The sequence below is a fragment of the Micrasema longulum genome, unplaced genomic scaffold, assembly GCF_059751315.1.
Source record: "Micrasema longulum isolate JH-2025_06_02 unplaced genomic scaffold, ASM5975131v1 h1tg000261l, whole genome shotgun sequence".
NCBI lineage: Eukaryota > Metazoa > Arthropoda > Insecta > Trichoptera > Brachycentridae > Micrasema > Micrasema longulum.
This window is the reverse complement of record NW_028277465.1, coordinates 1,096,215-1,168,303: the sequence shown is the minus strand read 5'-3', so window position 1 is coordinate 1,168,303 and position 72,089 is coordinate 1,096,215. Positions and strand designations below refer to the sequence as shown.

Genomic DNA, 72,089 nt, shown 5'->3' with positions numbered 1-72,089 from the left:
TTTCTAGAAACTGTGAGTTACATGTTTTGAATGCTTGCGCTGCATTCTCCATTGGATTCAATGGTTCTTTAAACTTTTCATCATGATTAGTGATCGTTTTTTGTGGAAACTTCTGTTTGAAGTACCAGAACAACAGGTTGACCAGGAGTATTGTCCATGACTTTCTGTGGGTGATTGAGAAATTCCGAATGCATATTTGAAAACAGGATAAAAAACGGCATTAAGTGCACTTGAGAGATAAAAATCATGTTGACCATTATGGGAAAATATCACTTCTTTTTAAAATTTATAAAGTTATAAAGGTCTATAAAATGGTGTCCAGTAAAAAATATTTTTAAATTTGTAATTTTGAATTTTGAATATCCGCAAAAACGGCTATTCCATTGGCCACGCCCTTAATACGTCACGATTCATGTTTATTTGTTCCTGACCATTAAAATTGATTTAGAACATTGTCTCAAATCTTGATGTCACAACTATCAAGGCTAGTGACGTATTTTTAAAAAAACTTTTTATCCATATTGTCTCCTCTCCTTTTTAATATGTACTCGGAAGCCATTTTTAGAAATGCACTAAATGAACTAACAAACGGCATTAGCATAAATGGACAAATTATAAACAATATCCGATACGCGGATGATACTGTCCTTCTAGCAGGTAGTATGGAAAGCCTGCAACTATTATTGGACAAAGTTTACACGGCAAGTTTAAATAAAGGGCTAGAGATGAATATTTCCAAGACTAAATGTATGGTTATTCGGAAAAAGCCACAAACTTTCCCAATTACTTTAAAACTTGGAGCGCAGTTTATTGAGCAAGTTCATCAATATAAATATTTAGGATGCTGGCTGAATGATAAATGGGATCACTCGCAAGAGATCAAAGTCAGAATAGAGGTGGCGCGAGACTGCTTTTTCAGGATGCGTGACCTTCTTTGCAGTAGAGACTTTAATTTAGACCTCCGAATGCGCATTACTCGATGTTACGTCTTCTCGGTACTTTTTTACGGCGTCGAAACGTGGACACTCACCCAAAACACTTCAAAAAAGATCGAAGCCTTTGAAATGTGGTGCTACAAGTGGATATTAAAAATCTCCTGGGTGGATAGAGTCCGAAACGATGATGTTCTCCGACGGATGGAAAAAGATAAAGAGGTACTGAAGACTATAAAGAAAAGAAAACTCGAGTACTTTGGGCATGTGATGAGAGGCGAAAAATATAAAATTTTACAAGTCATTCTACAGGGAAAGATTGAAGGGAGACGCAGTGCAGGTAGAAGGCGCATCTCTTGGCTTAAAAACTTGCGCTACTGGTTCCATTGCAGCACTCAGTCCTTGTTCAGAGCAGCTGCCAATGAAGTAAGAATCGCAATGATGATTTCCAACCTCCATCGGGGAGAGGAACCATAAGAAGAAGAAGATCCATATTGATTTTGAAAATGCAATTAATTATTCTAAATTCATTTCATATATTTTTATCGGTATTCGAAGTATGTGATATTTCCCTATTATGTAAATGTCATATAATTTTATGTTATCTTCAATTGTACATTGTAAGAATCTTCTACAAATAGATCAAATTATGTTACCACTTGCAAAACTTGTTGTCCTTGTTATAAATTTGTATTGTGTTGTGTTGTGTACGCATTTAGTGCTGGGTAAGGCTTGTGTTTTTTGTAATAATTTTTATATTTCATACCCCGCTTATTTTCGCGCCGTGTGCACAACATTAACTATGAAGACATATAAAAAATATGAGCAATTTACTCATCTATTTGATGGTTCGAATCCTATTGACCGTAATGGGAATCGAGAAGGCCATTGCTAATTCCTTTTTTTGTAAAAATAAAATAAAACAAAATTTAAACCTGTATTCGGGAACAAAAAAAATCACTATAATTGCTCCACGATATTCGCCATATTATATGTTATCATTGATTTGAACTAAGTTAACTAAATTAAAAAAAACAGTTTCTTATTAAATTTGAATAACATAAGTGGTAGGTAATATCCTATCTTAATATGCGATGCCTGGTCTTCGAGTTATAAAAACTGATTGCCTAAGCTTTTTTTCAACAAAATTTACATCCGTATTTAATGAACTATTATTCGAAAAGTTTTTATAAAAATAACTCATACCTATTATAACATATCACAAAAAAATACATTATTATTTATTTTAGAGCATTTACATAAAGCAAGTTTATTTATTTTTGCACCACCACAGGTTAGGAGGCCCAATAACAGTGGTGAATTACATCACAGAACACCCAAGCTTGAGAAAAATCACATTTTAATTTTTGTGTTCTCATCGGGAATCGAACCTGGAACCTTTCGTGTGTGAGTCAAGCGTATTGACCAGTACACCACGGATGCCGCCCATACTTAACATATTACAACACAATCTTAAAACAATTTAGAGAAAGAAATATTAAAGTCTTGGCATGTAAAGTCTATCACCGTCTGGTTTTTCAAAATATGTTTTTTAAAACATATTCATTGATTTTTTTTTCTTCTTGAAAGAACATAAAAACAAGATCAAATGATTAAAAATAAATTCCATATAAGCATAGCCTGTGTGGTGGGTATACTGATTGTTCATTTGATTAAATAAAATAAAAAAAACAGTTTTACGTAACAGCGCGATTGAATGTACAAAATTACTCATATATACACGTATATACATATACACATATATGTAAAATACACAGTATAAATATTAAAGTATAAAAAAAAGGAATATATTTTACCAGCAATTTAGCTGATGTAATCAAGGACATCTCATTCCATGGCCCCTTTTTTTTAGCATATTTTTTTAATGTGTTATTGGTTAAACTTCTCACGTCCCTCACATTATTTACAAAACTGTCGTTAAATCTGTAACAGAGGGTCAGATTTTGATTAGATAGAAATTCCATTTTACAATTTATATAATTTTTTTATTAAATTTATTGAGTTGATAATAGACAAGTCAAGAAATCTGATGATTATCAAATTCAGTTACAATTTTTTATTGCATATTATGGTCCCATGGCAAGTGTTCCAGACTCACAAATCAGAGGTCCGTTCGAACCCCACTCTGCCACAACTTAGTTCATTTTTTCTTATTTGAAAAAAAAAAGTTATTTTGTTTTGTAGTTACGGAGAGAATTTTTTATTGTGAGAGATTTTATTGAGTCAGTTGTTTCCCAACTTTTGTGACAAAAGTACCCTTAGCAATCTGGACAATGATATAAAGATAAAATATTAATCAAATGTTGCATCTGCAATAAAATGCTATACAACTCTGGAACGAATATTATTTGGAAAAAACCATAGGACAAATAAATTAAATGTTCTTTCCTTCTGTCCTTGATTTCAGAAAAGATCAGCCTATGAGCTTCGAACTCACAAATCCTCACCACGGGTTATGGCAGGTTTAAGAGTTGCCTTCATCGTTTTAAATTTTGCGAGATTGACAACTGTCCACGTGATCATGAAAACTTGTTGATACATTGCCGCCTTTTCAGCGTCAAAAGGCATAACCTGGAGGCGTGATGCAGAAGTGTTGGCGAGGATCCAAAGCACATCCATTCTGTAATAAGTCGCAATGAATCATTACAAGATGTAGTGTCTCTCATGGTTTGAATAGGTCAGATAATAATCAATCAATGATAAAAGGTCACACAATGTCGTGATCTCTTTAAAACGGAAGGCCTATTGATGTACAATATATAAATAACCCGGCTTTTTTTTATGACTTTTCTGTGGTTTTCTTTTCATTAAGTAAATTTGAAGAAGTTTTCATAAAGGTTTACAGCCACAATTCGCTCCATTTCCCAACACGACTTAGATAAAGGATGCCAGAAAACAAAATCCACTTGCGAAATATAAACCTCGTAGATAACGAGCAATGTCAGTGATACCATGTTCACATATCTTCACTAACCTATATATTACTAAATATGAATTTGAAATTGAAACACGAGCTCATAATGATTCTTCCCTTCATTCAAATTCAAATATAGAATCAGATAAATGTAATTGTCCTATAATAGAAGATGTAAATAATAATAAATATTTAGGATTAATTATTGATTCAAATTTTTGTTGGGGTGTTCAAATTGATGGAATCTACGACAAATTAAAATAAATTCATTTATGAAATCAAAAGTATACTTTATTTTAAAATGTTAAGATACATACATAGCTCGCTCATTGAATCGATTATATCTTACGGAGTGCGTTTTTGATCATCTTCCAGTCTCATCTGGGTAAAATTTATGATATTCAGGCGAGACTGCTAAAACAGATACTACTGAATAGCATAATCCATGAGGCGAAACGTATGGGCCAAGGTGTATATTTAAAATTTTGGAATATCCTGTCGGTAAAACAACTTTGTGACCACAAATTGATTGAAGATCACTTTGTTGATCCGGAATATAAAAAAAGAGTTTCCCACACTCACAACACTAGATTAAAAACTAAGAGTTCCCTGATTAAACTTCTTAGATTTTTCACGGCCGTTAGAATGCAAAATAAGTTTTTCTGGGTTATTATGCCGTGTGTCATACACAAATAACATCAACCCTGATGATGGACGCTGTAACGCGATCCGAAACGTCGGTAAAAAGTACAAACGACACACGGCATAATAACCCAGAAAAACTTATTGTGTAAGGGTTCCCTGGTCGTTCCCCGAATTACAAATTACGTCGAAGAACAAAAATTAAGTTGCGTTATAATATAAATAAAAGATTTTTTTTTTAAAAACCTTTAAAAAATGTGTCCCACCGAAAAGTCTGTACACTTCTTCCAAGTCGGTCCCTCAATGCTGAGGATCGTGATCACCATGAACACTTCTAATTAGTCTGTTCTACTCCAGTCTGTCCTCAGCTCGACGTACTGACTCATCAAATTATAACCCCGTGGCCACCTTTATTTGGTCTGTCCATCTATATGAAATTCTACCCCGGCTTCTCCTACCTTCAACTCGGCTCGACATTATTGCCTTTTCTAAATTGTCTGGCTCACATCTAGCAATATGTCCAAAGAAAGACAGTATCCTTCTCAAACACACCACTGATAGACGAGTTGTAATATGGAGCTCTTCCAGTTTCGATGCACTCGTCCTTCTGGCTGTCCAAGGCACTCACGGCAGCCTTCTCCAACACCACATCTCGAATGCACCGATCCTCTTTCTTTCGTAGGCACGCATTGTCCACGTTTCAGCCTCATATAGGAAAACAGAGAATTCCAGGGCTTCCATCAACCGCTTTTTTGTGTTTATTGATATACCTCGATCTTGCCAAATCTCCAAACGGTTCATTGCTTCTTTGGCCATTTGAATCCTGCGACCAATCTCAGGTCTGCAACTGCCGTTGTTGGAGATAAACGAGCCGAAGTACTCAAAGTCATCTATCAGTTCTATCAGTTCTGTATACTAAATAGGTAACAAATTGTAAAATGTATTTAAAAAATATCAAACAAACGCCGTTCTGTAGCACTGAAACTAAAATAAAAAATAAAATTCCGCTCGATGCAATATGCATAAAAAAACGTGGGAATACCTCCTCAATCTAGTCATAAAAATTTTATGTATAATTACAAAAATACTACTTTATCTCATCAGTCAAGATACATAAATAACAGGTATTTATTAAATTAATATACCTGTTCTTATATATTATGACGAACGGTAATTGAAAACACGTGTATTTAGCAAATGTCATTGTCAACCGAATGACAATCTCAAGCCAGCAGCTCATTTTGATTTAATGAACAGGTTTAAATAATAATATAAAATCAAAGATGGAAGAGTTGAGGAAACGTAGATGTTTAAACATTGGCAGAGTGGTGAATGTTGCGTAGTTTGTAAAGTGGGCACTCAAACCTTCAATTGCATTATTCCAAGGTTGTTCAACGTTCTCCCACAAACCCTCATTAACATTTAAGATCTTCAATTGGACAAAAGCACTGCAAAAATACCTGCTTAATGCTTTATAGTGACTGTTGAAAGGTAATAAATAAATATGTATAATATACAAGTGTATAAAATAAACTCGTCCTAAAAAAATTTGTCCCACCGAAGTGTCAATACTAAGTGGGTTATAATTATAATATGTTACTAAAAATACTACATAAACGCGGTTCTGCATCTCCAAAGCTGATAAAACCAGCCAATAACAGGTCATAAGCCCCGTAAATGCCTAGACTTCCATATTCTCTTCCCAAAAATGTTTTCTCTCTCTGCTGCAACAAATTTACATTTAAAGTTGACGAATTAAAAAAATATATTTAAATACAAAAAAATATACAAATTTTATAACATTATTGGGAGGAACGAGTCTAATGTTTTGATAGCAAAATTTCAATATTTACATATTACAAAAGATATGAAGATCATTTTAGAGAAGGGAATGTAGAAGCCCACCTAAATCCAGTCCTTGTCTACAAAAATTTGGACTCAGAACATTATGTATAATTAGAAAATGTATGTCTATTATACAAAAGTATCACTTAACACATTGTATCTCGGAGCCGTGTAAACACGTGATTGTATAACCACGCGTTGTGTCCCGGTCATGTGTTTTCACGTGGTTTACCAGCCGAATAAAAATGTGCATTTTATTGACATTAAGTGACTATGACAGCTTTTTCGTAGTTCTATGAAAAGCAAATATTCGAACCATTTCAAAAGTGTCACCCGATTTGCAATATCGATAAATATAGGGATCTCCTTTATCGACTCAAATCATTTTTTTCTTCACGGCTTATCGTTGCCATTTTCCATATCGCTATTCGCCATTACGGTTTCGCTCAATTTTGCTTGCAGTTGACATTTAATTTTGAAGATTGAGATTCACATTATTTTTCAGTTGATAATTACAACATTTTTAAGAAACCCTTCACAAAACACGAAATTTCAATAAAATTGGCCAGACACAGGGTAAGTTTTATGCGTGTTAGGCCGGTGCTCCAAGTTTTAAGTACTCGTACCTTCTTAGATACTATGTATCTGTGTTATAGGTGGATTATTACTTTTCGGTAAAATTTTGGTGACATCCTGCCTAAATGCGATCCACTCTCGTAGACCCCGATTTACATCTCATCGACCCCTCAATTTTTTTTCTTAATGCCATGGATCCCCTGCAGGTTTTTGTAGACCCTTGAAGGTCAATATATACCACTTTGGGAATGACTGGTTTAAATAAACCAGCTTTTTAAAAAGTTCACTTTTCTGATAAGTTTCCTTTGGCAAAATTATTTGTACTGGAAAATAAACGCTTCCCTGAATAAGGATGAAATTTCTGAAGAAAAAATGATATGAGACGGTCTCAGAATGCGCCATAGTAAAATTCATAAGTATTTTTAAAAACATGGTTGGAGGTCAAATGAGGAAAATTACATCCCGTGACATGCACTTAGAGATGGAAATTCGGAAAGACATTTCTTGCCTCTAAGTTTTATTTTTTTATTTATTTTTTACACGGCTTACCGCTTTTTATTTTACACAGTAATGCAAAATTAAATATACTTAGGTACTAGGTACAACATTTTTCATTTATTCACACGTGATGATAATTGAAATAAAACAAATTACAATTAAAAATTATACACTACATAAACCAAATATAATTGGAGAACAAAAGTAAAGATAAGATACAAAATACACTTGTATATGAAGAGAAAACTAAACATAATTAACGTAAATTTCGAGTATAAAGTGAATTTCTAGACATTTTTAGATTTCTGAATCAATCGTGTTAAAAATATCAACAATATTCTCAATTTATTGGCAATAATTGCCAACCTCTTAATAACGTGAATATTGAAATTGGTTTGGCCGTTGGCGAAACAAAATTAGTTGTCTTGTACGTCTTTGTGGTATGTGAAGCTTAATTATAAACTATTGTAGGATTACTAGGCAATCAAATAGGCGTTGCCTAGTATGTAGGTGAAATAATTCAATTAGATGAATCTCACCCGCATAAATAAAGGTTTCAGCTCTTTAACTTCACAAACATCAACAGATGAAAGAATTGAAGGAATATAGATGTTCAAATATGGCAGAATGGTGAATGTTACACAGTGTGTAAAGTGGCCACTTAAACCAGCCACTGACAGGTCATAAGCTCCAGCGTATCTTGATCATTTTTTTTTTTTTTTTTTTTTTTTTATTATTTATTTATTTAGTTCTATGTATTTACATAGTCTAATATATATTTACAACACAATATTTACATCTATACTTATTCTAACATTATTTATCACTATTATACACTTAAAATCCTAATTTATAATATTCACTGTTTTATATGTACATTTTCATTAATTATATTCACTATTTACACTATTTACTACCTAATATTTTTCACATATATACTTTTTACATTTAATTTTAAATATATTTACATTAATTTCATTTTTTATGCTTTCTGGCATTTCTTCAAACAGTTTTATTCCTTTGTACATAAGGCAGTTCTGGGACATTGCTTTTGATTTTTTTTCCAGTCTTATATTTTTAGATCCTCTTGTTGCATAGTTATGAAAGAACTCATTATTTTTTAGTTTATCTTGAAAATATCTCGGAACTATTCCTTTAATAATTTTGTTTATTTCATTGGCAACATTGAATTTGATTCTTTGATCAATTGTCATGATATCTAGAAGTTGAATCATTTTCTTAACATTTGTTCGTCTCCCACATCTTAATATTATCCTCATCGCTTTGTTTTGTATTATTTGGAGTCTTTTTAGATCTCCCTCATTACTTAAATATAAAATACTGGAGCAATAATCAATGTGGGGAACGATAATACTTTTAAATATCAGCAGAGAGGTTTTAATGTCTAATTTATTCCTTATCCTTCCTAACAGGGATACCTTCTTTGCGATTTTCTTACTCGTATAGTCTGCATTTTTTGAAAAAGATAATTTAGAGTCAATCCAAACTCCTAGATATTTTATGCTTTCAACATTCTCAAGAACTTCTCCATCTAATTCAACACTGTGATCACTGTTAAAACAGCGTTTCTTACCCATTATCATACATTTTGTTTTTCCTACATTTAGTTTTAGCTTATTTGCTTTAAGCCATTTGGAGACTGTTTTTAATTCTGCATTTATTTTCCTTATTGCTGAATCATATTCGTTATCAGCTACATAAATTAAGGTATCATCTGCAAAAAGTCGAACTTGGCAATCAGACAATGTTAAAGTCATATCATTTATGTACAAAATAAACAAAAGTGGTCCCAGAACAGATCCTTGTGGAACTCCCAAATCATTTTTTTGTTGATCTGACGTTTTATTATTAACCTTTGTCATTTGCATGCGATTGTTGAGGTAATTTTCAAACCATTTTATTTCCGTGTTTTTAATACCAATATTTTTTAATTTTTTAATGATTATATTTCGGTCAATAGTTTCGAACGCTCTTTTAAAATCTAAAAAAACTGCAACTACATATTTATTTTTATCGATGTTCTCTTTCCAGTCATCTATAACAATATTAAGGGCCATTTCACATGAATTTTTAAACCTAAATCCCGATTGTTGATCACATAAAATATTATTTACATCTAAAAATTTTGTAAGCTGCATCTTTACTACTTTTTCCAGAACTTGTTCATATTTTGGTAGAGTATTTATAGGTCTAAAATCATCACATTTTTTTGGTTGTTTTATTTTTGGTATGGGAACTACTGTAGATATCTTCCACTTCTCCGGAAAAACTCCTGTTTTAAGTGATTCATTAATTATTTCTACAAAAGTTTTTCCAATTACAGCAAAAGCATCACACATCAAATTTATGGTTATTCCATCGGGACTTGCCTTGGATGTCATAGATTTTAGAATAGCGAGTAATTTTTGTTCACATATTTCTTCAAAAGCAAAGTCATTATATAAATGCACATTATTATTTTGTTCTGCTTCTTCCACCGGAATACTCTCATTTATTTCAATTATGCTTTTTATATAGTAGGTGTTAAAACGATTTGCCAAGCTTCTGTCGTCTCCCAAGTCCTTTGGAAATTCTATATTTTCATCAATATTGGTAATTGGTTCACTTTTGATCATACCTTTAATATTTTTCCACAATCCTTTTGAGTTATTTTTGCTTTTTTCGATTTTACAAACATAATAATTATTTTTGTTTTCTTTTAGTGCTTTGACATATTTGTTTCTACTTTTTTTATAGTTTTCCCAGTCTATGTGGCTTCCCGTGAGCTTTGTTAATTTATAGTACTTATCTCTTTCCATTCGCATTATTTTTAAGTCTTTAGAGTACCATTTGTTGTACGGTTTGTTTATTATTTTCATTTCTGGTATAACTGTATTGACAGTTTTTTCAATGAACTGTATCATTTTATTAACTTTTTCTTCGAATGAAAGTTCGCTCAAGTTTGACCATTGATTTTCTTCTAATTTTTTCAGAAAAGATACTTTATCATAACATTTGAAGTTTTTTATGTATTTACATCCATGAATATTATCTTGTTTAAAGCCTTCTAATCCTATTTCAATTGTATTGTGGTCCGTGATCTTATAATCGTCAACTATTTTTACATTCAGATTAAAATCATTACTTATAACATAGTCAATTAAAGTTGAGGATGTCTCTGTAACTCTTGTATCATTTGTTACTAGTTGTTTCATACCGTTTTGTCGTATTATTTTCAGTACCTTTTTGGTATAGGTATCATTACTTTGATTTAGATTTATGTTGAAGTCACCTGCAATCACATTAATATTTTTTTCTATCAGCACATTTTGGCACCATTCATCAAAATATTCTAGGAATTTTTTAGCACTTGAATTTGGTGATCTGTATATTACACAGTAATATCCCTTTCTCGGTCCTTTTCTAATCTTTATTCCTAATATCCAGTACTCTCTCTCATACGATTCATTAGTCACTTCATCAAATATGATTCCTTGTTTGATAATTATTATTACCCCCCCTGTATGTCTGCTATTTGAGTCACACCTTACTGTAGTATACCCTTTGTAATTTATTTCAAAATCTTGTATGTCTTCCGTAACATGGGTTTCACTTAACATTAACATCAGCGGTTTAGATTTTTCCAGTAATATTTGTACTTCTTCGTGGTGCGAAATAAGACTTTCTATGTTCATGTATAGTATTATTTCACTTTGGTATTTTTTTATAAAAAAGAATATTTATTTTTTTCGTTTTCAATCTTTTTCTTATAAACTGCGCAGTCGTAACTCCATGCTGCATGGTTTGTGTCTATATTAAGTTTTAGTAAATTTTTTGCCGTAGTGCAATTGATGCATTTTTCATTTCCTGCGGGTTCTTTACACTCCCTACTTTTGTGGTCACCCATACATTTCGGGCACGTCGGATGCTCATGATTGCATTCACTTTCCTTATGATTGAATCTGTAGCATTTAAAACACCTTCTTACTTCAACAGCATCGTATACTCGACACCTTTCCCACCCAATGTTTACTTTTTTATTTTCAATAAATCTTTTGTGTGTCGCTCCATCCACCTCAAGATATATGGTAAAATTATCGAATTCTTTTTTCGGTGAAGAATATATGTTAACGACATTTATTAATTTAGGTTTATATTCCTCCATGAAGTCATTTTGGTTTAATATATTATGTAATATTTCATCATCAGAATATTTTTGAGATATATTTATTATTTTTAATCTTGGTAATCTTTCTTTTGGTATTTTAAATTTATATTTATCTCCTATTTGAGTTTGAATAGTTTCTATTTTTTTATTGTTTTTACATTCCAGAATGACTTTTCCGTTCCGAGCATTTTTTATTCCCGTAATGCCAGTTATTACTGGGTCAATCTTTTTTTTTATTTCTTCAATGGTTTTTTTTGTTGTTTGCTGTTCTTTTGGCTCGATTATTATAATTTCCGCCTTGTGCGTTATCTTTTCTTTGCTTTGAATATTTATTGATTTGAAAACATTGTTTTCCCCACTTATTTCGGCCATTTTAGCCGCCATTATGCTTATAACTCCTAGTATTTCAGTGCTTTTAGGAATTAATTTATTGATTTGCTCCTTAGTCAACTTTGTTGATGCATCTGTTATACACTCTTGTAGTGCTTTAACAGCATTTTTGGCATCTGCAATATACAATTCCATATTTACTGCCCTCTATTGGTAGGAACCCGAACAGAATGTGCACTGTGTGTAATGGTTTATATTTTCACTGTTTTGCCCTCTGTTGCTATTTACCGAAACTACTTTGTAATTTGCAACAATATGTAAATCATTATAACTCAAATCAAAAATATTTCTAATATTAGGGTTTACGACCTTTTCCACTCGTTTTTCAGTCTTCCCTACACCGTCACGGTAAATCTTAAAGTTATTTTACTATAAACTTCCTTTTTTATTTTTATTTCACTTCTTTTAACGTTAGAATTTAAATAGATCTTACACTGACATATTATCACCTGTCACTTTGATCACAATCCAATGTTGAAATCCAATTTTACTACATGAATATTAGGGGATCAGTCTTACGCTTCAGGTAGCAGTCTAGGGACTATGAAATATTCTAGCCCAAAAACACCCTTTTAAATAATATTTCATATCAACCATGTCGGGAATCGAACCCGAGACCTCTTGCATGGTAGGCAAATGCGCTGACCATTACACCACGTGGCCTAAATTAGCCAAAAAAATATATAAATCTCAGTTCAGTGAGTAAATTCGTGGTTTAATATAGAAAATAACACAAAATTGTATGTTTCATAACAGTGAAAAGGGTACAATTAAATCGAATGAAGTGTAATACAATTATGTAAAATTAAATTATTAGCAAATATATAAGACGTTGTCTCTTCTTACTGGGTGGGTATGGTAAATACCTGTTCTGGGGTAGGCAGCATTCACTTATTTCAATATAATACCGCGTATTTAGTCTCAGTAATATCTAAACTTATAAAAAAGGGAAACATATTTAAAAATATACATTTTTCCAAAGATGATGGAACTAAACAAAATCTTAACTGAAAAAAATATATAAAAACAAATACGCAACAATATATACATAGAAAAAAAACTCCAAGAAGGTATAAACTGACATAAAAAAAAATAGAATCTAGTCAAATGGATTGCGCTTCTGTGATTTTGTTTTTGTAAAATGTATTTTTTCCATGGGTTATTAATTTGTTGCAAAGGTTTATTTGGATTGTTTTTTTTTTGACAACAGGCTAGGAGGGCCAATTACAGTGGTGAATTACATCACACAGGCTTCAGAAAAATCACAGTAAATTTTTATGTTCCCACCGGGAATCGTACCCGGAAGCTTCAGTTTGTGAGTGAAGCGTCATAACTACTACACTACGGAGGCCGCCGTTTTGTCTTCTATGCATTTTGTTTCTCTTGTAAATGCAATTTACAATCTACTTTTTCTATTCGACTAAAAAATTGCAAGGAAAAGTGTTTTTTTCAACATTTTCAACAGTTAATATTTAGATATTATATTGTAATATTTTTAATTGTAGTTATTGAAAGATCTATTATTGTTCTAATCGAAAAATGAGTTAGTTTTTTTTTTTAAGTATCTGATTTTCGTAAAATACAATTCTTTCAGAATCCATTTCGAGTTAAATTGTTGAAACTAAATTGTTGAAAGTTGGAGTAATCCATAGGTAATTATGTACATTTTTGTGTTATCATTTTAACTACTTTGGTGTAAGATTGTTGCTCGAGGTATGTTTGGATTATTAAGGTAGATTAATTTAGTATCCGTATCTTCTTCTTCTTCTTCTGTGGTGCTACAGCCCAAATCGAACCTTAGCCTGCTTTAACTTTTGCCTTCAACTCTACCTGTTCTCAGCAGCCATTTTCCAATTTTCAACTTGTAGAATCTGTGCTGCATTTTTTCAAAGTCATCCTCCCACCTCAGTCTGGGTCTTCCAATCCTTCTTTTACCCTCTGGATGTCCAGTCATGATGCAAGCGTGATATCCTGATTTGATTGATCGGCACATTTCGCAGCACGATAAAAATCTACACGGCATGATAAAATACAATACGGTGGATCGATGTTTATTATTTTACAATTATTTATTAATTAAATGCCAAGCTCAATAACCAGTACACCATGAGACCGACTAATCTCCAATCGATTTCCTTTTGCAGGATTTTTACCTGAGAATACTCGCTAACTTAAATAATGATTTTGATAAAATTATCATTAAAATCAATTTTGTTAAGTTTTACTTTATTAATTATAATAATCGTCAGACTGATGTCGGTCACGACGAAACCCGGTCACTGGTAAAAATTTTATTAAAAAATTATAAATAAAAGTGGAATGAAACTATAAAGTATTTTTATTATTATAATTAAAATGCAGTTCCACCAAGAAATGTCAGTAGAAAAACTCAATATATTTTACTTTATTATTTGAATCGGGTTGTGGTCCCGTGGCTAGTGTTGCCGACTTACGAATCAGAGGTTCGAGGTTCGAACACCACTCTACCTCAACTTGATTTCCATTTTCTAATAGTGAGATATTTACAACTCGTTGAAAATGGTCGCCAAAATTGAAATATTTGGGTAAGTTATAAGAACGCTAATATTTATTTTTATTTTTCCAAAATTATATATTAACCAAAGGCGTGTTTACTTATATTTTTACTAAAATCATTAACTACGGAATTTTATCTTACAAAAAACCGAAAATTTAATATTATCAATTGTTTTTTTCTGAGTTTTGGTTGTTTTTCTTAATAAACAAAAAAATATTAAAAATTATAGTTATTAAATAGGTACAAACGAATCTAATAAATGTCAACCCCCTATAATTTTACTGTGCCGTTTAGATTAAGATGTATATGAAATAGGCTATTTCTCGTCGGATATCACGTGACTGATTCGTTTATTGTGAAATTCTGGTAATAATCCACATACTTTAGGGGGTGAATCCAGTCTTTGTCAACAAAAGTTTGGACGAACTCAAAATATCGTTGATAGTTCGTAATATTGTGACACTGATATTTATAGCGTATAAGGCATTTTCAAATATTTTTTTAATGATTTTACAATACTTATAAGTTTTTCATTATAACAAATAATTTATGAAAGTAAAACAAAAAAAAAACAAAAATTTTATAAGGTTTTTACGCAATTTTTATTGTATTATATAACACAAGATTAATTTATATCAGAAAACTCAAACTTATATATTGTTCAAAGTTAAAATGTACGATTATGGCATTTTAAAGCGCCGTAAAGTAAAAAAAAACATTTGATAAAAACATTAAGTATTTCTGATAAAAAGTGTACTTAAAGGTTTTATATAACTAAAATGTGATTATTTTTCGGCCGGCAGATTACGCCTTGTGAAATTTAGCCTAAATTAGGGTACATTGGTACTCATGTAGAGACAAAGTAATTGAAAAAGACAAAGACAGTGAAAAGAACAGAAAAAATATTTTAGAAAAAACGTGTATTTTAGTTTTAAAAAGAGTTTTAAATCACTCAAATTATGTGGTATTTTTCTTAAATTTTAGGTGAAAAATACTTTAAATATAAAGAAATTATCGTTTACGAAAAATCGTAACTGCTCGATCGAGTGTAATGAAATCTAAAATTTTGTCTCGTCGTTTCTAAACTAAGAGTGTTAAATAAACGTAAAACCGGCAATCATTAAAAATATTATTTCGAGATGCATTAATGGAAACTGTTCAGTTGGGAGTTGGGAGTAGAGTAGTTAAATTACGTCTTGTTATCTTCAGCTGTGGCCTGAGATTTGTAATTGTTGACCCCATCAAATTACCAGATAGACCCTGATAGCCTGGTAATTGAGATCTCATCACTCAGATAGAACTTTATAATATTATACTTGGACTTTATGTATGTCATTTGCTTACGAGTTCAAATATTACAATATTTATTTATTTTATTAATTTTATTTATTTTATTTATTTTATTTGTTTATTTATTTTATTTATTTTATTTATTTTATTTATTTTATTTATTTTATTTATTTCATTTAATTTATTTATTTTATTAATTTTATTTATTTTATTTATTTTATTTATTTTATTTATTTTATTTATTTTATTTATTTTATTTATTTTATTTATTTTATTTATTTTATTTATTTTATTTATTTTATTTATTTTATTTATTTTATTTATTTTATTTATTTTATTTATTTTATTTATTTTATTTATTTTATTTATTTTATTTATTTTATTTATTTTATTTATTTTATTTATTTTATTTATTTTATTTATTTTATTTATTTTATTTATTTTATTTATTTTATTTATTTTATTTATTTTATTTATTTTATTTATTTTATTTATTTTATTTATTTTATTTATTTTATTTATATTATTTATTTTATTTATTTTATTTATTTTATTTATTTTATTTATTTTATTTATTTTATTTATTTTATTTATTTTATTTATTTTATTTATTTTATTTATTTTATTTATTTTATTTATTTTATTTATTTTATTTATTTTATTTACTTTATTTATTTTACTTATTTTATTCTATTCAAAACCCAAATAAATACAGATCCTGTTTTTCGTTGACGATTCTGATCGTTATGGGTAGATGTTCCTGGAAATTATAATTTCTGATGACTAAGGATAAGAATTTCGTCTACGTGAAGGAACATCGAGGTTTTTGTTGGAGAATAGTCGGGAAATCAAATAAAACTAAAAGTATTTAAAAAATGCAGACTTCATTGAATCGGTGTTCTGAAAGACTCGATAGATAAATATAAAGTTGTATTCCGATCCATATTATTATATACATTCATATTGTATTAGGAGTTTAAATAAGTTGTGTCTGATTTTTTTTCCAAATGATGATATCAAGACGACCCAACAAAAAAAATGCTACAAACTATTCAATATTATTCATAGCATCTTTTCCGCACACTGCGCGAATATCGCAAGCAGCTTTATTCCCACAATTAAACGCGAACATAACCCTTTAATAAAATAAAATAATACATTTAATGTTAAAGCAAACACAATATCTTGTAGAGCAGAATATTTATTTTTCGAATGACGTACTTTAAACTTACATTTTTTTTGCTTTTGGAGCTCATTTTTAAATTTGGTAAAAAACGGACATAGCTTATGTTAACTCCAAATATATTCGCTTAAAAGTAGGTATTTTTGTACCTTGTGAAGGTTTTTTTTTAAAGAAATATTTGCGTTCTTATAATATACGCAAATATTTCATTTTGAGGGCCATTATCAACGAGTTGTAAATAACTCGCTATTAGAAAATGGGAATCAAGTTGGGGTAGAGTGGGATTCGAACCACAGACCTTTTGGTCCGTGAGTCCGAGATACTAGCCACAAGACCACAACCCGATTCCCGAAAGTTTGCCATGAATATTTCCTTGCATTTGAAAATTACTTTTTTTTACTGTTAAAATAATTATTTTTTACTACCTACTTAATACTTGTGTATTTTAAGTCAATTATAAGTACAGTTTTTGCCAATAAACGCCGTATTTCGGCACTGAAACTGAATATGTAAAATATTGATGTTTTTATGTGATACAGCCAGAAGCAAGACAAACTATTACCTTCTTTGTCGATTCGCATAGTGCAAACTACGTCAAGTACACACTCACCTTTTCTACGGCTCCACACTACAGCAAACGAACTGACTTATTCAATTAAATTAATCAACTATTTTTTTATCCTTATTCAAATTAAAATCTATAAAATATCTGTCGCTGATTACCTTTAAAGTAAGATGTTATTATGTTATAACTTGTTCTTTAAATTGACTTTAAGTTATCGTATTTTATTTATTTTATAGTTGCTTCGTATCTGTTTTTTCTTTAAAACTCCTTAAAAGAATACATATGCATATATTTTTCCTTTTTGAGTTTTGCGTTTGAGCATGTTTTTCATTTTAAATATTATTTCTACTTATGTAAATACTGACTAGATGCTTTAAACGTAACTTCTTTCCTTTGATTTTAGTTTTAATTTAATTTTTAAACTGTTTTAAGTTAGGTTTTTTTTCCTTTGCATTATAGCACTCAAAAAAATAAAAATAGTTAATTGATAACCTTAGCATGTTAAATAATATGGAAACTTCACTGGTCAAAAAATAAGTAATACATCATGACACTTTGCGTCTGTCACTCCAAAACTGTTATATTTATTTTTAACTTCTGTTATTTTGTCTTGCATATTATGAGTTCAAATACTTATTTTTTGTACAAAATTGTTTTGTTCTTTTCTTTTTATTGTCATATGTTTACTTCGCTAAAGGCCATTGAAAAAGAAAACAAGTAATGTCAAATGCTATTATATTTAAAAATGGGTATGTACATCTTAAAATAATAAATTCTAATACTATAATTCTTTTTTTTTTTTACAGATTTTGTAAAGCTTTTTGCCATTCTTTTGGCAGTCAAAATTAATATGTTGCGCACAAAATCGTGGTATTTTTAAATGATATGTTTGTATGTATGTATATACAGCGTTCAATTGTAGTAGTAAAGTGATCTTGGCAATAAATTATATTTCATACGTAAATAAATTAACTCTAAAAGCATACAATATACATATATCACATATTCAAGTCAATCGTGTAGATGTGACTTTGCGGTAAAATATAAATAATGAAAAGTAATGTTCTCATCCATCCGCCTTGTAGATTACCGTAATACTCGTAACTTTGGAATTAGTAACAAAACACAATTTAGACATATTCAATGACATTTATAATAAATAGACACGTTATTTATATACTATCTACATCTAAGATATATAGCAATTATTGCGTTGCTATCTATGTACAATTTGAAAGAACAGAGATCACGATACACATGCAATCATGCATGTAAGAAAGAGATAAACGTATTTCCATAGTTCATATTTATTTCGGTTTTACTAGTTACCATAGAAACGACAGCTGTCAAAAATTAGAAAAACGTGCCTAAAAATATAACTAATTATGCACTTATTCAATCAATTGTATTTTAATTTTGAACGAAACGTTGTCTGTTTTGTTTTTACAGTTGCAGTTAATTAAATTAAAGCATTTTTTCGTCACATACGAAGGCATATTTCTGAGCATCATCTCGGTTGATAATAATGAAAGTAATTTTCGTCGCGTTTGTAACGTGTCTATAAACAATACGTCATTGGTTACATCACAATTATTTAAAGCAGGAGCTTCAAGCCAAGTTTTCACCAGGAAGTGACTCCTCGGCTTTTATCTCCTGACCGAACTGGTTAAGTAACTCGAGCACCACCCCGTTCGTCCAACCGAAGCCGCTCTGCACCACATACTCTCCCCCGCCGCCGAACTCTCCGGGGTGCTCCGCGTCGTACTTCTCGAACATCTCCTCGTTCTTCCTGAAGCCCTTGTAGTTGGCTCTCACCCACAGCTGCGCCAGGTCACGCGCCATGTCGTGGCCCTCCGCCAGCGCCGTGCTGGCCAAGGCTTGCACCAGCATGGACTGCAGGGGCGGCCACGCGTTGGGGAAGTCCCACTGCTCGCCCGTGCGGTCCAGCGAAGTCGGGATGCCCCCCGGGTACGCCATGCCGGGGTTGCTCTTGAGATACTTAATCACTTTCGCGGAATACGCCGGGAGCTTGTCGATGTCGACACACTTCGCCCACAGGGGCGCCACATTAGTCGGATAAAAATACTTTCTTTGTTCGCCACTCTCGGCGTCCAAATCATACCAAATGCCGTCTTCGTCATTCCAAAGTAAGTCGTCTATAGAATTCCGCCAATATTTAGAAAGAGACCACCACTTTTTAGCGGATCTTATATCAGAAAGCATGTTGTGGAAATTTCCGACTGTTTCCAGCGCCGCGGCGTACATCGAATTTAGGTCCACCGGAACGATACGCCTGGTGTGAATATCGGACAGGTTTCCTTTATTTGACCCGTCGGAGCTGATGAACCACCTCCCCGAAAAGTCCCATCCACTCTCTGCTGCGCTCTTGATATCGGTGTAGAACTCCTGACGCCTTTCGTCACTTTCCATGCTGTTTGCGCTGGAATAGTCTTCCGCGTAGGATTCTGGCCTCGGGCCCTTAGTTGGAGCGAAATATCTCAACATTACGTACTTTTGTTTATCTTTTATTATTTCTACTGTTTTTTTATCTAACCAATATTCTAATTCTTGTTCGAAGGTGGCGATGTTCTCTTTGAGCCATTCTAGATCTCCAGTGGCGGATATATACTTAGACGCCATGGCTGTCAAGAGCGGAGGTTGACTTCTCTCGGTGTAGTACACTCGGCTTCCGTTAGGGACGTGACCGAACTTCCTGACTAAATAAAGGAAATTCTCTATCATCCCTTTGGCGGTCTCTGTCATTCCACTGAGGATAATTCCTTCTATTATCCAATAAGAATCCCAGTAGTATATCTCTTTAAACCTTCCTCCGGGAATAATGAATCCGTTGGGTATAGCAATGAGGCTGTAGCGATCGGGGTTTGCCGAAACTTCGGGACTAACTTTCCTCGCGAGATTTGGCCAAATGGCGACTAATTCTTTCGCGAATTGTTTAAAAGTCGGGTCCGATATTTTGTTCAACATGGGCGGATCGGAGTTATAGTCCGATGGGATCCAGGGGGTTAACTCTTTCCCCTCGACGAAATGTTCCTCGACAAAAGTTTGCAACTGATCGCGGGTGGGGGTCTTGTACTTTTCTACTAGTTCGTCGAAATCGCTTAAAGTTTCATTCTCGGATTTAAGCATTCGCATGTCGACGAAGGTCTTCGAGTCGGGGTATATCCGCGCCGTCTGCACGGCGTGCAGCAGCGGCCCGGAGCAGAATACGCTGCTGGAGCACGAGGGCGGCAGGCCGGACCTGGCGGCGGCGACGGCGGCAGCGGGGGCGGGCGAGGGGGCGGCCCGCGCGGTGCACGCAGCCACCAGCCCCAACAGCCGCAGTATGGAAGGAAGCCGGGCCATCCTGGATGAACGGAGTCGGGTGGGCCAATCACCCCTTCGAACTATCTGCGATAAAATTAATCAGTTGTGTAAACATCGTCAACAAGTCGCTAGGTTAAGCGCGCGAAAATACTATCGGACTTCCGTTCGTGACGCAATATGTCGATAACCGACCGTTACCGTTTATCTAACGTCCGAGTATCCATTATTCGCGAGTTGAGGAAATGGTACACGGCACATGGCACACGCCACACGGTACGACGGTAGCGCCCCGAGTGCGGACGGCGAACTGAGTAACTGAGTTGTGTTATGAGTGAATAGCCGCTACAAATAATGAAACTGAGATAAGAAATTAATAATAGAATTACGCGACACCGCTAGAGTAATGTATCCACTGACCACTAGCCACCGAAGAGCGGAGAGCCCGAAGCCAACTGGAACGTGCTCGCACTGACAGCCGTATATATATTATGGCTTGTGAAGCCAGTACCGAGTACTGACCTACCCACTACCCACTAGCCACGACCATAATATGCCAACTTAATTAAAGATGCGACAGTAATTCCAAACTGAACACTCGTCATCTGCCAACGTAAAACTCGGGAAACTTTCAAACCATGCACTTTTAATATACACATATGTCATGCAAATTGTCAACTAATTATTTTAATTGTAGTTATTTTTATTAGATCGAATAAATCGTGTTTGAAAAAAGTATACATTTATATTAAGAGTTCTTCAACGTACCTGAGAATACAATAGTAAAATAATTATTTTCACAAAATTTGCGTGTTTACAATAACGAACATTTTTTATACTGTATCGATAAAATAATACTCTTTAATGATAACGTTATCAGGTTTTTTATCTTTTTGTCGCTTGAAATCATTTGAATTTTACTGGGTTTTATCATTATTATTTATGTTTACACGTACGTCATTTTTTATTGCGCAAAAAAATATGTATTGTTATCGGTTAATTTTTAATGAGATTGACAATGTTCGTCTAGATTTATTATGTCATTTACACTATAATAAAACTAAACTATTACGTACGGCGTACTTATTGCTTAAAGCAATATTTTCCAGCGAACCAAAAATCAGACTGGTCAAAGGAAGAGTTTGTCAAAATGTACAAAAAAACAGAAATACGAATCAAAAGATATTTACATCAAATAAAAAAAACCCTAATGAATCAAAAATAACAGCTGTTTTTTCATTGGGAGATAAGGATTGCACGCATTTTTTTTTTAAGTACATTAAGTTGTACATATTTAATAATAAGGAATGTGGAATCAGATAATGAGTTTAGAAGGAGAGAAAAGACGAACCAAGGAAAGAAAAAGGGATAAAAATAAATATTTAAGAAAAAAAAGCAGTAAAATTTTCGTTTGTCTAATAATCAACTAGAACAATACACTAGAATACTAATTGTATAGTATATGATATTATTTTGTCGGCCTTGCGGTGTAGTGGTGTAGCGTTTGCCTACCATGCAAGAGGTCTCGGGTTCAATTCCCGACATGGTTGACATGAAATATTTTTTTTTTTTTAAAGGTGTTTTACACTAGAATATTTCATAGTCCCCGCACTGGTACCTGAAGCGTAAGACTGATCACTTTACCTTCATGTTACAAAAATGATGAAAACTCACTAACTCAAAATCATCGTTTTGAGAAATCGCAATTTGAAAGTTTGGAGACCAAGGAAAAATCAGATTTTTGTGTTTCGGAGGTTTTATCTACACAACGTAATTCATTCATTTCTTTTTAATACATTTCACTAGTAGTTTTTCTTTTCTTCTGATACATTAAAAAATATCTGGAAGGTTTAATGAGGCAAGTTGCCTAAAATTAGGTTAATTAACTTTTGCTTGTTTATAATCTGAACATACAAGCTATAAGAATAAATGAAAAAAAGGAAATGTTAGAAAAAAATATTTTAATATGGGTAGTTGTTAAAAAATATTTTTTAACATGTTATTTTTTTATGCTTTAATATTTAACAATATAAAGTGAAATTGTAAATAATAAATTGAATTAAATTTTAAAACAAAGTTACCTTGGTGTCGTTTTCCTGTTAAAAAACAGAATTTTACGCTTCAAAATGCATATTTTACTCAAATTGTTATTTTTAGGGTTAGTGACTTTTGTCTGAACGTGGACAATTTGACAATTATGTTTTCAATTGTGATAATTCTAATCCATGTTTTATTAATTTATAAATTTTTCAAATAAGTTCACGCTTTTAAGAATAAAAAAAATATTGAATCTACTAAAGGAGATAAGGTCATTAACATCACATGCCATGCAGATGATGCTGCCATAGTGATGATGAAAACATATCCATTTCAGTTAGTAAACATCTGGATGCCTAAGAAATGTCGTATAGTACAATGAACACATGATTATTGGAAACATAATTCGGATATACAAAACGTGTGTTAGACCAAATCATGGTGTATACAACAGAGGCGAGGATAGATAGAGAGAAAATAAAAAATACGAAAAACCAAGTTTTGTCCAGCTTTTAGAAATTAACTACCTTCTTAAATATTGGTGTCATTTTTTTTTCATTGCGTATTTACTGAAAGATTTATTAAACTATTGAAAACCAAACAAATACAGATGGCTCCTTCTGCCGCCTGACTACCGAGTTATAATGTCTTAAAAACTAGTATTCTGTGATCAGTTTAAAATTGAATTATCATAATATTATGCTCGGAAATTTATCTTTGAGAATGACATTGATTAAAGCGGCTACCAGTCTTTAATCTTCTTTCAACCGTTTTTGACCTTAGCGGAAACCTTGTTTTAAATTAAAAATAATACCTCAACTTTTTGTTGCTTTTTTGATTAAAAAAATATTTTTAGTAACTATTTAAGGCCACGCGGAAGTCTTCGAGCAAGCAAAACATCTAAAACATGCTTTTGTACGTTTGCAAAATGATTGCCTGGGTACCCGAGGATAAGAGGGATATAATTATGCAGGATTGGCAAATGCCCGTACAGCAAGTACTCATTCCAAATAACCTAACAAACAACCTTTAAATTAATGACCTATAGCGATAACTAATTTATACAAGTCCACGTTATTATTTTCAATTCATTATTTAAGTTGATGAAATTTATTGAAGCATCTTGTTATTAATATTTCTTTATATTAACAGGAACTACTGTTATTATTTCAATTTGATTTTTCTGTCACTCAAAATAAAATAAAAATTTTAGCTTACATATTAAAATCAAACCTACGAGATATTTAGAGATCAGTAACATTTTAGAGAAGATAATATAGAAGAATCCAGTCCTTGTCTGCAAAAATTTGGACAAACTAAAAATATTGTTACGACATATTTATTTACTTTACAAAAATTGCATTCGTTTAAATTTTTAGACACGTTTTGTTTTTTTTTTTCAGTTTTCTTTTTCACTTTTTAACCTTTTTTTTAGTGTCAACAAATAAAATTTTACAACCGATTTAATGAATTTTAAACTAAAATAGAATCATTATAAAATAAGAAGTAAGAAAAAAAACACTTGATTTATTGGGTCCACGTGTAGTATTTAGTGAACATGATAGAAATAAAATAAAAAGGAATCAATTCATTAGTTACGTAAACCTTGACAAAGAAGCTTGTTTGCTTTGAAACCGGTCGGTGAAAAATAAAAATTAGTGGTTAAAAACAAAGTTGTTTTATTTATTTTATTATAATAAATAACCTTAGTTAGTGCTTCAAATATAAACTTTATAAAATAGAATTTTCGTTTTTTGATTTTTTTATTTTGTATTTTTATTTTAAGGTCAAATAGAGCATTCAGCATACACATATTATACCAAGCTTCTTATTACTGTTTTATATAATTTGTGTAATATTTTCCAATGTTTGTGTGCCAAAATGAATTTTAATAAAAAAATATAAAAAAATTCCTACAATATTTTTTATATATTCTCAATAATATCACGAGCATTTATTATTCTGACACTCCTCCACTATACAATTTCTCATTAAACTCTTACTTATGTACATATATTTGAACATAGTTATGCAGAAAGCAGCCATTTTGAAAAATGTATATATTGGTGTTATCGGATGCAGTAAGGTCAATTATATGTTTTGCTAAAAACAGTCCGACCGCTTTCATACAAAAAACTATAATAATCACATTCTGAAAAAAGTGTCGATCACAAAAACGGCATTTCTCAATTTGCGGTGCTTTAAAAATCATTAAAATTGATCAAATACGTAATTAGATTTGTTTGTAATATAAAAAAAAAAACGGATGTATCGATTGTTTATCATTTGTCAAAGTCAAAAACATTCCAACTGTTGTGTAGATTAGATTATTCACTCCTTTCACAAAGGTGATATTATCTCCGTTTCGCATTTCTATGGCTGGCTGCTTTCTGTATAAGTACGTTCATTTGTACCTTAGAGGATAAAATACTGAAGTCCGCTCTTTGCCGTTCCAAAGTTAAAAATGCAGAAATAATCGCAATAAGCTAATATAGCGAATATACGTGAATAAAACACCGAAGTCTTTTTTTGACGTAAAAACCTGAAAATGTAACATTTCAAAGTAGTATTTTTTTATTAAAACCGTTTTTTATCATATTTTCGAGAAACTTGCCATACAATTAAATGTTATAATTTTTACCGCGTTAATAAAAACATTTTTTAAATCCAACGCTGCGCTGAAACCCCTCATTGTTCTACAAATTAATACCGACAATTTAAAGTTTAAAATTCTGAAAATTTTCCACTGAAGTCGTAAAGGTTCTCATTCAATTATTATTGCAGAATGGAAATCACACTGTTGAGTTATATTTTAATACACGACACACATTCACATACACAAACACAAACATACACACAGAAACAATCGAATTTAAAAGAATGTGATTTTTTTCAATATGCTGCATTTTACGTTTACAAATTAAATACATCGCACCGGGAACAATAATAAAAGAGCTTTATTTATCATAATTTTCATTGCGATACATGCAATTTAAGAAAACTAGGGAATATAAGGTTGAATGCCTAGAATTTACAATAGTCCAGAAGGAGCGTAGAATCATATTTGAATACATCGGAATGTATCAAAAAATCACTCCGCTTTGCCCCACTTTCGCTGCGCGTATGCTTGAAGTCGCCGCGTAATGTTACCAGATCGTGAAAAATATAACCATAACACAAACGTAAGAAATTCTATTTTAAAAAAAAACAATTTGTTAATTTCTCTAAAATCTTTTTGTACTTTTTTGTACTAAATTTTCGTTAGTTCTCTCTTTAGATGAGCAAAGTGCTAGTCCATGATTAGAAAGTTAAACTAAATTCTTAGATAGATACCCAGGTGCCGGGTTTCGAAAACTGTTGTATAAAAGATGAAGAAATCGAAAATTTATGCCCTGTCTAAAAGAAAGCCTTTTTAGTTCTTTTTGAGAGAAAGACATGAACGTTTTTTTTCGAGTGAAGAGTTCAGTAAAACTTTTTACTAATTTCCTCATTCCTATAAATAATACCCTTTTAATAAGAACATATTAATACAGTCTACCCGATAATTTTAGTTTCCTCTTTGTTAAGTAAGCTTTTTGTAATATTATCTTTTAGAAACAGAATTAATCATTAAAGTTTTACATTTAGATAAATGACCTTTTGCGTCATGAAAACATTTTATTCAAAATGCATTGAGCCAATTATGCTTCGTTTTGTTGGTTTCCAAAACTCATCTCGCCGTACTCTTTGTATTGTTTTTATCTACTCCGTTTTCCATCTTTCATCAGCAGGAAAGCTAAAATTCCATTCAATCAACTAAAACCAATGTTCTTATTAATAAAAAGTAGCCTTAAAAAATTGACTACCCTGGCAACACTAACAAAATGTCAATTTCGTTTTCTTTGACAGGTGGGAAAATAATTTTTAAAATCTAGTGATGCATTTGCTACTCACACATGAATTTGCTACTTTCACATGAAATGTGATCCCATTCTGTTTCTTGTTAATCCCAGCAGCATTTCTACATTTTAAAACGATACAACGCGGTATAGTTGAATTCAAATCAGGAGCTGCGTACTGAGCGACGTCTACAAAGAAACTAACGGGTCAAAACCTATAACTACTCGTTTAAGAGTAGTTTAGTCACCTTATGTTCGATGCGCGTATGCGGTTTCTGGATTATGCTTAATTCTATGGTTTAATGACTGACTTATTGCCACTGACAATTTTCGACGGTAAAACCTATTCATTAACGTACAATAACATTTATATATAGTGGCACAACTCAAAAAACTCATTTTGACAAGAGCGCAGTTTATAAACACACACCCGCGCTTTCGCAATAACAAAGGTACAACCTAAAGTTAACTCTCTTATGCCATCTAGTTATAAATGTTCTCACAAACAACAATAGCATAATGATCATTGTGCCACTATTATTTCTTTAGTTTAAAAAAATAAGTATAGTGTAACATTTTTTCTTTTAAGGTCACATATGTATATATTTTTAATAATCGCCGTTCAGGAACATTTCTGCTTACTTGACTCAAAAACTACAATTTTAAGCTTGTGACATTGTTGGTGCTCAGATGCTAATGTTGAGACATGACACTAATTATTGAGTTTAACAATATTTACCACAAAATATGAATAATTACATTTGTTTGTTACATCACAAAACAGCAAATAAGGTCACAAAACAGACAAAAAATGTGCCCTGAATAATATTGTTATAATGACAAATGTTCATTTTTAAAAATAATCTTTTTACGTTATAAGATGGTGTTTATTTAAAAAATAATTTTAAAAAACTTACGGTAGGTTTGAGTTTATTATGTTGAAAGCCCACAATTTATAATTACGATAAATTATCAATGTTTTTAATCATATTAAACTTACAATAATCGTCAGCACTACTTGTCAAATAAAATCGACAGTGATTGAATAATTGCACGTCACGTCGGTAAAGCAGTTATTTTTTAAAATATTATTATAGAAATTGTATTTGGTATTTTGAATGGGGGCAATTATGAATTAATGTTGTTGTGAAAAAAACTAGTTTTTGAATACGTAATGCACAATGCAAAAAATATATTGGGTTAAGTCGGTTGACTTTTTTACAAGCCAGGAGGTCTTATTACATTTGTGAACCAGCATTGAACATTGAACACCCAGGTTTAAGAAATATAACTTTTTTTTAATTGTTGTGATTTTACCGGGATTCGAATCCGAAGACGCGGTCTGGGCCACCTCAAAAACCGCATTTTGGTCGAAGAATTTGTTCACGAATTAATCAACTGCTACATCATATCATCATCACCATCACCTTTCCGCACCTAATGGTGCATCGGGCACTGCATCGGTACAACAATCACAGCGTATCTTGATCATTTTTGCTATATTAAGATAAAATGATTACTCTTACGCTTCAGGGTCCAGGGACTATAAAACACATTCTTGTATAAAATAATATTCTAGTATTTAACACCTTTTTTTATGAAAAGGTTTAAATAAAAAAACTCATTTTTCATATATTTATAAAAACACAACAATTTTTTATTTATATTCAAATTTTAATGTTATTTAACTTAACTTTCATTGATGCATCGAGCCTAAAACATTAACAGGATTACCTGTCATAATTTTTGAAAATATTTTTGCGTATTTTAAAAATCTAAAATGATGCCTATCTCAAATTAAATTTAGTATCTATCTACAAACGTTTGGACATACTAAATCTAAAAGTTTAGGGGTCAGCCGTTCGCCTGCCATGCGTTTGTCTTGGGTTTGATTCCCGTCATAATTGACACAAAAAAATTAATTAAACATGTGTTTTTACACTAGAATATTTCATAATCCTTTCATGTATAAAAAAATTCAAGATACCCTTCGATTTGGTGATGCGGAAAGGAATGAAGTAGAAATCAAAATATAATCATTGAATTGTTTTAAAAAATATTTTAATCCAGAGTGCATCATACGTATATCTGTTTAATTTTCTTCGCTGATTTATAGAACATAATAATATACAGGTTTTTTAGGTGAAGACGGTTACTTTAATATTCCGGCCTGCAACTGTAAAATATACAATAGTTAATTGTACATATGTCCTGTTTATTATTTTTTTAAATAATGATTGTTTTTTTAAATCATATATAAGGTAGATTAGGTTAGGATAGGTTGGGTTAAGTTAAGTTAAATAATAAAACAAATAGTTTTGTATAAAATTGTTATATTACTAAACTTAATACAACTTATCCTAACCTAACCTTACTTCACATAAAAAAATAAATGAAAAAAATCTAAAAGTATATTTTTTTTAAACCCATAAAAATATTGTTATGTTGGTATTATACGCACGTTTGGAGTTTCCGGTATTTTCTTCTTAACAATAAAGTACTCATTGGCTATTGAATAATTCATCAAGTCATATTTCTTCTCCCGGTAGTATTGAGTAGATGTCCGTTTTTCCCCCGCGACCATAGTCAGCTTAGCTTCTTTTACACAATAAACATTTTCGCTGATCATTCGGTCAGCAGAAATGAATGAAAAAATTAACCATTCAAATTAGCGTGTGGTTATTCAGCCAAAATGCAATACGGTTAATCATCAATCAACCGTTTTTCAATAAGGAGCCGTTTTGTAATTTGACTAGCGAATATTTGTTCCGTCTAAAATGACAATTCGGCTGCGATGTTGGCAACACTAACAAATACGTGGGTATTTTTATCTATGTCTCTACTGTCTCAATCATTTTTTTTATTTCGCGATCTCGTGTTTCATCCCCAACTTGCTTCTTTGGGTGCATGCGTATTACTTATGCACCACACTAATATTTTTACTAATACAAGCTACATTCGAGTACATTGAAAGAGCGGAAGTGGTATGGTGACTTTATTAACTAACTAACTAACCATCACGCCATTTCCCCAGAGGGGTAGGCAGAGAGGATAGAACGCCACACCACTCTGTCCTGGCACACTTCCTTTGCTTCCTTCACATTCATACATCTTCTCATGCACGCACGTCGATTATTCCGACTTTTCACATGACCACTTTCAAGAATTTGTTGTACTTGATCATGCCATGTCTTTCTCGGCCTTCCTCGACTTCTACAACCAGACACATTCGCATCATAAATCTTTTTAGCCGTTCTTTCATCATTCATTCGCTCCACATGACCGAACCATCGCAAAAGACCTTTCTTAATTTTGTCGATAATGCTTAACTCAGCCTTGCATTCTGCTCTAATTTCGACATTAGGGCACCTATCATACATTGTTTTTCCGCACATTCGCCTGAGGGATCGCATTTCAACAGCATTCAGTCTACTTTCGTCCCTTTTTTTCCAACTCCATGCTTCGCTTCCATACATTAGGGTTGGTACCAGAACTCCATTATGAACTGCTAATTTAGCCTCTTGCGATAGACACTTATTTGCTACGACAGACTTTAAGGCACCATTAACTCTGTTACCGGCACTAACCCTCCTTTCAATATCCTTGTCCATATTTCCATCTCTAGTAAACATACTACCCAGATATACAAATTCTTCGACCTGTTTCAAACTATCTCCATTTACTACAATCTTACATTCAGTCATAGTTACATTTCTTTCAAAGACCATGACGTTCGACTTTTGCACATTCATTAGCAAATCACTCTCCTTGCACACTTCGTAAACCTTTGTAACCAAGGATTGCAGTTCCTCTTCGCTGTCAGCTAGGAGGACTGCGTCATCGGCGTACAGAAGGCAACTGACAGTAAGATTACTCGACTTTATTGAAACATTAAATATCTTGACAGAACAATATAAAGCCTTCTTTGTCTTTTTCCACTCCGCTCCTTAGTGGAGAATCCGGACATCACCAGACTCCTCCAGGAGACCCTATCGCCAGCCAGCACTTTTGCCTCTTCCCATGTCATTCCCGCGTCCCTTTTTTTCGCTGAATAAAGCCGAAAAATAGCCATTGACGGCCTTCCAGGACGGTGGAAGCCCGCAATGCAACTTGGGTTTCAACAATGCAACTTCCCGGAAAGTAATTTGTTCACGAAAATGCCTAGGCAAACACATAAATTTATTATTTATTGTTTTATTTGACAATAGGTCTACTTTACGCGTTGTTTATACCATTATATAATGCAAACTCTAAATATAAGGTACACGTTTATTAATCAAAAGCATATAGCTGCTAAACTGCCGATATGGGTTCATATTATCTGCAGAAGCCGTATTCAGCAAGTGAATTGCTCTATTAATGAGTGAATTCTGACTTGCATTCGTACGACTTCTGGGTGCGTAAATAGTACACAATATCTCGCTCTAGCATAATTATTGGGAACATGCAGACTGATCTCTTTCAGTATATTTGGATTACATAAACATACAGAAAGCTTATAGAAATGTTTCCAAGAAAAAAAAGGCGACAAGATTCGAGGGTGTTATAATCCCAGCATCCTTGCTAAAAGTCATGATAAATTCAAAAATAAATAATTATTCTTTTTTTGAAAATATAAGTATCGCCAAAATCGCTTTTGAACCTTCTGTATTTTAAGGATGCGGTACGATTCAGAAAGGTCCCAAATTGTGGAACAGTATACTAGTATGCAGCGGACTATTACTTGTTTATCATGTAATCTGCAAAGTGCAGTAGTATATTGAAATATCTAGAGTTTTGAAGTACAAATTTAAGCATCTTACTAGATTTATCCATAACACCAGTACTAGTAATACGGGACTTCAACGTGAAATTTGCTTCAAAAATAATACCGAGATCTTTGATTTGGTAATTGCGTGGTAAAAGTACATTATTCGTGTTGTAAAGAAATAGAAATGTTTCATTGAAGCTTTGTTTCGCATTCTATTATGAAATGTGGATATTATTTTTTATTCCTCCGTATTTATGTTTCATGAATTTAAAATACCTACAGTATATTATGTGTATACGCATCAACCTTATGCTGATAGTGTATATAATAATAATTAAACACTGCAACATTAATACTAATATTCATTCACTTTAATATAACACACAGGTACATGCTCCGTGACATATTTGATATTATTCTAATAATTTTGAGCACCATAATTACATTACTATTTGACATGTTTTCCAAATACGTGCATTGGAAGCATCCACCACATACCCAAATCCGTTTTAAAGACAAAATGTCTTTCTTCGGATTCACTCATACAAACAAGCATTTTTTTTTTCATTACGAATTGATTATGTTTCATCGTTTACTTACCAAATTCAGTAAGGAAAAGCGCGAAAAAATATTTACATTTACAACTTTCAATGTACCTTTCACCGTCGCTATAAAACCACCCCTCATCGTCTACAAGGTAGAGACAAAGGGAAGTATAAATAAAATAAATAAATAAATCCTTCACCCATTTCAAACCCATTTATGTCGACAGTGATAGGAAACGTTAATTACTACTCTCTGGAGCACTAGAACGCCTCCAGGTGACTGTCAAGGCCAGAAGGCAATACGGACAAATTTCGATCTTATGATCAATGAAATAATAATTTTTAAATAATATTTGTGATAAAACTAGACGGTTATTGGCAACCAGCTTCACAGCCGCAGCCCCAGCTGTTAGCCACATGTTTGCAGTTATCATGCAGAGGATACCGGACGCGAGACTACCTACTACATCTACACTTCGGACGTCAGTTGTCAGTATCCTTATTTTTAACAATTATATAGGGATATTCAAACCATAATTTATTAATTTAGTTGTTTATTATTTACTTTTTATCGTGAGCACTTGACACACTTACTGTTCTATTCATGACTTCAGTCAAAAACTTAGGTATTATCATTTATAGGCATTTAGGGTGGCACAATCAGGTTAACGAAATAAGTCTTTAAAAACTTTTTAGCAGTTTGCACTCACTTAAAAAATTACAAAATTTATTTCCAATTACCGTTAAGCAAACATTAGTCCAGAGCTTACTTCTTCCACTTCTTGACTATGCGGATGTATGTTATTCAGATTCTATCTCTGAATTACTTGATAAGTTGGAACGATTGCAGAATGTTTGTATACGTTATATCTTTGATCTTCGCAAATTCGACCACATAACCGAATATCGTTCGCAACTACACTGGCTCAGTATCAGGCATAGAGGAATCATTCACATTCTATCACTTCTTCACAATATTTTAAATAATCCCACTTCGCCTGTTTATCTGATAGAGCTCTTCCAACCTCCATCACAACACGGGCTATCTCTTCGTTCTGGTAACGAGAGAACCCATTTAATACCCTTTCATCGCTCTAATTTTCATGCCTCCTCTTTCACAGTAGTAGCTGCTCGATTGTGGAATAATCTACCCCTTAATGTTAGAGACGCCCTTTTTTTATTTACATTAACGTTAAGATTGAAATGTCACATATCTAAATAATTAAGTTGTTCCTTTATCCTTCTTCTTTCTTTCCCATCCCCTGTCTTCTTTTCATAGTATAGTGTTATTATTTTTATTTTGTTAATCTTTGTTTTTAATTTTGTATATGTACTTATAATTTTCTCCAATTGAACGGTTTGGGTAGGTAGGAAGAAATTTCCTTAAGACAATATGGCCGCCTTTATATGTATGTAAATTGTATATGTACATAAAGTGTTAAATAAATAAATAAATAATACTCTGGCCGCGAGGCTGACGAAGGACGCAGAGGCCTGGAGATATTTGTGGATACCATGTGCTCTACCTAGAGAGCGAATATGGACTGAGTAAGGTTTTCAATAGTCTTCAGTCGGTCATTTGATAATTTTTAAATGTCGTACTCTAAAGACGAATGAGTGCAGCATAGGGACAGAATGTTTAAAGTACGTATTTATGTACGTCATATAATTATCTCCATTATCATAATGTCACTCTCCATATGTCTCTTTTGACGGTCAAGTTCAATACTTATGTTAATTCTATTCTGTCGAGAATACCACATTTGTAATTAGTGCCAGCCATCTCTAACGTTAGTTTTCCAAATAAATAAAGAGAATAAAGATATGCGTATTCTAAGAAACTTGTGGAACGAATATTTCGATATAAATATTTATCCGATTTTCAATTATTCAACATAATTTATATAATAAATTAATTTATTAATAAATTAACGGAAACAAGGTTTTCAACCGAAACTCACGCAAAGCAGCCGCTTGACTCACGCTCGGCAGGTTCCAGGTTCGATTCGTGAGAACGCAAAAAATATATTAGATTTTTCTCAAGCCTGTGCTGATTTTACCACTGTAATTGGGCCTCCTGACCTGTATTATGCAAAAAAAAAAAGTGTTATACCGACTACCAACATAAGTAAAAAAAAACAGAAACGTTTTCGGGGATACAAGTCATTAAGAAATAACGTCGCCGCTTTTAAATTTCGATAGGTACGTGAGTAAAAAAAATACTAAATTTCATGTGTACTTGAAATTTGAATCAACGGAACGCCCGCACTGGAAAGGTTGAAGTGAGTTATGTAGTAAATATAATTTGTGTAAAAAATCATTTCAAATTGTTTCGATATACTAATTTATCGGTTCCATTTTATATCTGTGCATTATGATAATTTTTATTCATTCTTTTTTTTAAATACCTATAAATAATATACGTATAGGTACACGTTGTTTCAGGGCCAGACCACGAAACTTCAGCTAAACATTCCTCGTGGATTTTTTTTTTAAATTCCAGTTTTTTTTCCAAAACTCTTTTTTTGTGAAAAAATCGTAATATTCAAAATTTGAAAATTGAGAACATCCTTTATGTCTCGGACAAGCATCTCTTTCACAAACCCCTATTCCTTCCCTACGCAATCGTTTCGTTGGTCAAATACATTTTTAATCTCTTTTTTTTTAAATAAATGAAAAAATACAATTTAAAAAAAAATTAATTAAGATATTTTTAAAAACCGATCATAAAAAATTTTGCTCGGTATTTTCACGGCTTGGTTCTGAAAAACCGTGTATTTTAACTCTCCTTTTTGTGATTTGCTGTGTGTACAGGCAGATGAAAAATTCAGTGTTGTTTTGTTGTGAAATAGGACCAGAATCCTGAACGAGTGAGGAAATCGAGTAGAGATAAGTCCGCCTCGTAGTGTAGTGGTCGCGTACTAGTTAGATTCTTAGGAAAATCGACATAAAATATAGTTAAAAAGGTAACAGAAATATTTTGTGTTTCTGGACTGGCACCTGAAGCGCAAGGTTGATCCACCTTTTCTTCATGTAACATTGAAAACTCCACCCACTTATCCGGATCCGTTTCAAAAATCTTGTGGCCTCTTTTCATATCCGCACATTGCAAAACAAATATTTTTTTTAGCTGTAATGAACGGTAGTTTTTTTTTCTTTTTTATTCTTTTTTTTATAAAAGTCTCGCGTTTTGTTTAGAATTAACATTTACTGCTTTTAATGCCCTTATCGCCGTTAGAGCAACCTTAGTATTAACCTAGTATATACAGTCATTTTATCTGTCACCCTAAATTTTTTTTTTTTTTTTATTCCAGTAAAATGGCTATAAAGTGCAGAGCCAATTCTACCATATGAACATATAAACATGAACATAAATATAAATATAAACAAAAATATAACAATAAACATAAATATAACAATAAACATAAATATAACAATAAACATAAATATAACAATAAACATAAATATAAACATAAAATAAAATTTTATATTGCAGCACTTATGGTGGTCTTAACATATCGCGCCATCGCTTGAACAACGGTGATTGGATCCACTCTGCAGTGGCTTGGAGAATTTCGTTATTAGACTTTTTTAGGCGTTCCCATAGGCTCCAGGCTCTTTGGCGAAGCAGGGCAGCGAAGGTGTTTATTCGTCCAGCTGTAAACATTTCAGAGGCACTGCAGTACCTAGGCAATCCGAATAATTGTCGGTATGAGTTGTTATAGGTGATCCTTAATTTATTCCACGCTCCTTGCGTATAGTTGTTCCAAAGTTCCGCTGTATACATGGACGTCAAATACGAAGTAAATTTAATTTTTCCAATTCTGACGACGATAGGGTGTGTTAGTTCATTAGCATGTGCAGAAACAAGTCTGATCGGGATAACCAGAACCGTCACCACCCCTCTACCAGCCACAATTCAAACCTATTAAGCCCAAAAGAAAGTCATTATTCAACCTTTATGCAACAGATGATCAATATACGCTGTATTTGGTTTACCGATGCCGTACCCCATGCACCAATGGATGCAGAAAGGGGCCACATTGATGCACCAGCCACTGGATTTAGCCCCCTGCGAGTATTTCTTGTTCATGTGTAAGGACGACGTTTCGCGAGCATAGAGGGAATAAAATTCGGAACGCTGACAAAACAGCGGCCTTATTCTTTAACTAATTTGTTTTGTAAATTCATTTCGTATAAGAGGAAACGAGAGCAAAATATGACATCAATTTCGTTTAAGTGGGATGGATATAACGAACGAACGAACGAACTAACTAAACGAAATTGTGACAAAATAAGCCTAATGAAGGTCATACTAAAAAGTAATTTCCATAAATGTTTAGAGGATTGAAAAAAATGCTGGCATAAGTGAATTATATTCGATGGTGATATTGGTGGTTACCCTAAACAGGACAATATTAATATTGAGTAATAAATTAATATGTTTTTTAATGCATACAAACTCCGCGGTACGCCCAAAAAAATGGAGTGTTGGTGGAAAACAGGTGTAAAACGATAGAGAAAATATTCATATTCTGATATGGAGAGGTTTTTAAGCATATCAAGTCTTGAAAAACGCAGATGCATTGCAGATATAATCTGCATGTATAAAATTATGAACTGTCTCATTGATGCCCCTGAAATTTTGCAAAAGATTCTTTTTAACGTTCCCACCCGTAGACTAAGAAATAATGAAATGCTTTTCCTCGGTCACTACAGGACCAATTATGGTGCACAGTCGCCTTTGCCCAGAATGATCAGGCGGGTGAACGATCATCAAGATCTTGATTATTATGGTGTAAGGATGTCTTTCTTTACAAATCAGCTAAAGAATCTGTATAGTTAGCCTATGCTTTTTACTTAATCTAAAAAATCTATCATCTGTCTTTGCTGCTTATTTCTGTTCCTTATATTTTTTTATTCCTTTGTAAAAATTTCTTTTAATTGTAATGTTTATAATGGACTTTGTCCGTAAATAAATAAAAAAAATAAAAAATAAAAAATAAACTACGGAAAGGATTCAATTTTTTTTTAAACCAAGCAACGGTTCAGATTATACAACAGCTCCGAGTTCCGGGCGACATTTATCACAGTGATCGCCATCATCGGGTGAACCTAACACGGCATACGAAGAGGAAGAAGAAATTAATGTCAGCAAAACGGACCATGTTCCAAAATGATTGCATATTTTATTTTGAACAAAGCATTGGTAAATTGATAGAGCCTTGACACGTCACTCAAGTCGTGACGGTTATCGTTAATCGCTCATTGTTATAATTATATACCAACACACTTTTTACATTTATTGTTAGGCACCTTTAATATGGTATATTAAATAACGGGTACATTGAACTGCCTGTGATCTGATAAATACTAGATTAGTGTGAAACTTATTAACTTATTTTTTAAATTTGTATTCTAAAAAATATCTTCATTCGGGCTGCGATATTCTTCTTTTCCAACAGGTGATTAAATTAAGTTAGGGAACTCGATCTCGCGGACGGAAGAAGTTGAAAGGTATGTACTCTTTTTTATTTGTCATTACTATAAATTATGCCACGTGCTCCTATAAAGAAAAATATGTAATTTTATGATTTTTAAATTATTTTTTTTAAATTTCGATTTTTTTTCAAAAACGTTTGAAGATGATTTGATTTTTTTTATACAAAACAACTAATGCAAAATCACTCGCCAAAGAGGGGAGACATATAAAAAATATATAAACAATTTATAAAATTATACTTTATATGAATTTGTGGTCGTGTGTAAAAGTGTTATAAATAAATTTAAACCAAAAATATCAATATTTCGAAAATTTAACACATTAAATGAAATGTTTTTTAATGATAATTATAAACCAATATTTTTATCATCATCATCATTCCTTTTCCACACCTAATGGTGCATAGGGCACTGGATTAGTACACCAATCGCAGCGTATCTTGATCAATTTTGTTACACGAAGGTAAGGTGATCAGTCTAAAGCTTCAGGTACCAGTTAAAGGACTTTGAAATATTCTAGTGTGAAAACACTTCTTTAAATAAATATTTCACATCAACTATGTCCGGAATCGAACCCGAGACCTCTTGCTTGATAGGCAAACGCGCTGATCTTTACACCACGAGGCCAACATTGTTTATTATAGCAGTGTGGAATACATCGCACGAGTAAGTTTTTGACGTTTTTAATTTTTTAGCGTCTTGCTTGTATGAAACGAAACACTGTGCGGCGTGCTTCATTAACATTTTTTTTCATAATAATGTATCATTTATACAAGCGCAATTTCAAAGCCGGTTTTACAAAACTGATTATAACTATATAATTAAGCAATAGTGCAATTAATTAGACTTAAAATGTAAGTTAAGCTTTTATTTAATTTTATTTTTCTCATAAAAAACACATTATAGAATTTATATAATGGTTTCAACATGTCGCTAGAAAAATATATATATATAATGTGTCTCAATTACATTATGAGGATAACTTTTATAACATGATAATATTTATGCTAAGTACTTGTTTTAGTGTATCAGTGTTATAAATTTCAGTAAAACAATTTATTTAATCGTCACACGCTAAAGATTTATTCAAATGACCGATCAGATGGAAGTTCTAAAAAAAAAAAAAATTATTGTGCGTAATCAAAATATTATATATATATATTATTATAGTATCTTTTCACATTTGCAATGTTAAAAACAAATATAACAAAGTTTATTTACAGAAAAATAACTGATTATAATTGTAAATTTTATGATTAACTTTATATACATACGTATACGTGATTTACCTACACCTGGTTAACAACTACTAAAAGTCAGCATCTCTACTGATGATAGTCACCGCACGCGCCTGGTGCGTAGCACTAACTATGCACAACATTATTTCTTCTATCGTTCTTGTTGAAATTATATTTCTTTTTTTTCTTCTTTTTATATATTTGACATGCCCTTTAATGTATTTAAAAATAAACTAAGACTCATTCTGCGCCCTGGCTGCTATACGCTCCCACATGCTTTTTAATGATATACACGTTTACACACGCCTGAACACTTACTCTTACAGAAATATCCACAATAAAACCTGTACACTTACTCTCATACAAATACACACAAACACACACCTTTACATATTGTATAAATACGCACGGACACATTTGAAAATGAACCATAATTTTAAATGTATGATTATTATTTTGAAACTTCGCAGGCCATATCAATCATAGTTTGCTGTATGTTTATGTAAAATGAAATAATAAATATATTGTTTACTAACATTTGTAAAATTAATTTATGGATTTGGTTATCTTAAGAAATATTATTTAGTAGGTATTACGAAAATAATTTTTCAGCGTTAACATAATTCACTGAAGGTAAAAAATGAAGTTTTAAGAGAGTATGATGAGCTAACGCTGTATAGTACGAAATAGTTATGTGCATAATCGGTAATTATAATCGAATAAATGTCATTCGAATAATTCCGTTGTTTCCGTAACTTAATTATTCGACAATATACAAGACAAGTATAATCAGTTGGCCGATTGGTTTTTTTTTAAACCCCTTTTTTAGGGGGATAAAAATCTTTTTAAAAATTACATTCTTTATTATTTTCGCATTTACTTTGTGGAATCACATTTTATGTATAAAATAATCAACACAATTTGTATTTTTACGCCACATATGAGTATTGATAACAACACTACTGATTTCGAGTATTCTGAACTACCTATCATCAGTTTATATTTACACCGTGTAAAAATACAAAGTGTATTATTTATTTTATTACCAAAAAAAGATTTGAGAATATTAGGTTACGGATTTTGGTTATCCGATTATCTTAACAATTTATTTGTTTTCAACCGATTATAAGTAACTATTCAATAGGTACTCATAAGCCCGGTTGTTTCATCATAAGAATCATTAGTTTTAGGTAATATTTAGAAGTAATAGTATAAAATCTTTTTTGAACAAAAAAAAATATTTTATAAAATCTAACTACTTTTGATTTTTAACAAATACCAATGATCAAACAAGCTGGTCTTTGAAGAATTCAAATTATAAACAATACCGCTATGTATATGTTTTATAGAAGTTGTATTTTTAAATATATTAAAAATTTGTTGACTTGCGTATCTTTTCATTGTTTTTTTTTTCAAAAAATATTTATACATTTTTTACTTATTCAGAGTACCAGCCCCTAACCTTTATTAAAAAAATTATGTGGGTGAGATTCACCCAGCTGAACCGATTTACCCACTAAGGAACGCCTGAAAATAATTTTTTAATTTTCGTTCTTCTTCTTTTACCAGTTGGTTAATTCAACAATGTTTTGAGTATGTTTAAATGTTTTCAGACTGGCTGAATTTTCCCCTTAAGGAGTTTTTTAGATTTATATTCGTTCCAACACAGAGAAAAAATATTTTTGAGAAGGGAATATGGAAGTCTAGGCATTTACAGGACTTGCGACGTGTCATCAGAAAAAAAAATGGAAAATTGTTTTCGGGCGTTGCCTAGTAGATGAAATGGTTCAGCCGGATGAATCTCACTCACATGATAAGATTTCAGCTCTTTTACTTCACAAAAGTCAACAGCTGGAATAGTTGAGGAAATGTGGATGTTTAAACGCAGAATGGTGAATTTACACAGTGTGTAAAGTAGCCAGTTTAAGCTGCCGATGAGAGGTCATAAACCCTGTAAATGCATAGACTTTTATATCCCCTTCTCCAAAATATTTTACCTCTCTGTTGTAACCAATTTATATTTTAGTAGAACCAGTTTTTTTTAAATATTTAAAGTTATGTGTAATTTTTAACGAGTTGTTAATAACTTAATATATCAAGCTACAGTAGAGCAGGGTTAAACCTCAGACCGCGACACCACCACGGGATTCTAGCCGAATTATTGGTTATTCTTACAACCGGTTTCTAATTATTCGGTTATATCCATCAGTCGGTTATGCGCTCCGCACTATGGAGACATCTAACGAATAACGAAGCAATCAGTACTTTGTCATTAAATTGGTAATGAAAGGCACAGTTAGAGCTGAGAACGAGATAAAGGAAGTACCTTTACTGGAGGTATTTTCAAATTCGTCAGAGAACAAGTAAAAGGAAAGTAATTAAATAATCTTTCACGCGAATAAATACGAGGAGGAGAATGGTTTCAAATATTATCACGGTAATAATATGAACAAAAGTTGTGGTCCCGTAGTAGTGTTGCGAGCTAACGGATCAAAGTTGCAAGGCTCAAATCCCGCTCTAGCATAACTAGATTCTTGTTTTCAAACGCTAGACTTTGAGGAAATTGTCAGAAAATTGACATATTTAGGTAAATATTGTATGTAATCTTTTGCAGAATATTTTATTTTCTCTTTCTTACACACAAATATCTCAAATGTCTATTTATTATAGGAGCAAAAATTCATTAACATTTTATTGTATACCCACGAACAGGCCATGCCTTTGTGGGATTTTTTGTTTACTATTTTTACTATTAATATGCATTTCATTGCTATGTAACTATCTTTTATTTTAGAATACTCTGTTTTACCTCTTATGTATATTGTAAAAAAAATAAATTTAAAAAATAATAAAAACTAAAACGTTTCGTTTTTATATAAAACAGAAAAATATATGTTTTTGTACAATACTCATCGTGGCAAATGCGAAAAATAAACGTTAAATAGGTACTTATATACATATAATAAAAACGCGTTTCGACAGGCTCTACAAACTTTCTTAGCAACTATGTTTAATAACAATAATGTAATAAAATATGTAATAATTATGGTTACAATGGGAAGTTAACAGAGTTATTTTCTTATCATTAATATTTAAAGCATTAACATTGTGGCCAAACATTTAACTAAATGTTATCAAATATTTTTACATACCTAACCACTAACCGACTTTTTTTTAAATTGGTGTCCTGACAAAGAGACGGGTACGTCTCGAAACTGGTAGACATGGAAAAGTCGGTAAGTGGTTATTTACAAATATTAAATAACAATAATATTTTTATTCAATTATCTATGAACTTAAATATATTTTTATAACAAAAATTAGAATATGTGTACATTTTTTAAAAATATTTTAGTCGGCAGCATGAAATTGAACATATTTCAATTAAAAAATCATATCAGTATTCGTACATTTTCGTACAGAAATTTATATTTTGCTTTACTGACAATCGAAGAAGTTCTCATTGCGATAGGGACCCAGATACTGTAGAACAAAGGAAATGTTTCGGGAAGGTATTGTTTCTTCTTTCGATTCTCTCCTGCAATGCAAGATCCGTCGGTTTCTAGCGAGAGTCGGATAAACAAGGGAACTTCTGATTTTTGAAGTCCAACTTTGGCTTAATTTGTAAATTAATCCAAAGTAGTTGGACTTGTTTGGACCTATCTAAAGAATTTTGAATGTTCAACACTTGTAACAAAATATAATAAAATAAATATACAGGTGTTCTTTAAACCCTGTCACATCCGAAACCACGATGATCAGTATGGGAAAAAAGACATATTAGCATATTAAAAAAAATATTTAGAACGAAGAAATTTTTTTAAAAATAAAATATTTTTTAAAAACAAATGGTTGCTGACTTCTGCAGGGGAGAAGCGAAGGGGGGGCGGCCGTGCGGTTAACGCTGTATTAGACTCCCCCCTCCTACCTCCTCGTTTCTCCCCTGCAGAAGTAAGCAACCATTTGTTTTTTATTTATCTTTTATTTTTAAAGATTTTATTCGTTTTACAAATTTATTTTAATGTGCCAATATATCTTCTTGCTCATACTGATCATCATAGTTTCAGATGTGACAGGGGTTAAAGAACACCTGTATATGCATACGGTTTCTGGAATATTTTTATTATTATTATTATTATATGAAATTAACTCACTTGCCTGCTTTGATGCAAAAAAGCAACTTATTGCACAAAATTACCATTCAAACGTTTAATTTTATTTTTTACCTTATAGAACGATAGATACGTTTCTAAAACGTTTTAAATTTTAATTCTATCAGTATTGTAAGATCATACGAATTACCAACGGTTTTGGAAGTATATCTAAACCTTTACAGACAAGCGCGGCATTAGATTTTTTTTTAAATGAATAACTCGCTAGGCCTAGACTGGGAAAGAGGGATATGGAAGGAGGTAATGAAAAATACATAACAACACCCAGACCAATTGAGAAAATACGAGTAATATTTCTTGGATTTTTTTCTTGCAACTGCCGGGAATCGAATCCGCGACACCACTTTTAGATGGAGACTATCCTAAGCAGAGAACACTCCGTTTTCATTTCGTATTTACTAGATTTATATAGATTTTCTGTTATTAAATATGTATACTTGTTTTATGCAATAAATTTATAAAATAAATAAATTAAATTAAAATTAATAGTGTGTAACCAGCCTAAGACAGATCGTGAGCCCTGTAAATTCCTTGATATATTTCCTACTCAAAGACGAACTCGATTTCTGTTAAAATATCTGTCAATCTTTCAAAAATTTTATTTTTTTTATATTTGATTGACCTTACCATTTTTTTTTATTAAAAATTTAGCTTGGAATTGAACATCTCTGCATTATTATATATTTTGTTTTTCCTTCAAAAATGTACGAAAAACTAAGCACGTGTTATTACAACTTGAAAAACACTTTACAGTGGCAAGTTTATGTCCTTGATCAATAATTGATTGAAAAAAACAGCATACATGGCGTCATCGTGCAGGCTATATTTAAAAAAAAAAACACATTGTTTTCAAACCGGACACCATAAAGATTACCATAATTTAATTTTGATTCATGCATCTTTTTATCCAAAAAAAGTAACTTTAAATTTATATAATTTTATTCAATTTAATTCGTATGAAAATGTATGTAACTATAAAACTAATCTTAATACCATTATGTAATTTTGCGAGTCTTGTTGTTATTTTAATTTGCATGATGAACAAAATAACTGATTAAAGCAAAAATAATTATATTTATATTCTAATTTGATATTCGTTATTCTTGATGTCCTATTAATTGTATTACAGTACTGTCAATTATTTTTGTATTTAAAACTTCATACACAAAAAATATATGCCTTTTGACAGGCTTATTGTAAAAACCAAAATCTTCCAGCCAACCGAAAAACAGACTAGTGAAAGTAAAAATTGATGAACATTGGTACCTTAAATTAAAAAATATATAAATGCGCATTTATTTTTAAACTACTGCCGTTTTTTGTAGTATTAACTTACTAATACAAATACTTATTTATATAATGAGCAACGTAAGATCAGGTAATTTGTATAGAAGAAGACAGGAAGAGAATCCAAGAAAAAAAATGAAGTAAATAAAAAATTAAGGGAGGTTAGTCTTCTATCGATATATCATAATGTTTCAGGTTTCTTAAAAGTGGCCAAAGAAGGTGCATTTTTTATATGAAGACGTAGCTTATTGCAAAGTCTGGCATCTTCAACAGAAAATAAATGAGGAACTTCAGCCCTACAGGAAATTGGATACAATTAATGTTTTCTTGGGCGTGGAAAATATTGGTGCATTAAATTGTTCGCCAAAGTTTCCTAAAAATGTACAAAAAAATATATGAAAAATATTTTTATAAAAACTAAATACTTTGAACGGCGTCACTAGTTCATATGAATCAACCAGTGATAAGGGATTTATGGAAGATTTCCAAATTGCAAGCCGTCAATGGACTAATGGACAGAACTGATCTAGAAGAAGCAGAAAAGAACCTCTGACGTCACACGCTGAGTTATTTCTATATTATTCCTATATTCTTATTTCTATATTATTTCTATATTTCTATATTATTTCTATATTTTTATATTAGGAGGGCTGACCCCAAGTAAATGCGACATGTAGTAGTGTAGTATCAAAGACGGACATCTATACTCTGTTCAACGAGACTGGCCCTCGTTACACGTGCTCGCCACGAGCCCAAAGCGTGGAATATGGTCTGTCTAGACATTCAAGGGTCCGTTTTACAGATTTGGCTAAGTGTGTAATATCGAAATAAAAAATATTTTAACAGCTGGAAATAAATTAGATTATTAAAATTGTAATTTTGAAATAATCAGTCAACATTATTTTTTTCCCATTGTTTATGTTTGCAATAACTGCACACCTACATTTTTGTTTATTAAAAAATAAAATATTTTATAATACCTACGGATATATACTACTAACAATAAGGCTTTAACAACTAATTAAGTGTATTGGCATCATAATGTTTCTGCAAAAGGGTAGGCAGAGAGGATAGAACGACACACCACCAAAAAAGAAAAATTTGTCTACTCATACATATTTTCTACATATAAATTTGAAATTAAAAATCAGTGACAAACTGTTGATTTCGAACGTATTTTTTTAAAAAAATAACCTTTTTTAAAGTCTTATCTGCACCCGATGGAACATAAGGTGCTGTAAGATAAAATGAATTCAGCTTATCGCAACTATTTACTATAAAGTGAGACGATCGATCTCACGCTTCAGGTGCTAGTTTAATAATGATAAAATATTACAGTGTGATATGATCCATTAAACAATCGTTTGCTCGAACTGGAATGTATCACTGTGATAGAATGTGGAATAACCGGTGAACGACCAATTTGTATGTATAAATGTAAAGTGTAATAAAAAATATAATAGTCCAAGTCCAAAAATCTGGATTACTTTTACACCGAAAACTGTAGTTTTCACCCGCCCGGACACAGACACTTCATGCTCACTAATATATCTTCATTAATTATTCACCTATAAGGATTTATCAAATCTCTATTTTGATCTGGTATATTTAATTATCTAAAACATTAGAATTGTACGTGTACCTACTAAATTAAATCAACGAGTAATTAAATGTTATTGATTCTTTTAAATTGTATTTATTGGAAAACATTCAATGTAAATGTTTTTAAAAAGGAGAGCGAAAGATATCAATAATCTGGATTGAAAAACTGGCCCTTACTCATTTCTAGTGTTTATTGTTTATTTAGAGGATCTTTTAAAAATGTATTTACTTTAGATGATTTTTAGCTACACTCACTTTTTAACCCTGATGGATCTATTGATAGATTATTTTTGTTTTCTATCCCAATATGTTCAACGAATTGTTTTTAAATACCTAGATTATAAAAACAACAAAACGTTTTGTACTTCTGCCAAACAAAATGGATTTTTTACCCTTGAAAATAGACGCACTGTATCTGAATTATGCTATTTACATAAATTATTAAATAATAAAGTAGACTCTTAACCTACTCTCCAAAATTAATCTTAATGTCCCCTTTCGCGTGACAAGAAATAAGTTTATTCCATCTGCAGTCTGTAGCACTAACTATGCACAGCACTCTTTCCTCTATCGATCTTGCTCTAACTATAATGCCTTTTTTTCATCTATTGTTTTACATGCCCCTTAATTTATTTAAAAATAAATTAAGACTTATTACTTCTGGCTGCGATACGATCCCACTTACTATTTGATGATGCACACACCTGAACACTTACTCCCACACTAATACACATAAACACACATCTACACTTACTCTCATACAAATACACATAAACATATCCTTTTGTTGTAACACAATTTAATAATATGTATGATTTTTATTTAGAAACTTCGCTGGTCTGTCTTTAAACCGTTTATCATATATTATATCATTGTTGACTGTTTGTTTCTTTAAAATAAATAACTACTTTAATTGTATATATCAAAACACATATTTCTAGTTAAAAATATCAATATTTCATTACTCGTTGCTGAAATTTAACTGTAAAAAATCAGTTGTCCGATTTTGATTAAAAAAACTTGTAGATGTCCGCCTTTGACACAAACTCAGTCACAGATGTTCGTTTTTGATCCAACCATTCTAATTCATTGTCAGGTGCGGATTTGGTATCTGGTAATGTTTTTTTTAGTAATAAATAACAACAAAATTTTACTCAGAAAACCTTTAATTTTTGCGTATCACAACGAACCACTGACTGCAACACACTATCCGCCATGACAGTTTACTAATCACATTACCCAAATACTGGCTTCTGATTGGTTAGTTATACCGGTGTCCGATTTTGGAACTAAACACCGATTTTTGATGGCGGTTTTCTATACTCACTATCCGTTATATATTTAAAATTATCAGTCAAAATCTATCAGAATAAGTTGTTATCTAAATTTCCACCAGAATGACAGATGTCCTTCTTTGACACTACACTACTCAACTAACATTTTAGTTTGTTCCTGAATTTTCTGGAATTCAAATATTCTCATAACTGGTTTTGAAGACAATCGAATAATTCGATTCGATTTGATTATCATAACCGTTATATGCATGACTAGTAACTAGTCGTAATTAATATTGAACTTATTGTTTAACCTTATCGATTGCCGATGGGTACTTGAAATTCCATGCTCGTCCTTATCTTACTTGCAGAGGCCATTCTCACCTCATGAATAATTTGTCGTCCATCACTTTTAATATATTATTCGAGTTAATTTTGTTGACGGCATATTAATCGGAAATTGCCCTAGTCAGTTAGGCGTTTCAACAAGTTTCTATCGATAACTGAATCAAAACTAATATTTGACACACTATTTGACCTAAAAAGGCAACGTGGGAAATCAGAACTTTTGTTGGATCTAAATTAGTCGCAACAGAAAAGGAAAACATTTTTGAAAAACAATACAAAATTTAAAAATATAGATTACACAAACATCACTCTGTCAGATTTAAAATTTACATTAAAAATGTATTATGTAACTTAGTAGACATTATAATAATAAATATGTACATCTCCCCTCCCCTCCTTATCCTCTCTTCAAGCATTTTTGTCCTTATCCCGCCCAATTTACAGTAACTTAATGTTCTTAAAATAAATATTAAAAAATCTTTGATTATTGAGTACATGAAAATAACATTTTTATATGTATAAATTGTATGTATTTATTTGATATGTAATATATTTTCTTTACTAACTTTGTATACTATGTGGAAATCTGTAATTAGTTCTGAGTTTATACACTATATCTGTTTGTTTACTAAATATGTATGTAGAACTGTTGATTTCACAAATAAAATAAAATAAAAGGAAATATGGAATCTAGGCATTCACAGTGACCTGTCATTGGCTGGTTTAAATGACCAATTTACACCCTGTAATATTCACCATTCTGCCTATGTTTAAATATCCACATTTCCCCAACTCATCCATTTACATTGAGGGGAGATCCTTAAGCCCACCATCCACGCGCAGCTGTTATAGAGTCCTGGGGGACTCTCTGTCAGCTGCGCATAGAGGAAAGTTATTATATTCTTAAGGAATACAAACTCTATGCAGATTAAAGAGGGGGGAGGAGAATGTATAGACAGAAGCTAACACGTCGTCCCCCCCTCCCTCAGGATCCCCTCAATGCCTCTTTTTTTTAATAAAAAAAATATGTATTTACACAAACAATTTAAATAAATAAACGTATCCAAATATACAAAAACAATTTCTTAAAGTTATAGTAGCACAATAAACATAACTTACACAATAAACATAAGTAAAAACACGGATATTTACAATGAGAGAACGGCTTTGACTCCCTGGGTGGTCAGAGGCAGAGGATCCGAATACCACCCCTGTAAGGGGAGGACAAAACAAAAGAACGTGTGCGTTTCGCTCGGAAGGAAGCACAGTCCCAACTGAACGATTATCCCACGGGAACAGTTCTGCCTATGTTTAAATATCCACATTTCCCCAACTCTTCCATCTGTTGACTTACGTGCAGTAAAGGGGCTAATACCTTTATCATGTGAATGAGATTCATTCGGCAGAACCATTTTACATAATACTGGGCAACGCCTGAAGGCAATAATGTTTCAATTTTTATACTTCTTCTTATACCAGTTGGTTTAATCGACAGTGTTTTGAGTGTGTCCAAATGTTAATAGACAGGCAGGATTTCCTCCCTTTGAAGTTATTTAGATCTAAATTGTAATCGGGTTGTGGTCTTATGGCTAATGTCTCGGACTCACGGACCAAAGGTCTGTGGTTCGAATCCCACTTTACCCCAACTTGATTCCATTTTCTAATAGTGAGTTTTTTACAACTCATTGAAAATGGCCCTCAAAATTAAATATTTGGGTAAATCATGAGAACGCAAATATTTATTTTACTATAAAAAAATTAAAAAATGTAGCAACAGAGAGGTAAAACATTTTCGAGAAGGGAATGTGGGAGTTAAAGTATTTACAGGACTTATGACCTGTCATTGGTTTATGTGATAATTTTATACACTTTAATATTCACCATTCTGCCTATATTTTATCATAATTACTCCTTCGATTCGTCCATCTGTTCATCTTTGTGGAGTTAATAAGCCGGAACCCTTATAGATGCGGGTGAAATTCGTCTGACTAAATTATTTCAGCTTTATATTAGGCAACGCCTGTTAATACTTTTCAATTTTTAAACTTCTTCATGAACCAGCTGGTTTTATTGTGACTTTTGCATAAGCAGAGAGCAAGGACTAATCGTCCATACTCGTGTAAGCGATTATACACAGCTTACCATTTTATTTAACTATCTAAATAAAACAATTTACATTATGTATAAATTAACGTTACCGTTTATATCTTCCTTAAAAATAAACATCTTCATCATCTTAACATCAAAATGTATACAGTATTTTAACATCTTAAAACCCGGTCGGTATTTTTTACATCTTGAGTAAGCTCGCGATTACATATAATATCGGCCTCGTGGTGTAATGGTCAGCGGGTTTGCCTATCAAACAAGAGGTCTCGGGTTCGATCCCGGACATGGTTGATAAGAGATATTGATTTAAAAAGGTGTTTTCACACCAGAATATTTCAAAGTCCCTGGACTGGTCCCTGACGGGTGAGACAGTTCATCTTATCTTCATGTAATAAAAAAATTAACAAGATATGCTGCGATTGGTGTGCCAATGTAGTGCTCTACGCACCATTATGTGCGGAAAGGAAATGATGATGATGATTTAAAGCTTCTCTATTTAAATAGCGTTTAGAACATTATTTCCTATGAACCATAATTTTCTTTTGATAGTGTACAGTTGACAAATGACACCAGTTCTTTCGTCCGCCCGTCTTTATGAATGTTTCATAACGCATGTATTTTTTACATATTTTTTTTTGCACCACAACAGGCCAGGAGGCCTAATTACAGTGGTGAATTACATCACAGAGCACCCAGGCTTGAGAAAAATCACATTTTCATTTTTGTGTTCTCACCGGGAATCGAACCCGGAACCTTCCGTGCGTGAGTCAAGCGTCTTGACCACTACACCACGGAGGCCGCCCGTTAGTGTTAGTGGCGCTCCGCTCGCTGCTGCGTCAATTTTTGGCATTATTCATTTTTAGAAGGAACGAAGCGCGCGGTGGCGGTCTCGTGGCGGAGCAACATTTTTGTTGCAATATTAATGTCATTGTTTTATTTTTTATTTCTTCGGTAAAAAATAAAATATTCACGTTTTCTATTCCGTAAAAGAAAAAACTTTTTTTTGTACATAGTGGGGCGTGACGTCTTACAATAATGTGTTTATTTGATTTTTAATAAGTAAATATTTTCGGAATAAAATATAAATTACAAAAAAATATCTGGTGTTCTCAATAACTGCTACACAAAATAGAATTATTAATATAATTATATTATTACAACTATTTTACCCGAGTATTTTTTTTACTTTTGCATATATGTATTGTAGTGGTCCCCTAGTAGTGTAGTGGTGGGCACGTTCGCCTATCCTTCTGAAGATCTTGGGTCCGATTCCTGACCAAGTCAACATAAAATATTTGATAAGGTAGTTTTATTCGTATACAATATTTCACTACCCTTAGACGCTCACCTGAAGCGTAAGTCAGATTGCTTTACCCTAATGTAACAGATGATCGAGGCATGTTGCATGTCTTCCATAAATGTGTTAGGTTTTAACATAAGTGTTGTTCGTTTTTGCCAAATTTAAAAATGAGACTTAAAAGTAAAATAAAATGGTTAAGGTTGTACGTCATTCGAAAGAAAATGTTCTGCTCTACAAGATATTGTATTTGCTTTTTCGTTACAATTTTTAATTTAATTTATTACCAGCTATCAAAATGGAATGTCAAATATACGAATGTGAGCTTTTTCGACACCTCCTTTAGTTCGCGTTCAATTGAGGAAATAAAGTTGCCAAAGCTGCTCGTGATATTTGCACAGTATGAAGATGCTATCATTAGCTAATTTGCTGTAAAATAATGAAGGAGAATAAATTATTGTAAAAGCCTGATGGAAATTACATTAGTGACTAATTTTTTGTAATTTGTTTTTGTTATGTCCGCTTATTCTCTTCTTTTGGAAAAAACGGACACAACTTACGTTAACGCCAACAAATTAAGGTTCATTTTTTATTTAAGGTAAATTTTCTAATTCTCAAAAAACAGAGGAAAGGAAAGCATTGCTTTAGATTATTTAAAAACCTACCCACGTTAATGGGTCTTAATTGAACGTAATTATGCGGAAAGCAGCCAGCAATAGAAAACTGAAACTGAGATAATAACACCTTTGTGAAAAGAGTGAGTAATCAAATCTACACAACAGTTGGAATGTTTTCGACTTTCACAAATGAAAAACAATAAAAATATAAGTTTTTTTTATATCACAAACAAGAATCTAATGATGCAAGAGTTATGCAGAAAGATAGTGATCTGAAAATAGTTTCGATTTTTGTCATCGACACTATTTTCAGAAGTTGATTTTTACAGTTTTTTGTATGAAAGCGGCCTGGCTGTTTTTAGCAAAACATAGAATTGACCTTACTGCATCCGATAACACAAATATTTAAGTTTTTCAAAATTGTGGACTTTCTGCATAACTATGTACAATTATAAACCTGGTAAAAAGTTATGCCTAGGTATTTAGGCATTTAAGAGTGGAGGTTATCTACGGAAAGTGTTGTATGCTCCAGGTGCATAAGGAGAGCCTCCCATAGGACCGTATTACGGGAAGGTTGAGAACAGGATGCCTCGCTCTACAGAGAATTTAAACTACCTCAGCCAAACATCATTATACTTATATAGGACGGAAGTTTTTCAATCATTTACCACAAAATCTACGTCAGGAAATAAATTACGGAAAATTTAAGGATAAATTAAAGAAAAGCTTCTTGACATAATTAACATTAACTGTATTTTGAAAATGGATATGTATGTTTAATATGTGCCTGTGTTTATGAATTTTGTGTTTTTATTTAATATTTTTTAGTGTTATATTTTCTCAATTTTTAAAATTATTTAATTTTTTATTTATTTTATTATTTTGTTTTGCATTTTTTGTTTCGTTTTTATGTTATTTTGTAAACTTGACAAACACAAGAGCCAGACTCTTTTTTGGCAAGTTCAACCTTAAGTGTTCCATTTTTTTTTTACTGAATGTATTGTTTAATTGTTTATTTATGATAATAAAGGTTTTTATTCAAAAATAAAAAATAAAAATAAGTTTTACCTAGGCATAACTTAATACCAGATTTCTAAGTAAAGCCTAATATGTCAGTGCCTATCGGATAATCAATTGGGGCCTTATTTAAAAACCTAGTATAAGCTCTTAGCTCAAATATATACTTTATATTTATAAAGTGATGAATATTTAGTTCTTATATTTGATAAGCTTTGCATTTTTAATTGAGTAGTTTTAGTTTTTTTGTATTTTGTAATTGTTATCTTATTATATAAAAAATTATATTTTAAAACATAAAGAATCTCTATCTCAGAACAGACTGAGCCATATTAGATGGAAACTATCCTAACCAGAGGATGCTTCGTATTCATTTTGTAATTCACTAGTTTTATATAGATTTCCTGGTATTAAATTTGTACTTATATATGCTATCAATTTATGAATTCAAAAATAAAAAAAGTTACGCCAAGGCACAGTGGTAGAATAAGGATGGAAATACCATCCTTATTCCACCACTACGCCTAGGCGTTACTAAAACAGGTTTAAAAGTAAGGCCCCAAGTAAACTAACAACTTTCAATTACGTTTGTACAAATGTGATTATTGAAAGTTTTTGAAATTTCTATTATACGCACACAAAGTCAAGGAAATTAAAGGTATAAAATGCCCCACTTTATAGCTTCTATTTCAATCGTGATTGAGGCAATTAATTATAAATACAAAAATAATACTACCTACTTAATAAAAAATCAATGCCTTTTTTTCAGCCCGTTTGCTATATAATAGAGAATTTTCTTATAAGTATATTTTTTTAACAAGTGTTACATTTGAGTTAACTGCATATATGCATTACAGTGTATGCAAGAGTGCATAAAAAACATTTATACCTATCACATTATACCATTTTTTATTTTATGAGATGATAAAACATTATCGATAACTGCATATCAAATGCACAACTACAAATTAAATAACGTGATTTATGAATAAAACTATCGTAAATTATTTTATCCGATACCTAAACATGACAGTTTTACAGAACTATTGTGTTGAAAAGTTTGACTATTATTTTGCTATGATTTAAACAAAATACAATGTATCTCGTCGAAAGTTCACAGTCATCTCGGTTCAGTCTGTCATTTTCCATAATATCTACAATATTTTGCCAAATGAAGTCTAAATTCCATGAAAAATAACTCGTAACGTCATATTCACAATTTATTTCCCAAAATTTTACCTTGAGAAATCCTAATCAAAGTGTTTATCCACTCAGTATAAAATCTATTTATTTATTATATACACCCAGACGGCTTTTACGTGACGGGTAAAAAATTACAATTCAAGCGTTTCATGGTATAACAAGTAAATATGCATGTCGGTCTAATAAATATGTACATAATAATCATTTTTTTTTAAGTATCGAATTACATTATGCTTTATAGATATAGGTATATTAATAAAGTTTAATGTTACATAAACGTAGGTAGCTAAATAATTAAATATTTTTGAAAAATTATAACAGTTTTAGGCAAAAAATGGAAGTAAGCAATAGGTATCATATAAGTGTAGGTTATTTAAGTAAAATACAAAAAGTCAAAGTGATTTTTATAGCATTCGAATAATTTATTTAAGTTATTTTGATTTTATCACCGTAAGAATTTTTAATCTTAAAATCTACAGTGGAAAATGAAACACATCAGTTTCTTCATACTTGTATCCGAGTCGGTGTAGTCTGACGATTGGATAATTTACGAAATAATTATGTCTACCAGACGCGACAACAAAGGTAGACTGCAATATTGTACATCTATTTGGTATTTTGATACTTATCAGTCTCGTTAAATCAGTAACGTACAGAGTGGCATTCGCTTGTATCATTGAGAATTCTTCGCTTAAAAAGGGCTGACAAGTTTAAAAGGTTAAGTATAAAGTTATAGTCAGTCTGTTTGCTGGAAAATTAAATTTAAAGTTGACAAATCTTTTTCGAAAATTTATTTCGAACTTTTTCCATGAAAATGTTCACCAAAATTGAAATATTTGGGTAAATCTTATGATTTCGTTCGTTCTTATGAACGCATATATTTTATTTTTTTAAGGTTTTTTTTAAACATTTTGAAGCAAATATCCGTGGAATATGATTGCCTTGTTGTAAGTCTCATTAATTTGAGAAGCAAAAACAATTAGCAACTTTTTGTATCAATTTCTATTTACGCTTATTGTAATATGTCTCAGAATGATTGTAAATTATAGAAATAGCAAATGTTAAGAAATTTTTTTTTTTTTTTTTTTTATATTTGCGTTTTTATGATTTACCCAAATATTTTGTTTTGAGGGTCATTTTTAACGAGTTGTAAATAACTCACTATTAGAAAATGGAATTAAGTTGGGGTAGAGTGGGATTCGAACCACAGACCTTTGGTCCGTGAGTCCGAGACACTAGCCACAGGACCGCAACCCGATCAAATTATAATAATAAAAATAGTTATATAGTTTTATTCCACTTTTATTTATAAATTTTTACCAGTGATCTGGTTGCGTCGTTACCGACATCGCCAGACTGGTGGGAGACTAAACAAATTTCTCAAGCAGGGGTTGTAAATCATGATTTTATATTATTATGGAAATAAAAGAATTTAAATTAAAATCATTTAAGTATAAGGTAATAACAATTATGAAAATGTAAGTTTTGTTTGAATATATAAAATAAAAACTGGTGTAAATTTTATAATTTTATGAAGTTTTATAATGAAAGTGTATTTGAATTATGTATTTTTTTATTTAATTAAAACTATAACAGGGGCCGCTGCGCTGGTTTGTAGTTCCATCTTGCACTTGTCTCGTAGTGTAATGGTCAGCGCATTTGCCTACCACCATGCAAGAGGTCTCGGGTTCGATTCCCGACATGGTTGACATGAAATATTTATGTTAAAAAATGTCTTTACACTAGAATATTTCATGGTCCCTAGACTGGTACCTGAAGCGTAAGACTGATCACCTTAGCTTCATGTAACAAAGACTTGGTGTACCAATGCAGTGCCCTATGCACCATCAGGGGCGGAAAGGGAATGATGATGATGTATAATACTAGTTTGAAAACAAGAATAATTGTTTTAAGACAAAATAAAGATACAGCGTAGTAATGGTGAATGAATTAAAACAAATGAATATATTTATGTAAAATTAATGTTTGGTTGTCATCATGAAAAATCATATGTATTCATTTTATATGCATACCTAATTTTAACTATAGTTTAACTATACTTTGTTAAATTTGTATCTAGTCAATCGGTTATGTATTACCCAAGGTATTTTTTTGCTTTTTTAGCAATATTACATTACGTACATTAATATAATTCATGTATATTCACCTTTATGATAAACAGTGGGAGAAATAGTGGCTAACTGAACAAGCACTGCACTCGTCGACTAAACACAAAGAAATGCGACGATTGATTACTTTTTTCGAATATTTATATAGTAATTATTCTTGTATTGATAATACGTTATCAGTGCGTTTATTCACACATATAATTATGTACATCAGTATTTATATCAATCTTATGTAGGTATCAAAATAGGAAAATATAACACGGTTAGAGTTAAGTAGAAAACTGTTACATTATCAACAATTGTATTTTATTATAATAGTTTGAGTTTGTCCAAACGTTTGTAGACAAAAACTTGATTTCACCCCCCGGGGAGTCATTATGATGGAAAACATTAAAAATAATGGAATATGGGAGTCTAGACATTTACAGAGCTTATGGCCTATCATTAGCTAGTTTCACCTTAACTTTATGTTACGGCATTTTAGTTCTATTTCACAAACATGACTGTATTTTTCAATTGCCTGGACACAGAATATCTTACCTAGATGTAACAAAAATGATCGAGATACGCTGCGGTCAGAGTAAAAATGCAGTGCCGTACGCAAAATCAAGTGGCCACTTTTACACACTGTGTATAATTCACCGTTTTGCCTATGTTTGAACATCCATATTTCTTCAATTCTTCCATCCGTAAATTCTCTATCTCTGTTGTAATTTGTTCATCTTAAAGACTCTCTAGGAGGCGGAATCCAGTCTTTTGTCTAAAAACATTTGGACAAACTCAAAATACTGTAATAAAACCAACTGGTCCAAGAAGATGTATAAATATCGGAAAATTGTTTTCAGGCGTTGCCTAGTATGTAAAATAATTTGATCTGATGAATCTCTTTACAACAATAAAGGCTTCAGCTCTTTAATTTTATTAAAATCAACAAATGGAAGAATAGAAGTAATATGGATCTTCAAACATAGGCAAAATAGTGACTGTTACACAGTGTGTAAAGTGGGCACTTAAACCAGCCAATGATAAGCCACAAACCCTGTAAATGCCTAGACTTCTACATTCCTTTCTTTCAAATGTCCTCCATCTCTGTTGTAATTTGTTGATAATATTTTATTTAAAAGCTTGTCACGCATACATAAACAAAGGTCAACATAGATTTATGTACACTGTACACAAGAATACCATAACAAAAATACCAAGTGAAAATGTAAATAACATAATATATTTATAATGCTTTTCCAATTAAGAATTTCAAGAAATAATATGGTGCCTGCGTAGGTGCATATGCACCATCTTGGATAAACAATCGCTGGTTATTTTGACCACTTGTAACATGAAGGCAAGTTCGTAAATCACCCTTATTTATTGAGTTTTTCATGGTTATTATCATTTGAAAAAAATATATTTTTTAAATTTCAATACTCTTTCATATGTAATTGTTATTTATTTTAAGTTTTTTTATATTTTGCTGTTGTAAAAAGCCATAATAGGTTAGTGTGTTAACTGTTTCATATGTTAACTTCTCAAAACTGTTTTCCCTCTGTTGCAACAAATTTAGAGTTTTTTTTAATTATTTTTTTTGTTTTAATATCACTCAAACATTAAACTTCATTGTCAAATTAAAATTTAATATAAATAAGGGCTAGATTACTTAACATCCATGCGCTCTGTAGCTGAAAGACGTGCTTTAATCTAGCTCATATATAATTAAAATAGATCATAATTGGAAACGACGAACAAGAATCCCAATCATCCATGCGCTCCATAGCTGCAAGACGTACTGGAATTATTATTTATTGATAATATTTTTATTTCCCACTTATACTTGGAATATTTCGATAAGTCCCGTATACTTTTAAGAGAGTGTTAAAAATATGACCCAGGTATAAACGCCATCTTTGGCCACACGCTGTTTATTTTTGGTACGAATTGTAAGTTACAACTCATCCCTTGAGTTATTTTTACCAGTAATTATTATTTACTCCCAGTTTTGAACCAGTAGCATAGTAATACTATTTCGTAAATTTAAGCTAATTAACAGGCTTAAGTTAGCCCTAATAGATTGACATTAATGAGTTATACTTAATCTCAAAATTCTTTAAATCTACCCAAATTAACAAAGTGTATAATTAACAAAAGGTACGAAAATAGCATAATCTAGGCGGAAATGGCAGTGTGACATCGCGAGTCAGGAGAGACAACAACACCGCTTGCTTCTTAAATGCCTACCCTTGCTGTAGGAACACATCGACAGTATGGAATTTCGAATACATATTCTATATTCATAATTACTAATACTTAAAAGTAGCGTGATTTGTTATTTCTTTTGTTTTCAAATTGTTTAGGACAACGTAATTTTTGCTATATCCTAGATGTAGCTAGTTTTAGAATAACGTGTCCATGTATTATACGTCAGTGATATAAAATGTAAATTTGTGTGTTTCGATATAAGCGCTTGGTGCCTAGTGAACAGACAAATGAAGGATATATTAAATCGGGTTGTGGTCCTGTGGCTAGTGTCTCGGACTCACGGACCGAAGGTCCGCGGTTCGAATCCCACTCTACCCCAACTCGATTCCATTTTCTAATAGTGAGTTATTTACAACTCGTTGAAAATGGCCCTCAAAATTAAATATTTGGGTAAATCATAAGAACGCAAATATTTCTTTTTTTAAAAAAAAAAAAAAAAAAAATGTAATACGTTCAGATTCAATTTTGTGTTGGGATTACTAAGATATCTCAGCGGAGACCTTTAAAATCGTTATAAGATTAAATACTGCACATTGAGTATTATTGACTTATTGTGCCATGTATCGTTTGCACTTTTTGCCAACATTTCGAATCGCATTTCAGCCTCCATCATCGCGATATTGCATAATAACGCAGAAAAACTCAATTTGCGTAAGAACGTCGATAGCTTACTTTTTCGTTCACATTCTATCTCCTTCTAAATTCGTTTTTCTTTTCCAGCTCACATACTGTCTATGTGAAAGGACCCGACTGTGGGATCGTCTTCCAATAATCCTATCAAAGATTTACAGCAACTTTTTTTAAATCACGTCTGAAGGGACATTTTTTATGTCTTCCTTAAACTCATTTTATACGAGTATGTGTGTTTATGTTTGTGTATGTAAGGGTGCGTATGCATATGTGTATGTGGGTATATGTACATGAATTTATGTTGGTATGCATGTATAAAGTATATATATATGTGCATACGTGTGTGTGTGTATATAAACCTATGTAATGAATAAAAAACATTGTTTTTAAATCATGTAAACTCTTCTAATTCCTTTTTTTCTATTAAAGATTAATAACTTTACTAATTTATGTATGTACATATACTGCTAGTTCTATTTTAGCATGTATTTAAAGAAAAATTATTTTTATTTGCCAAATGGCAATACCTCCTAATTTCGACAATGAATTTATTGCAGCGTAAAAACGGCTTTTAAACAAATAATCCATGAAAGGTCTTTTCAGGAATTAAACCCAGACATCAAGCATTGTAAATGAAAGTGTCACTTTGAGGCGGAATAATTTCTAATCGATTTACTTTCTTTTTTTAACTGTGAGTAACCAACTAGCCATCGAGTCGAAATCTTTTGCGATTCTGGTTCACACACAAAACCCCCCAGACACATACATTATTATCAACAACTAAAACTGAAAACTAAAAACAGGCAATTTCAGTATATAATTAAATGTTTGATCAACAGTGAAGGCTATCGTGCAACCCCATTTAGACCAGATCATTAAAAACTTAAATTTAGTATTCAAACTGTACTACTTTATATACACTATCTGTCTGTCGACTACCGATAGGACATATAATTTTCAGTATAAAATCTAGTTTTGCATACAATAGTTCGAACTCGTTAAAGTGTGAAGGAAGTCATAAATAAACCACTCACTTTAACACGCAGGGTATTTGTATTAGTAGCACAAAGCCTTGTTTACTTGCCCGAGACGTAACTACGAGTATGTTAGCACCTTCGATAATCGGCTATGGAAATCGAATCATATGTCTCTTGGTATTTATTTATTTAAATCTTCAAGAACAAAGAATAAGTGCATCGGTAGACTTATTTCTAAAAGCAATATCTTCCGGCCAACTAAAAAACAGACTATTATTTTATTTTACTAAAACACAAAATACATCGCCGGTCGGCGTGCATTACGAGACTGAAAAAACTGTTCTTAAAATCAAATCTAACACATTATCTACTGCAGTCCGCGGTACTGTTCTCCTTCGGAAAGCTCGCATCTTTATTCGGTCTATTCGGTCCCTCGCAAATCGTATTTATTTATTTATTTACACCTTTTATAAAAATATAATTTTACGTTCACTTTGCCCAGCTAACAAGGGTACATATCCCGTTCCAAGCTAGGCAGTTATATATTTTCCACATTTAAAAAATATATTTAATTAAATTTGTAATACATATTAACGAACGTAAATTTAAAGTTATTACAAATAAAAATAAATTGTTGATAATAATATAAAATGACCAGGACGTGGCACCACAGAAGTTGTTGTGAATTAACTTTGGAAATAATAGTATGGAAAGTCATAAACTTCGACAAGTATTTTTTCAGTTAATTTAAGTTTACTGTCAAAATTCTTTTTTCAATAAATAAAAAAATACGCTTTACGTTCTCTATTGTTTTTCAATATTTAAAAAAAAAAAATTTTAAAGGGTTTAAATTGTTGAATAGTAAAATTTTCTAGACCAGGACGTGGCGCCACAGTGGCTGTTGTGATTAAATTTGTGAATAATAATGTAAACACTAAACACGATTGGTTGCGAATTATGTGGGTGTGAATTTGTCGGTTATTGTCACACTTCAACATTTTTTTTACCCAAAACTGTTCACTTTCTACCTTCAGTATTTATTTAGATTTATTTTTTAATGACAAAATACAAGGTGCATATTACATTACATTACATATTTTATTTGTACGAAATATTCCCAATCAGCAAAAGTGCTGGTATGAGGGGATATTATATATAATAACACAATAGTTTAAATAAAAAGTCGATAAAATAACATCACATATCACTCGTCACATGGGCTGAAAGAACTGTTTAATTGATGTGTTTTTTGAATACGTATATGTTTTGTATATTTTTAGGTCATTAGAAAGTGAATTGTAAAAATTTATTTTTAATTTTAATTCATTTATACAAAAAACTGGTTGTTTACAAGTTAAATTATTTGATGCTCTTGTATTGATTTTATGTATGTTGTAGTTAAAATTAAATTCAATATTTGTCTTTATTTTATAATTTTTCATCTTAAATATCATTTTTATTTTTTCTCTGTAGATCAATTCCTCCAGAGTAAGCATTTTTGTTATTCTATATAAATCTGTGGTTCTAGTATGTTTATTAAAATTAAATGTTACTTTAAGTGAATTACATTCAAATATATGATAATATTTAACAAATTAATAGAGAGCACAGACTAATAAAATATAAACTTACTCGTATACACATTTTGATACATATACATACACACATACATATATATATATATATATATATATACACATATATATACACATGTACATACACACACACTTACATACACCTATGCGCATACACATACATACATTCATAAAAAGCAACCTGTCATCAAGGAAAATCTTAATAAAAGTATTCGGTTATAACTCGTATCGGTTTGAGGCATCTAGTGGGGTACCCCAAGGCTCCCACCTAGGACCAGTACTGTTTTCTTTGTTTGTTAACGACATTGTGTCGATATTTGAGAAAGTAGACATTCTTTTCTTTGCCGACGATCTTAAAATGTCAAAAAATGATACCTCTTATACCGATTGTGGAGTTCTTCAGTCTAATTTGGTAAGGCTGTACAACTGGTGCCAGAAAAATGAACTTTACTTAAGTGTCGACAAGTGTTGTGTAATATCATTTACAAGAAGTAAAAAACCCATAATATTCGATTACAACATTAATAATATCAATCTGGGAAGAGTTACACAAATAAAGGATTTAGGGATAGTTTTTGTCGAAAAATTGACATTTATTCCTCACATTGATACCATCACTAATAAGGCAATGAAATGTCTTGGAAATGTATTTGCAGCGAACTGTAAAGGATTTTAATTCCATCACTACCCTCAAAGTGCTATTTACTGCCTTGGTTAGAAGTAATTAAGAATTCAGTTCAACAATTTGGTCACCTTATTACAATGTTCATATTTTAAAGTTAGAAAGAGTACAACGTAAATTCCTTAGATTCATCAATTACAAACTTAATATACCCACTGAAAATATTGATTACGATAATGTATTATGTACACTAAATATGTCAACTCTTTGTAAAAGAAGAATTATAAATGATTTTTTAAATTTATATAAAATACCAAATGGCGTATTGGACGTCCCGGAATTAACTAGTGTTATCAGCTTAAAAGTACCAGTTCGAAATACTCGGCAGCTAACGTTATTTTTTTAATCTCCTGGCAGTCACAATTATTATTATAATTCACCAATACCTAGACTACACCGGCTAGGTAACGAGTATGGTGAAGTTGATATATTTTGTCTATCTTTATATAAATATAGGTTAAGTATTCAAAAGGTTATAAATTAATTTGTATAAAATTTCTTAATATTGTTCTTTACTTACTATTTTTTTTTCTCATGTATCTCTATAATAATGTATAAACTTATATGTATGTATATGTATGTGTGTATGTTTTCATATGTAAATTTATTAAATATTTTTCTATGTACCCTATACCTATGTTGGTACATTTTCTGATTTTTACTTATTATTGTATCTTTTAGCTTTTCTTATGTTATCTTTAATTTTAACTAAATTTACATACTTATGTTTCACTGCTGCACTTGAATGTAATTTCTAATATATGTAAAAGCCCGTGGGGCGTGTAAATAAATAAATAAATAAAACATAGACAATTTATTTATAATGCGAAACTTCATGGTTGCCATCTGTATATATATATTTTTAAATTATTCTTTATTTTCATATTTTATTTTCGACATCCAGTAAGAATCTCCAATCCATGGCATGCATCAACTTTTCTGACTCCCTGCGACCAATGTCATGAAAGAGCGAGGTCAACATCTTCCGCAACTTGACAACACTCCCGTCTTTCCACGATTCTGGCAAAAGGTTATTGACCTTTTTGCCTACGTAATCGTGTTGTCTCGATGCCAGAACAGTGTTGACCCCTTAACCTTGTATTATGGTTGTGGTTGACGCTTGGGTAAATGTCTCTATTTATGTGTGTAACCACTACTGTTCTTAATATATGTATACTGTTGAATAATATTAAGTATTTTGAATTCTTTGAAGAGCAAGTCACTTGTATAACGAAATATTTTTTTTAAATTATGAAAGTATGATTAGGGACACAAAATAACAGTTATAAATCCCCTTATATGAAAATATAATTTTTGTCAAAACTGTAGAACTGACGATATATCAAAAGATACATTCATGAAAAAACCTAATTCATTTATCTGCTTTTTATTGAGGAAATAAAGCTTGCACTAATAAACTGAAATAATACTACATCATGTTATTCACATTAAAGAATGAGTTATGTGGAATCAGGTGAGTTTGGAAGGAAAGAGAAAGAGCGATCAGGAGAAAAGGGAATAATTTTATTCTTTTTTTATTAAAAAAAACATTAAGATGAAGGCAGTTTAGGGTTTTAAAGATATATAGAAACGTTTCTGGCGTTTCTTGAAGGCGGTCAGATAAGGTGCATTTTTTATACAAAGGGTTGCTCATTCCTTTGAGCAAAATTAAATTTGGAGCCGCTACGATGAATAAACGAGATCTAAAAATAGTTTTATAGGCAATGGATCATTAAAAAAATTAACCATGGAATGTTTGAAATGTGCTCTAAGAGATAGGAATCCTATAGACCGATTAAAAACAATTTTATATTTAAGGGTAACTAAAATATCAAAAATGCTTTAAAATTCACATACATAGAGGCGAAGAAAATTTTTGGGAATGTAATATGGAAAACAAAACATTTACAGAGCTTCTGATCTGTCACAGTCTAGTTTAAATTATCACTTTACACACTACATAATATTCACCATTCTACCGTTCAACACACACATTTTTTTTTTCAAATTATTTTTTTGATGTGCAGCCGTCATTAAAAAATATTTTCAAATGTAGATTAAAAAATAGGTTAGAATATTTATGTCAAGATTTAATATATGCAGTACTAGTTTGTTAAATTAATAATTATTTTTACAACTAAATAAATATACAAAACAATTATATGCGAATATTGTATTTAATGTTTTTATTTAAGATAAATCTGTTTATTTATTACTTATTGTGCTCAAGTACGATGTTACTTGTATAACTAATTATAAATGAACTCCTTATAATGTTGAGGTAAAGTAGGTTTAACATTATATCTAAAGTACTTTATTCTGATAACAAGATACAATTGCGGGTGAAATGAACTGACATTTTAAACGTAATGTAAACTAATTGCTTACATTACATACATGTAAACATTATAATCTGAGAATTCTTTTTTCCTGATTATTTATAATATTCAAAATATTTTATTAATTTATTTATATAAATATAAATCGTTTACATACGTAGGCATAAGAGCGGGCATATTGCCTGAAGGCAATAAATTTATTCCTATCCCAAACCGTTCAATTTGAGAAAATCAGTGTTATATCAACATATTGTTGGTTTATTAATAATTTCTTTATAAATTATCAATGTAATTAAAAATTTCTGAACAGTTTAGTAAAAAAAATATAAAAAAGCTCATTGAGTAGAGTAAAAAAAATATATATTAAAAAAACAGTAATCAATACATGGAAAGAAAATAAAGGTAGTAGACATAGTGAAAATAGTGTCAAAACATAGTAGAATACAGAGTTTAAAAAAAACAGTAAAAAATCTAGGAAAAGACACAGTAAAAAAACACATTTTAAAACCCAATAAAATACATGGTAAAAACAAAATACACGTTAAAAGATACAATAATTATATTGTTTCGTTTTATTTTATTTATTTATTTGAAGGAAAAAACAGTCGACAATGATATAGTAACATTTAAAAAAATATAGTTTAAAGACAGACCAGCAACGTTTCTAAATAAGAATCATACATATTATTAAATTGTGTTTCAACAAAAGGGTGTGTTTATGTGTATTTGTATGAGATTAAGTGTATATGTGTGTTTATGTGTATTAGTGTAGGAGTAAGTGTTCAGGTGTGTGTAAGTGTGAGCATCATTAAAAAATAAGTAGGATCGTATCGCAGCCAGAAATGATGAGTCTTAATTTATTTTTAAATAAATTAAGGGGCATGTAACATATATCAATAGATGAAAAAAAAGCATTATAGTTAGAGCAAGAACAAAAAAAGGAAAGAGTGTTGTGCATAGTTAGTGCTACAGACTGGCAGATGGAACAAATACTTATTTCTTGTCACGCGAAAGGGGACATTAAGATTAATTTTGGAGAGTTAGTTAATAGAGTCTACTTTATTATTTAATAATTTATGATAATAACATAATTTAAATACAGTGCGTCTATTTTCAAGGGTAAAAATCCATTTTGTTTCACAGATTGGCTGTAAGTACAAAGCGTTTTATTGTTTTTATAATCTAGGTATTTTCAAAATTTTTGTTGAACATTTTCAATCCTTTCTATGTTTGTTTTGTATTGTGGGTTCCACACAACAGATGCAAACTCTAAAAATACTGCGTACTAAAGTGTTGTTTGTATTTGGTATTTTCCAGAATATGATAAAAAAAAATAACCTAAAAATAACAAAAATAAAAAATAAGCTTCACTAGTAGCACTAAAAATAAGTTTTTTTTTTAACTTTTAAATTATGTCAATTGCACCTTTTGATTTTTTTCGAAATATTTTTTTAAATAAAAACAACAAACAACAATAAAAAAAATATTAACCAATTAATTTCGTTTTGTGCGTTCGTGATTCTTGCTAAACCTTCTTATTAGAAAATTCAACATTTATCTGTGATGAATGTAAAAATACTAGGGCTACAGTATTATCAGATTACAAAAGATAACTTTCAATTGCGTTTAAGGATATCAGATAATGTAACAGAGATGTTTAAAGCTATCCTTCGACAAGTGGAGATCTGACATCTAAATTGCTTGAACACAAAACGGCTTATATACCTACACTTTCAAGGACTAAGGTTGTATTTATCAAGTTGCCAGAAACAGTTCGAATTCAGTTACATTTAAATTGTTTAAATCAACTGGATTTGGGATATTTTGCCTATAATATACTATTGAATATATATTAAGGCAAGCCACCTTATTTTAATCTCGCTCTATTAAGCGGTTACGCGTCCGACTTTTCTTTATACAAACTTATTACCGTATTTTCTCCCTGGATTATGGTATCATGAGTACTTGCATACTATAGATATATATCATTGACGAGTCTATTTTTTTTTTGAGAAATTGTTTCTGATGGGAGCTAAGACCATCCAAAAACCCTTAAAAGCGTCTAGTTTTATTTGCTGTTTTTGTACTGACGGTATACAAAAATAATAACTTTTTTTCAAAAACCCCAGCGTCAAGTTATTTGAGGAATTTGAGATCTTAGATATAAGGCAATTTTATATTTTTGAAATAATAATATTTGTGAAAGTAAATTATTCTATCAAATCCCAAAAGGAACACTCATACACTACCCCAGAAGTCAAACTAGAGAATGGGTCATGGGGTCTATCGCAAACTCTGAATTCGGGCAAAGAAATTTCAGGTTTCTGGGTCCCAAAATATTCAATATTTTACCTAAAGATTGCAAAACTATGACTCGGATTCAATTAAATAAATTTGTAAAAAATTGGTTACTGGGTTTAGGTCGAGAAAAATCGGAAAATTTACTCAATATACATTCCTAAAAAATAAATTAATATTTAATAATTGTACAGTAAATTAACAAGAAGGTAGTAATGTTATTGATTATTTTTTGCATAAAAATGTCTGCCTTAAAACAGGTTGTACCTAGTTAGGCAGACTGACAAGATCCAGAGAAATCTATTACCTAAGTGTGTATGTAGTAGATAAAGTAATTGTTATTTTTGTTAATAAACTATGATTATTATTATTGTGGTCTATATGACTTTACGGGTTGTTTAACTCATTAGGTAATGCAAGTTGTAAAAAAAAATAGAATTATACAAGTAGAAAGCAAATAGTTGCTAAACTGGTGATATGAACAAAAAAATAGGTCAATATTATCTGCGGAAGCTGTGCTGTATTCAGTAAGCGAATTACCTTATTAATGGGTGTATTTTGACTTCCATTTATTAGGTTTCTGGGTACGTAAAACAGAGCATGACATCTCGTTCTAGTATAGTTGTTGAGAACATACAAATTGATTTCTTTCAGTATATTTGGATTATATATACTTCCAGAAATCAGCTAATAAAAGCTTCTTAAAACAAATATGACGATGAGATTCGAGGGTTATCATAATATATTTTTAAAAAATCGGTTCAGTTTTGGGGTGCACAAAATAGGACTACGATACCTTACTTTTTTTCGTTTTAGCTAGGCATAATCAGTCCGACATACGGTTCCTTTTTTGCACAGTATTTGGGAGACGTCTGCGAGAGAAATTGTATTAAAATACCTTTTCATCCATTTTCTCTTCGACCGCATGTCTTAACCGCCGCCCCGCGACGCGCCATATGAAATAACTTAATGATATAATTAACATATTTCAACAGAGATGAAGAACATTTTAGAACAGGTAATATAGAAGTCTAGGCATCTACAGGGCTTGTGACCTGTCATTGGCTGGTTTAAGTGGCCACTTTACACACTGTGTAACATTCACCATTCTGCCCATATTTGAACATCTACATTCCTTTAATTCTTTCATCTGTTGATGTTTGTGAAGTTAAAGAGCTGAAACCTTTATTTATGCGGGTGAGATTCATGTAATTGAATTTTTTCACCAACATACAAGGCAACGCCTGAAAATTTTTATTTTTTTCAATTTCTATACTTCTTCATGGACTAGGTGGATTTATCAACAATATTTTGAGTTTGTCAGAATGGAAAATAGAAAGAAAATATGGGCAGAGTGGTGAATGTTACCCAGTGTGTAAAGTGGCCACTTAAACCAGCCAATGACCGGTCATAAGCCCTGTAGATGAAGAAGACCGAGAAAGGAGTGATTGTGTGAATGTGTCTCTATACTGACTATCTACATTTTATATAATATATATATTAATAATAATCTACAACAAACTACAGTGCACACTCGCCAATAAGGAGAATTAATACATTTGCAAATGACGTAGATATATTTAATATAACACTTTTGAATTTTAAAAGGCAGTGTATCAATTTACTATCTTCAAATTGTAATACCTAAATAATAATATGTTGATTTCAATTGTTTACCGTTTATTGACTTATATATGTATTCTAAATAAGTATTTTTCTTACTTCTTCTAATTTTAAGATTATTTTAATACAACTTATACGCAAAAATGTACTCCTGTTCTCCACTGCAATATATGTATGTATTATTATGTATCCTCATATATTTTCTACTAATAAATAATGATTTTTTTATTTATTTTTTATTTTTGTTTCTCTTCTTAATTCATTTTTATTTTTGCTCCTTTCTTTGTGTAAAATGCATTTTTGTCTTCATATTGAAAAATGCACTTCTGTTCTTTCCACTTTTATACCAATATGTAAATATGATATTTTTCTTTTTTTTCTAAAAATTATTTATATGTTTTTTGCTACTTCTTTGTAAAATTCATGACTTTCTTTATTTGTATATATGTATGTAAAACGTGTAAAAGCCTAAAAGGCGTTTAAATAAATAAAAATAATATTGCAAATATTACTTTGCCATCACTAATTTGAAAAAAAGAGATAGAAAATCACGATACGCATTCATATTTGACCCATATGTATGTCAGTGACGGATTTCTGGTCTTCGACTACAAGAGAAGATCTCAGCAGAATGCTAGTAGGTATCTACAAGGTTTTCCTGTAATTTGAATCACTTAATGCCTGAAACACGTACGACATTTGCACAAATTTCATTTTTTTCTTTCATGGCCCCATGCGTGTTCATGAATAATAACAAAAATCTTTATTAAAGAAATAATATTCACAAATATTGACGTATTATGGTCATGCAACTAAAAGAGATTTCATCTGAATACTAGTACCTACAAGGTTTTCCTGTAATTTGAGTTACCTTATACCTGAAACACGTAAGTACGACATTTGCAAACGGTTTTTTTTTAAGGCCCCATGAGCGTTCATGAATAATAATACGCTACAGCCCGTTGTGGGGCCTGGCCTCCTCCAGAATTTGTCTCCATTCCTCCCTGCACCCCGCGGCTCTTCTCCAGTTCGTCAGGCCAATCGCTCTAATGTCACTTTCCACATTATCCAGCCATCTTAATTTTGGTCTGCCTTCCGGAGTGGTATAAAGAATCTTTTTTGGGGTGCGGTTATCATACATTCTGTGCACATGGCCCAACCATTGTAATCTTTTATTTTTATGAATCGTGCAATGTTGGGTTCGCCATAAATTTTAAAAGACTTCTCCCACATGTCGAAAATATAGTAGGACAATACCAGAGTGGATTTAGACCAGATAGATCAACAACTGACCAAATGTTTGCATCGATGATCATACTGAAAAAAATTCTGGAATATAACGTTGAGACCCACCACATGTTTATTGACTTCAAAGCGGCATATGACAGTATCAAGAAGTCGAAACTGTACGAGGCAATGGTGGCATTGGGGGTTCCTAAAAAGCTAATAAGACTCACTAAGATGACAATGTCTAATAAAAATCTTCACTAATCATAATTTTAAACTACTTAAAAACAGACGAATTTCTCGCCCTGTATTTATTTCGCTTAAGTCAAACAAAATGCACGACCGCATACCAATAGTAAAAATCTACCAGAAGGATTTGTTTCCCTCTGAATACTAATAATGCATTTGATGAATTATATTCTCACGGCGGAAACGGAACTGAAAAAAGGGTTTTACCGAGCAGGTGTAGCGTTGTCCATTATAAAATTATATTGTTATTGTTTTCATCGGAATACAATTGAATCTATGCAGGTATCCGTCTATCAAAATCACGGTCATTTAAAAAACGATACGCATATTACGCTGCGTTACGCTAATTGATTTATTAGCTGTGTAGTGTATAATCCGTAGGTAGTGGGTAGGTATATTTGCTGTATATATACGGTAAATTTAAAAATGAACTAGTTGAGTTTTTTTTCTTTTGACTCTTTGGAAAATCATTTATAATTTTACCAATATGGGTGGCCCTCGACTTTCGCACAATTCGCTATTTCGAACATTTTTGAAAATTATGTTTTTTACAGATTTTTGTCGATAGTGCGAATATTGTTCGCTTCTTTACTATACAGTTGCTCCCGGCATCAAAAATAGATAGTTTTGTTTAAACTAGGTTTATTATATGAGAAAAACAATTAATCAGGCCATCAAGGAAACTGACAGGGAAAGTGTGCCCATGTAAAGAAAATTTTGGAAGAACTATAATATATTATGGAACACAATAAGAAATATTGGAGACTCGTGGGCTGACATAAAAAAGTCAGCAATGAAAGGTTCGTAAGACGATTGAGAAAGACATAGCACGTCATAAATCTCTATTCCAAGAAAATAAAAAAAAAGGGTGAGCCGTGCGAAACAGCTCCCCAACAGTTCTAATCCTGGTCCATACTCGGATGTTTCGGAAAAAGTTGAAGAGAACTTGAGACGTCACACGTGGACTAATTTCAGAAATACAAATCTTTAAAAAATCATAGCGCGGACAAAATAAAAATTTGGCTAAGTTTAATCGTCTATTAACAAAGAAAAAAAACCATTGAATGTTGTCATTACACTGCACCCGAAAAAAACAAAGTAATCTGATTTATGAAACAAATGGACGATTCCTTGTATTTTTGAACTTTATTTATTAATTTATGTATCGCTGTTCTTTATTTTTTTAAAGAATGCTTAAGGACACCAGAAAGGACTTTTTCAATGAATATTCACTATGGGATAGAAATTGATGCGAATGAAGTAGTGGATATATTTAAAAAGAAAAACAGAAGATTACTTCTGTAGTGCATATGTAATCAAATGAACCGTCTGTTTTTTTTTTACATTTTTCATATAATATAAAGGTTATTGCATGCACTTTCAGTAGTATTATTTTATTAACCCCCCCTCCCCGATACTAAAACCTGGCTACGCCCGTGTTGTCACTATAAACAGCCTTTAAACGATATTGAATCTCAGTAGGAGTCACTTTTTTAGCATTGAAAATTCGATAACATCTCACTTTTTAACTCGCCTTGACACAGCAGTAGAACACGTTTCCATACTTCCGCTTCTCAAAATACACTGGATGAACGCAACGCCTTCAATTCTGCGCATGCGTACAGAAGGGGAATGTTACTTCCACATACCACCTTGCGCGTTTCTGAATAGCATTTTGTTCGCGTTCTACAAGCATATGTGCATTAGTTTTCAGTCTACCATCTTAACTTTATTTTATACGTTGCTAGTATAGGAATAGCGTTTTTAATGGACATACGTCAGTGGTAAAACCGTTTTTTTTTAAAGAAATAGCAATTAATTTATATGTTTGCTTTGAAAATTGCTCGTCTAAATTAACCCCTTAAGTATATGATAATGTATCGAATAATATTAAACATACATTAAATGTGTACAAATATGAATATTCTCTGATGTCATATTAAGAAACCGAACAACCCAGTTGATAAATTAATTCTGGTTAGTGTGGCTTGTTACAATGTGGAAATGTAGATACATAAGACAATGCCCCGAGGTATTTGTTACGGGCATAATATAACTTTATTTCATTTCATATATATCAAGGTTGTTTGATATTGATGATAACTAACTATAAACAACAAATATGTGTTTTTTTATTAGTTGGCTGTTAATGGGTTCAATATTTATTTGTTTCTAAAAAATACGACAAACCCCACGCGCAACCGACTCCCCTGCCCAGTTACGCGCAAACTGTAGAATTGAAGAAAAAATCGCTGCCCTTTGTCAAATAGGGAAATATCACATACTACGAATACCGATGAAAATATAATTGTGTTTTAAAAATTAATGTG

At 31.5% G+C, this 72,089-nt stretch overlaps 1 protein-coding gene across 2 annotated transcripts; it reads right to left on the bottom strand.

Moving 5' to 3' along the window:
- Window positions 1-18,281: 18,281 nt before the first annotated feature.
- On the bottom strand, window positions 18,282-56,028 carry LOC148283109 (trehalase-like). 2 transcript variants are annotated; one of them, XM_088224074.1, is made up of 2 exons: window positions 55,925-56,028; window positions 18,282-20,968 (listed from the first exon to the last, which is right to left on the bottom strand). In XM_088224074.1, exon 2 carries the CDS (start codon window positions 20,921-20,923, stop codon window positions 19,169-19,171), a length of 1,755 nt encoding a protein of 584 aa, XP_088080200.1. In that variant the 5' UTR covers window positions 20,924-20,968; window positions 55,925-56,028; the 3' UTR covers window positions 18,282-19,168. The 2 variants fall into 2 exon arrangements, with proteins under 2 accessions (XP_088080200.1, XP_088080201.1); XM_088224075.1 differs by having other exon boundaries at window positions 18,282-20,964; window positions 55,925-55,998.
- Window positions 56,029-72,089: the final 16,061 nt, after the last annotated feature.

Bases quoted from the DNA above. Each gene is read 5' to 3' on its own strand.
- LOC148283109 (XM_088224074.1), bottom strand. From the start codon at position 20,923: ATGGCCCGGCTTCCTTCCATACTGCGGCTGTTGGGGCTGGTGGCTGCG.